Raw genomic sequence first — 58,470 nt, 5'->3', positions numbered from 1 at the left:
GACTGCATCTCTGTTCCTGCCCTGCCACTGGGTTCATCAGTACCATTTGTCTAGATTCCATATATATGCGTTAGCATACAGTATTTGTTTTCCTCTTTCTGATTTACTTCACTCTTTACGACAGATTCTAGGTCCATCCACCTCACTACAAATAGCTCAATTTCATTCCTTTTTATTGCTGAGTAATATTCCATTGTGTATATGTGCTACATCTTCTTTATCCATTCCTCTGTCAATGGACGTTTAGGTTGTTTCCATGTCCTGGCTATTGTAAATAATGCTGCAATGAACATTGTGGTACATGTATCTTTTTGAATTAACGGTTTTTTCTGGGTATATGCCTATAAACAAGACAAAAAGACAACCCTCAGAATGGGAGAAAATATTTGTAAATGAAGCAACTGACAAAGGACTAATCTCCAAAATACACAAGCAGCTCATGCAGCTCAATATCAAAAACACAAACAACCCAATCCAAAAATAGGCGGAAGACCTCAATAGACATTTCTCCAAGGAAGACATACAGATGGCCAACAAACACATGAAAAAATGCTCAACATCACTAATCATTAGAGAAATACAAATCAAAACCACAATGAGGTATCACCTCACCTCAGTCAGAATGGCCATCATCAAAAAATCTAGAAACGATAAACGCTGGAGAGGGTGTGGAGAAAGGCATCCCTCCTGCACTGTTGGTGGGAATGTAAATTGATAACAGCTACTACGGAAAACAGTATGGAGGTTCCTTAAAAAACTAAAAATAGAGCTCCCATATGACCCAGAACGGTTTTTATGATTTTTTTTTTTAAAGAAAAAAGAAATCCAGATTTCATCTTCGGCCTGCTTAGAGCTCGTGGATCCCTTTCACACCACCACTCTGCATCCAGCATTCTCAGCTGACCTTAATTCAAAAGCTAGATTGGCACTCCCATCAATCCCATACCTTGGGAATCTGATTGTGTAGAGGAATAGTAGAAGTTACACATTTCAACCCAGCTACAAGGACTGCTGGGCTGCTCTTAGGGTGCCCTCTGCTGGCCACACATGGAAGCGGAAGTCTTTCCACACTGGTAAAAAAAAAGGGGTTATTTAAGGCCAAGTATTTGCGGTGATTGCAAAAGAAAAACATATAAATAAGACCCCCGTTCCAAGTCATCCTGGTTGTTAAAACAAAAGACTGACCATATTAAGACTTTAGAAAAACACGAAAGCATCTTCCTTTAAGAATTCTAAAAATGAAACTTAAAAACAAATGTTTGGAAGAAAGCAAGTCTTGTTTTTGTTGTTTATTTTTTAATATTTATTTATTTATTTGGTTAAGGCGGGTCTTAGTTGCAGCACACAGGATCTTCATTGCAGCACGCGGGATCTTTAGTTGTGGCATGCAGGCAGCATGTGGACTCTTAGTTGTGGCATGCAGAATCTAGTTCCCTGACTAGGGAATGAACCCAGGCCCCCTGCATTTGGAGCACAGAGTCTTAACCATTGGACCACCAGGCAAGCCCTGTTTTTGTTTGTTTTGTCACTGAAAGAAATAAAGAGTTGATGTTTACATTTTTCAAGTCTTAGCACTTTTGGTCACTGGGTTTCAGAAATGATGTAGATGATGCAAGAAAAGGTGGTTACACAGTTTGGGAGCCCCAAGGTAAAACTCTAGAAGCCTTTTAAAAGTAAACTGAAATGGGGGTGGGGGTTGTAGCAGAGTCAACATGGTGGAGTAGGAGGACGTGGAGTTTGCATCTTTTCACAGGCAGCCTGCCAAGGGAGAACCGACTGGGTACTGGTGGGGGACCTTGGACACCTAAAGGGACAGGAGGTATCCCCATGCAACCAGGTAGGATGTGGGAGGGAAGGAGGGGAGAAGGAAGGGTGGAGGCAGGATGGGACTGGTCCCCCTGAGAGGGGGCTGGGGGAGAAGAGAGGTTCCCACACTCAGAGGGGCCCACTCATGGCAAGGGGATCCCTCTGACAGGTCCTTCTCTGGCTGTGTGGGTCTAGGCAGGCCAAGCACTGCCCCCCTTCCAAGGCCTCCTCCAGCTGCACTGGCCCCTGTGGGCATGCCTGTGAAGGCCTGTGCCCCAGCTGGCCTGCACAGGCACATGTGCTCCAGGCCACCTTCAGGAGAAGACACTGTGGAGGGGAATGTGCACAGAGGGGAGGCTGACAGTGGGTCCAGAGACCTACCTAGAGGTCTTTGAGGGCATACTGGGGTGGTGGGGGCTGGCTATGGTTCACCGTGGGGAAAAGATCACTGACAGCAGAGGAACTAGGGAACTTTTATTGTATTATTTTTAATTATTTTTTATTTTTTCTTGTTTTTTATTCTGATCTTTTAATTTTATTTTTCATTTTATTTATTTATTTATTTATTTTGCTGTTGTGGTTCTCATGCCTTGTTTTTTTTTTTATTTTTATTTTTTCTAATATATTTTTTATTTTTCTAATTTTTAAAAATTCTTTGTTATTGTTCTGCTGCCTTTTTTTTTTTTTCTGCACCATACACCTTCTGAGATTTTGGTTCCCAGGCCAGGGGTCAGGCCTGAGCTCCTGTGGTGGGAGCACCAAGTCCAAGCCACTGGACTAACAGAGAAATTCAGGCCCCACAGAATATTAATCAATGTGAGCTCTCCCAGAGGTCCTCATCTCGGCACCAAGACCCAGCTCTACCCAACTGCCTGCAAATTCCAGCACTGAACACCTCAGGCTAAACAACCAGCAAGACAGGCACAAACCCTACCCATCAAAAAAATGAGATGACAAAAAAATATGTTACAGATGAAGGAGCAAGGTAAAAACCTACAAGACCAAATAAATGAAGAGGAAATAGGCAATCTACCTAAAAAAGAACTCAGAGTAATGATAGTAAAGACGCTCCAAGGTCTCAGAAGTAGAATGGGGGCATGATCGAGATCATACAAGAAATGATCTAGAAGAACTAAAGAACAAACAATCAGTGATGAACAACAATAACTGAAATGAAAAATACACTAGAAGAAATCAATAGCAGAATAATTGAGGTATAAGAATGAATAAGTGAGCTGGAAGATAGAATGGTGGAAATAACTGCCAAGGAGCAGATAAAGAAAAAAGGATGAAAAGAAATGGTAACAGTCTAGTAGACCTCTGGGACAACATTAAATGGACCAACATTCAAATTATAGAGGTCTCAGAGGAAGAAGAGAAAGAGAAGGGTCTGAGAAAGTACTTGAAGAGATTAGAGTTAAAAACTCCCCAAACATGGGAACAGAAATAGCCAACCAAGTACAAGAAGTACAGAGAGTCCCACACAGGATAAACCCAAGAAGAAATATGCCAAGACAGATATTAATCAAACTAAAAAAAATTAAACTCAAAGGAAAAAATATTAAAAGCAGCAAGGGAAAAGAAAAAATAGCATACAAGGGAATCTGCATAAGGTTATCAGCTAATTTTTCAGCAGAAACTCTGCAGGCAAGAAGGGAGTGGCAGGATATATTTAAAGTGTCGAAGGGGAGAAACCTACAACCAAGATTACTCTACCCAGCAAGGATCTCACTCAGATTAGACAGAGAAGTCAAAAGCTTTACAGACAAGCAACAGCTAAGAGAATTCAGCACCACCAAACCAGCTTTACAACAAATGCTAAAGGAACTTCTCTAGGCAGAAACAGAAGAAAAGAAAAAGACTTACAAAAACAAACCCAAAACAATTAAGAAAATGGTAATAGGAACATACATATTGATAATTTCCTTAAATGTGAATGGATTAAATACTTCAACCAAAAGACACAGACTGGCTGAATGGACACAAAAACAAGACTCATATATATGCTGTCTACAAGAGACCCACTTCAGACCTAGGGATACATACAGACTGAAAGTGAGGGAATGGAAAAAGATATTCCATGCTAATGGAAATGAAAAGAAAGCTGGAGTAGCAATACTCATATCTGACAAAATAGACTTTAAAATAAAGACTGTTACAAGAGACAAGGAAGGATACTACATAATGATCAAGGGCTCAATCCAAGAAGAAGATATAACAATTGTAAATATTTATGCACCCAACATAGGAGTATCTCAATACATAAGACAAATGCTAACAGTCATAAAAGGAGAGATTGACAGTAACACAGTAATGTGGGAGAATTTAACACCCGACTTACACCAATGGACAGATCATCCAGACAGAAAATTGATAAGGAAACACAAGCATTAAATGACACAATAGACCAGATAGACTTAATTGATATTTATAGGACATTCAAAAGCAACAGAATATACTTTCTTCTTAAGCTCCCATGGAACATTCTCCAGGATAGATCACATTTTGTGTCACAACTCAAACCTTGTTAAGTTGAAGAAAACTGAAATTGTATCAAGCATTTTTTCCAACTACAATGCTATAAGATTAGAAATCAATTATAGGAACTTCCTAGGTGGCACAGTGGTTAAGAATCCATGTGCCAATGCAGGGAACATGGGATCGATCCCTGCCGCAGGAAGATACCACATGCCATGGAGCAACTAAGCCCATGAGCCACAACTATTAAGCCTGCACTCTAGAACCTGTGAGCCAAAACTATTGAGCCCCTGTGCCACAACTACTGAAGCCCACGCACCTAGAGCCTGTGCACCACAAGAGAAGCCACCACAATGAAGAGTAACCCCTGCTTGCTGCAACCAGAGAAAGCCCGTGTGCAGCAGTGAAGACCAAATGCAGCCAATAAATAAATAAGTAAATAAATAAATTTATTTTTTAAAAAAAGAAATTAATCATGGGGAAAAAAAACTGTAAAAAAAACACAGATACATGGAGGCCAAACAATACACTACTAAATAACCAAGAAATCACTGAAGAAATCAGAGGATATCAAAAAATATCTAGAAACAGGTGACAATGAAAACACAATGACCCAAAACCTATGGGATGTAGCAAAAGCAGTTCTAAGAGGGAAGTTTCTAGCAATAAAATCCTACCTCAAGAAACAAGAAAAATCTCAAATAAACAACCTAACTTTACATCTAAAGAAACTAGAGAAAGAAGACCAAACAAAACCCAAAGTTAGTAGAAGGAAAGAAATCATAAAAACCAGAGCAGAAATAAATGAAATAGAAAGAAAGAAAGCAATAGCAAAAACTGATGAAACTAAAAGCTGGTTCTTTGAGAAGATAAATAAAATTGATAAACCTTTAGCTAGACTCATCAAGAAAAAAAGGGAGAGGATTCAAATCAATAAAATTAGAAATGAAAAAGAAGTTACAGCAGACACCACAGAAATACAAAGGATCATAAGAGACTACTGCAAGCAACTATATGCCAATAAAAAGAAATGGACAAATTCTTAGAAATGTATGACCCTCCAAGACTGAATCTGGAAGAAACAGAAAATATAAACAGACCAATCACAAGTAATGAAATTGAAACTGTGATTAAAAATCTCCCCACAAACAGAAGCCCAGGGCCAGATGGCCGATTACAGGCAAATTCTATCAAACATTTAGAAAAGAGCTAACACCAATCCTTCTCAAACTCTTCCAAAAAATTGCAGAGGAAGGAACACTCCCAAGCTCACTCTATGATGCCACTGTCACTCTGATACCAAAATCAGACAAAGATATCACAAAAAAAGAAAATTATAGACCAATATCACTGGTGAACATAGACACAAAATTCCTCAACAAAATACTACCAAATAGGAATCCAAGAACAAATTAAAAGGATCATACACCATAATCAAGTGGGATTTGCCCCAGGGACGCAAGGATTCTTCGATATATGCAAATCAATGTGATACACCATACCAACAAATTGAAGAGTAAAATTCATATGATCATCTTTATAGATGCAGAAAAAGTTTTTGACAAAATTTAACACCAATTTATGGTAAAAACTCTCCACAAAGTAGGCATAGAGGTAACCTACCTCAACATAATAAAGGCCATATATGACAAACCCACAGCAAACATCATTCTCAGTGGTGAAAAACTAAAAGCATTTCCTCTAAGATCAGGAACAAGACAAGGACGTCCACTCTCACCACTATTATTCAACATAGTTTTGGAAGTCCTAGCCATGGCAATCAGAGAATAAAAATAAATAAAAGGAATCCAAATTGGAAAAGAGGAAGTAAAACTGTCACTGTTCACAGATGACATAATACTATACATAGAAATTTCTAAAGATGCCACCAGAAAACTACTAGAGTTAATCAATAAATTTTACAAAGTTGCAGGATACAAAATTAATGCGCAGAAATCTCTTGCATTCCTATACACTAACAATGAAAGATCAGAAAGAGAAATTAAGGAAACACTCCCATTTACCACTGCAACAGAAAGAATAAAATACCTAGTAATAAACCTACCTAAGAAGGCAAAAGACCTGTACTCAGAAAACTATAAGATACTGATGAAAGAAATCAAAGATGACACAAACACATGAAGAGATATACCATGTTCTTGGATTGGAAGAATCAACACTGTGAAAATGACTATACTACCCAAAGCAATATACAGATTCAGTGCAATCCCCATCAAATCACCAAGGGCATTTTTCACAGAATTAGAACAAAAAAATTGTGCAATTTGTATGGAAACACAAAAGACCCTGAATAGCCAAAACAATCTTGAGAAAGAAAGATGGAGCTGGAAGAATATCAAGCTCCCTGACTTCAGACTATACTACAAAGCTACAGTAATCAAGACTGTATGGTACTGGCACAAAAACAGAAGTATAGATCAATGGAACAGGATAGCACCCAGAGATAAACCCACACACCTATGGTCACCCAATCTGTGACAAAGGAGTTAAGAATATACAATGGAGAAAAGACAGTCTTTTCAATAAGCGGTGCTGGGAAAACTGGACAGCTACATGTAAAGGAATGAAATTAGAACACTCCCTAACACCATACACAAAAATAAACTCAAAATGGATTAAAGACCTAAATGTAAGACTGGATATTATATAAAATTCTTAGAGGAAAATATAGGAAGAACATTCTTTGACATAAAATACAGCAAGATCTTTTTTGACCCACCTCCTAGAGTAATGAGAATAAGAACAAAAATAAACAAATGGGACCTAATTAAACTTAAAAACTTTTGCACAGCAAAGGAAATCATAAACAAGATGAAAAGACAGCCCTCAGAATGGGAGAAAATATTTGCAAATGAAGCAACTGACAGGGGATTAATCTTCAAAATATACAAACAGCTCATGCAGCTCAATACCAAGAAAACAACCCAATCAAAAAATGGGCAGAAGGGCTTCCCTGGTAGCACAATGGTTATGAATCTGCCTGCCAATGCAGGGGACATGGGTTCGATCCCTGGTCTGGGAAGATCCCACATGCCACAAGGCAGCTAAGCTCGTGCACCACAACTACTGAGCCCACACTCCAGAGCCTGCGAGCCACAACTAATGAGACCACGCTCTGCAATTACTTAAGTGTGCATGCCTAGAGTCTGTGCTCTGCAACAAGAGAAGCCACCACGATAAGAAGCCCACGCACCACAACAAAGAGTAGCCCCCACTCTCCACAATTACAGAAAGCCCACATGCAGCAATGAAGACCCAATGCAGCCAATAAATAAAAATAAGTAAATAAATAAATTTATTAAAAAATGGGCAGAAGTCCTAAATAGACATTCTCCAAAGAAGACATACAGATGGCCAAGTGGCACATGAAAAGATGCTCAACATCACTAATTATTAGAGAAATGCAAATCAAAATTTCAATGAGGTATCTCCTCACACCAGTCAGAATGGCCATCATCAAAAAATCTACAAACAATAAATGCTGGAGAGGATGTGGAAAAAAGGGAATCCTCTTGCACTGTTGGTGGGAATGTAGATTGATACAGCCACTACGGAGAACAGCATGGAGGTTCCTTAAAAAGCTAAAAATAGAACCCATATGACCCAGCAATCCCACTACTGGGCATATAACCTGAGAAAACCATAATTCAAAATGGCACATGCACTCCAATGTTCATTGCAGTGCTATTTACAATAGCCAGGACAGGAAAGAAACCTAAATATTCATCAACAGATGAAAGGCTAAAGAAGATATGGTACATATATACAATGGAAAATTACTCAGCCATAAAAAGGAACAAAATTGGGTCACTTGTAGAGCTGTGGATGGACCTAGAGACTGTCATACAGAGTGAAGTAAGTCAGAGAGAGAAAAACAAATATTGTATATTTATGCATATATGTGGAATCTAGAAAAATGGTACAAATGAACCTACTTGCAAAGCAGAAACAGAGACACAGATGTAGAGAACAAACATATAGACACCAAGGGGGGAAAGGAGGAGTGGAATGATTTGGGACTGATATATATACACTACTATGTATAAAATAGATAACTAATGAGAACCTACTGTATAGCACAGTGAACTCTACTCAGTGCTCTCTGGTGATCTAAATGGGAAGTAAATCCAAAAAAGAGGGGATATACATATATATATATGGCTGATTTACTTTGCTGTACAACAGAAACTAACAGAACATTGTAAAGCAACTATACCCCAATAGAAAAAAAAAGTAAATTGAAACAATAAAGAACTCCTACAACTCAATAACAAAAAAACAAACAACCCAATTCACAAATGGGCAAAGGATTTGAACAGGTATTTCTCCAAAGAATACGTACAAATGGCCAACAAGCACAAGAGAAGATGCTCAACATCGGTAATCATCAGTGAAATGCAAATCAAAAGTACAATGAGCTATCACTTCACACCCGTTAACATGCCTACTACTACTACTACCAAAAAAAAAAAAAGGAAATAACAAGTGGTAAGGATGTGGAGAAACTGGAATCCCTGTGCACTGTTGGTAAGAATATAAAATGGCGTGGCTGTGGTCCGTGTGTTACTGAAAATCAATGGGGTTCAGAGAGTTTCCAGTTGAGGAACACATTGATGTGTTTGTTGAGAGGGTGGCACACCTGGAGGAGTCATGGAAGCTCCAAACCATTTCCCACATACGTTGTCCTATGCATTTCTTCCCTTCGGCTGTGCTTGTGTTGTATGCTTTATAATAAAATGGTAATAGAGAGTAAAGCACGTCCCTGAGTTCTGTGAGCCATTCTAGTAAATTATTGAACCCAAAGAAGGGGGTGTGGAGACTCCAGGTTTATGGTCAGTTGGTCAAAAGCACCAGTCACAACCTAGGACTTGGGATTGGCATCTGAAGTAGGTGGCAGTCTTGGGGGACTGAGCCTTTAACCCGTGGGGTCTGCACTAACTCTGGGTAGAGTCAGAATTTAATTGTAGGACCCCTAGTTGGTGTCCAAAGAGTTGGAGAATTGCTTAATGTGAGGGAAAGATCCCACACATTTGGTGTCAGAAGTGTTCTGGGTGTAGAGGAAACAAGTTTCCTCTCACTATCCAAAAGAACTGAAAGCAGGGTCTCAAAGACATATTTGTACACCCATGTTCACAGCAGCATTATACACAAATAGGCAAGAGGTAGAAGCAACCGAAGTGTCCATTGACAGCTGAATGGGTTAAATAAATGTGTTATATCCATATGATGGAATATTATTTAGTCTTAAAAAGGAAAGAAATTCTGACACATGCTACGACATGGATGAAACTCGAGGACATTATCCTAAGTGAAATAAGCCAGCTACTGAAAGATAAACATTGTGCTGATTCTACTTTTATGAGGTATCTAGAGTAGTCAAATTCATAGAGACAGAAAATAGAATGGTGGTTGCCAAGGGGCTGGGGAAAGGGAGGAATGGGGAGTTACTGTTTAATGGGTACAGAGTTTCAGTTTTGCAAGATGAAAAACTTCTGGAGATTGGCTACACAACAGTGTGAATATACTTAACAGTACTGAACTGTACACTTAGAAATGGTTAAGATGGTAAATTTTATGTTATGTGTATTTTACAACTAAATTTTTTTTTTTAATTTTAAAGTAAATTGAAACATGTTGACACAATCATTCCTTCATTTGCTGCCCTGTCCATCGGGCTCAGCTTCTATAAATTTAGAAAGTCAGAGTTGGCAGGGATTTGGAGATATAGTTCCATTTTGAAGATTAAAAAATGGAGGCGACAGTGGCGAGGTGACCTGTGAAGGACTCAGTGGGTTAGCAGTGAAGACAAGAATAGAAAGAAGGGCTCCTGACTCCCAGACTGGGGCCCTACCCTGCACCACAACACCAATGGGATAGTCCATTTCTTGATGGAGATGATGAAAACTCCCATCCAAACTGGGGTTCCTTCTCACACACCATTGGTCTGCGGCTCAGACAAGCCCAGGAAAAAAAATGTACCTTGGTTAAAGTCCATATAATCTGAATTTCAAAGCCCCCTGAACAAACCTGGAAGGAGAATAGGAGAGAAATATGACCTGCTTAAATGTTGACAGGGCACACTGAGTATTGTTTGTTTTTTCCATTGAGTTGTTTTGTAATTTGTCCCAACATGAGCCTTAAAAGGAATACTACCCTTCAAGGCAGACTGAATAAATGACTTACTGTTTTTCTGCCTGTCTACAATAATACCACAGTATGAGGTGTGCATATAAATTATTTTTTATTTTACTTTGATGATTGGGAAAAAATACCAACATATAAGATCAAATCAAAGCTAACAAACGACTTTACTGGCAGTTAAGTGGTTGATTTTATTAAAATAAAGACATATCTCTTTAAACAGAAAAAATGTTCTCACTGGCACTTTGCTTTGGCTGGGACCTTTGAAATTAAGGCCAAGGTGCTGATAAGCACCCTCACAGCATCAACCTTTTACCTCCTCTGAAGCATTCCAGCACTTGGAACAGCACACAGACGTGTGGTCCATGCAAGTGCCTTGGAAACAATCCCTTTCACCAATGGTTTATTTTAAGAAGATTCACTTTCAGCTGGTAAGGCTTTGCCCGGATACATTTCTCAGGGGTGATGATGGCTCCTCGTGCAGCACATGAGGTAGATTCTCTTTGCATTTTGCAGACATTCCTGTTGTGCCTTAACTGGGGGGCGAGTGCCACAGCCAAAACAGCTGGGAATATTCCCCCATCTGCAAGCCAGTCTGCAATTCTGCCCCAGGTTCTAGCCCTTCAAATCTTGAGGGATGTTTTCTTCGTCCACAGGTTGTCTAGGTTTTAACTGGCTGTTTAGAGTTAAAAAGGAATATCTCAAGCCCCCTGCCATACTGAAAGGAGAAAAAAAAAAAGAGTGAAAATAAATCAATTCCATAGGTGGTACAACCAACAGTTACTGACATCTTTATAAATACTGTCAGCTTAGTTTTTTTGATACCTTGGCTGTTTATTTCTTTTTTTAAAATTTTATTGAAGTATAGTTGATTTATAATGCAGTCAGCTTAATTTGAAGGGAATTATTGAGCCCCCTGATTTACTTCCTCAAATTTGTGGATTTATTGATGAGAATTATCCCTCTTATTTACAAATCTTTAGGGGCAGAAAAAGAGCAGATCAAATCGAATACAGAAACTTGGAGAGAAAATAAGCACTTGGTTATTATTTGAAAAAACAATACACTATTACCCTAAAATGGTGTCCCATCTCTGAGACCCCAAAATGCCTTTCAAAAACATCTTAGTCACTCCTCGCAATATCCTCAACACATGGCACTTCGATGGAGCACAGTTTTAGTGAGGCCCACTCACAAAAGGAAGACACAACTTAGGGGCTGTTCTGTGAGAAGCACACATGAATTCAATTCAGATCTCGACCCTTTGAATTTTCAATACACATGTCCCCATGATCCACGTGAGAGAGTACGTCATAAAAATAGATGAACTGAATGATTTAAATAAAATTTATCCTAGAAGTTGTAATGTCAAAAGACCTGCTCTTTCGCTTATAACATATTAATCAGGTTTTAGAAAATCCATATTTTCCTAAAATGAGTTCATTTAAAAATCCCACTTACCAAATATTTAACCCTACAAAGTTCAGTACAGAGAAAATGTAGTCTCCACCTACTAACATTCCAATGTAGGCAATGGATACATTCTGCAGAAAAAGAGAGGATTAGAGATTTTAAAAGTAAAGGATTTAGGGGAAAAATACATATATATATGGTGCAATCTGAAACTAAATATTTTAGTTACTTTTCAAAGAGACTTTCATATAGTAGGGGTTCATGGAATATTGAAAAAGCAGATATAAACCATTGCATATGGCTTTATAAAGAAAATGAAGTAACCTACAGCACCATAATCACAGAAATTGCATTATCCATATCCTCTTCCAGTTAATACACAGGAAAAAGGTGTAAGAGTTGGGCTGTGATCAGCTTTCCAGATTTCATCTCTTTACCATCATTGGGTAGTGAGTTTCAATCATATTAGTCCTAAACTTGAACAGACTAAGACATCTGATAAATTCCAAGCAGTACTTTGTCCAGCGTATTCTCGGAGGCCCTTGGGCAGCCAACAAAGTCTACTGTTGAAGCACTCAACCACGGTAGGAGTTCATGTGAACAGAAACACAAAGCAACCGCTGAACAGAATTTAGAACACCCCACCCCTCTATTCATTAGTGTGTGTGTTCAAAGGCATGTACGCACATGTAGCATACACCCCAGTCCCAGAGTTAATCAGCTTATAATTGAGCATAGGTTGAGATTGAAAACAGTTCTTCACAAGGATTCCCTTTCTAAGCGAGGTTCTCCCAGAAAACCAAAATATAGATCACAAGGTATCTTAGCACAGAAACTTGACATTTTTTTCTGCTATTTTACTTGGTTTTCCCAGACCATCCTTTCCCACCATTCCCAATTTAAAAGTCATAGTTCGCCTCTTCCTTTTAAATTAGCAAGTCTTCCCTCTGTTTTGTGGATTAGGAGCTCAGAAGACGTAAGAAGGGATTACTCAGGCACAGCTGGCGATATCACAAGCCTCCATCCTTACAACACCACGGATAACAACAACAGTAAAATCCAACAGTCAATTCCCCGATTCTGTTGTGCATTTCAAACCCTCAACCACTTACCTTGATGGCGCCAACCACCGCCGTCGTCAGGGCCGAATTGTAATAGCTGCACAAAACTGTGGAGTACATCAACAGAAACCTGCAGCAAGGAAGAAAACACTTGAGTGTGTCTTACTGTGCTGGGTAATAAACAGCTTAAGAAGAGCCAGCAAGTGACCACACAGGTATTTTAAACACACAAAAAAGAAAAACATACCATAAGGATTTTAAAACCTACATCTTAAAACATCTCCTTAATAATTCGACTTTTTACAGGAAAATGGTCCAGTATGTGCATTAGCCAAATTTTCTACCTTAGGTGTCCTTTTCATTTCGTCTGTGCATTTCCCATCAGTGTTTCCACATAAAGGGGGTAAGGACAAGGAGATTTTTTAAATGATCTGAAATCTTTCGTTTAACAGCTATGTTTCAACAGTGGTTTTCAATCCTCTCTGTGCATCAGAATCACCTGGTGCACTTTTAGCACCATGATGCCTGGCAGAGGGTCTCCTTCAACCGGGTTGAGGTGGGGCCCCAGCCATGTGCCATATCAAAGCTCGAGGGATGATTCTAATGTGCAGCCAGTTCTGAGAACCATGGTGTCAGCAGGGAAAACCAGCAGAACGATTGCTCGCTTTGGACAAAGATTTAAATCATGGCTTCCACATGCCAGTACTACTCCTGTACCTTATTACCAAGGTTAACTCAACAGGCATTCAACATTGACCAGTATATTGACACTTGTCAACAAAATGACTAGAGAAATCGTGATCAAGCACCAGACAAGAAAACATATATACACAGGAAAGAACGTAGCATTCAATCAGAGGTAAAGAAATGTGTTCACTTTACTCAAGTAGTAAAGAAAATTAGCTGTAACTTAAGTAGGGTGTAAAATTTCATCTGCTGGAATCAGGTGATTAAATGTTGAAAGAGGTTACAATAAAAACTGGTTGAGAATGAAAGTGGAAAGATACTGAGAGAGTATAAGATGTGTTGGATTTTAAAGCTAAATCCCAGTTAGAAGGCATGAGATCTGGGAATCTTGCTCTAAGAAAGGGCTCAGCCCCTAAGCATTAGGGAGACTCCCCCTGGGGCAATTCAGCACCCAGCCTCAGGTCCAGGACCAAATTTCTGATTTTTAATAACAGAATCTAGATCACAAACACACAACACAGTAAGCGTTCTGGGCCTATGATCATTACCAGGGATGATAGAGAAAAAATATTAGAGATAATGTACATCAAGTTTTATATTAAGTTGAGGAATAAACTCAATTACAAACAAATTCTGCAATCTTCAAAATAATGTATATATTTGTTACTAAGGTAATTACAACAATCTGACAAGTTAGAGAATCCAATATCTTGGGCTTTGTGGTTCATATTTGACATGTGCAATTAATATTAAATTTGCAATTTTCATTTGAAAGGAATGAGAAAATCTAAGTCTGTACCCAATATTCAAATGTTTAAAAGAAGCTGATTTACCACATTGCCAAGTTTGGTTTATTAGATTTCAAAGAGTTGCTAGGCTTGTGAAGCAGCCTGGCCTATAAGCTTCTCTAGGGCCTCATCAGGGCTTGCAATTGCTGGAAAAATCAGGTAAATTACATTTGTGAATCACATTTTAAATGTTTAATTTTTTTTTACTTCACTAAGTTGTAAATGACACTGATTTACAGTACACTGTTTAGGAGATTTCAATCAGTTAAACTTCAGTTAACAAACCATTAATCAAATAATGAAAATAAATATTCTTATATTAATACAAAAATTACTAGCTTTATAAATAGAGCAAGAATATTTATAAATCGGCTTAAGAAAAATCTAAGTTTTTTTATTTTTACAATTTTAATAAATTCAACATTAATTTAGAGCCCCAGGGAACTATAAATAATCTGACTCATCCATAAAATAAAAAGATTAAAAAACTCAACCTGATGTTATTTGGTGCCTGCTCTGCTGGGCCTGGGTAGTAAGAGTATATAACCTACAGCATCTGCCCTAGAGGAGCTAAGGGTGTAATAAAATAACAGAGATCACAACTCCCTGGAGGAGCACAACCCAATTTCCAGGACCTAAAAGAGCTTTCTGCAGACTTCCTAAACCGGAGTGCAGCCTTCAACCCAGGATAATAATGGATGTTCTCCATGTTCTATTTTTGCTTAAAATTTCCCACTCCAGGGTTCCAATCATGCAATGTTTTCTTCATTCCACCTTTTAGTGAAACCACCCTGGCCAATATCCATCTATCATGAGTGTGGGCCACTGGAGCTCTCACCCACCAGCTGGGCTGAGCAAGGGGAGGAGTCCCTGTCTCCAGCCTCCTGGGGGAGTCTGAATTAGCAGCAGTCTTCATACGTGACAGATGGCATCTGATACAGGAACAGCCACTTTCTGCAGACAGAAAGGCTGCACTTGTTAGTATACCACCTGGATGTCCCCAGAGAGGGTAACTATAAAATGACTTGGATTAAAGGAGCGTATTAAAATTTTTTCTAAGAAACAAAATTTATCTCTGTATGTAAATATACACCTATACAGTCCTTTGGCTAAGACTAAGGCTCTGAACTGAAAGACCTTCCATTAACTCAATGTAAAGGAAACCACTTTTAACACCAAAAATGTCAACCTCCACATGACAGTTTTGATTTTAGCATCTGAATTAATAAAATGCAAAGCTATTTAAAAGCACTGCTGAATTCTCAGTAGCTTTCTGTCATTCCGTACTTTTAAAAGCATACTTCTCATCTGTGTTCATTTGAAAAATAATGTCATATATAAGAGACACACATTTATTCAGACAACGGATACCAGCTGGTGTCTTGGCTTATAGGGCCCCAAGGGGTGGAGATGCCCATGTGAAAACCCCTGAACCAGAACCCCTGCTCAAATGTTTCTTCCTGTTTCTGAAAAATAACACAAAAAATAACTGATAACCCAAAGTTGGATGGCACGCTCGTGGCAGTCACAAGCAGAACTCAAATGGCGCTGTTTACAACTTGTTGCTGGTTACCATTCTATGTACAAGCATCCATAGAAATCCAACACAAATGTTCAAGCAATAAAAGACTATTTTTACACTCCTTCCACCAACCACAATGGTACCAAAGCACATTACTCTTATTTCAGCTTTCAAAGAATTTCAAGTAATCTCATCTTGCCCATCTCTGGTAAGAACTCACTGCTACCCAAGACCTCAGTGGTGTGCCAGGGAAGCCAAAGTCATGGGATAAATACGATCCATTTTCCTGGACCATCGATTTTACACTACGATTTGGTTTTTTGGGAAATGATGGGAATATCTACACTCCTGAGTAGATATCAAGCAATCAGCAGAATCCTATTTTGCCTTGGACCCTACATCTTGGCAGTATCAGTGAAAGTTCAAAGAATAGAACATTTTTTATGCTGTGAGTAGGGAAAATTGATACATTTGTGTTTCTATTAAGGAATATATTACTGCTTCAGTGAGATCAAAGAGGCTGCTACTGGGGCAGAAAGAGATTAGGATAATTGCCTCCAGGGCCTAGGGGCTGGTGCCAGCTGCTGGTGTGAATGAACCAGAACCTGTCACTTCTTGGCAAGATTAAAAAGACCAGTAGAGCTAGCTTTTTAAAATCTAGTTTGTCAACTTAAATTTCGGTCTTATTTTACCTTTACCTGCTTTAAATTACCGTGGCTCCCACAATCCAGTTTACCTGCCTGATGCAATTTCACTTCATCATATGCTTTATATACAAATATATATTATATTACAAATAGCATTTCTTAAAGCTGAATCATTCACCATAACTCAAAAGAAAAGTAAAAGTCTACCCTTTCCACCATTCCATTGGCTTCTTAACATACATTTTTAAAGCGTTATAATTTTTAAATCTTCAACTTCTGATAGAGGTTTGGTGGTCAGAAACAGCAAGTTCGAAATGCAAACTTGAAAGCAGTGAAAATAAGAAAGAAGCGGACAGTCCGTTCTCTAGAGTCAAGCGCTGGGACGTGCACACATTAGTCCTGAGGCTCCCTGAGCATGAACCGAAGAGGAGGGACAGCCGGAGCCCAGTTCCAGTTGTTCTGAAAAGCAAGGATGTGCTCAGAAGCTTACAATGGTTTCTATTACTGCAAAGAAGCAAATGACCCGATCGTAGTGTCCTCTGAGTGAGAAATTGTAAGAAAGCAGGATTCTGAAAAGTGCGTCACGCCAAAATTGAAGTTTCCTTCTAGAGCAGTTTCAGAATTAAAACTTGATGGTTGAAGATGAAGTGGACATAATAGAAGAAAAACTGTTGAAGTCATGGGCTATAGGTAGAACCAAATCTGTCTGGGGTGAAAAAGGACAGTCAAACTGTACAGGCTGGGCTCGAGAAATAGAAACATTAACAACAACAACAGCAGTTAACACATTGAACATTTTCTATATGTCTACCCTGTCTAAGTGCTCTTTACTCATTCAGTCCACATAACCTTATAAATCAGCTACATCACCTCACTGTTCCCACTTTGAAGATAAGGAAATTGAGGCTCACAGAGGGTAAATAACTTGTCCAAGGACCCAGAGCTAAAAAGTGGCAAAGCCAGGATTCAAATCCAGGCCATGTGATTCCAGAGTACAGGCATCTGTTAGAATGTTGCCATGATTTTAGTGCCCTCAAAAAAGCCACTTAAAAAACTAAGACCTACCTAGTTTTCATCCTTAAAGTTGTGGAATCTGAAATATTGTTTTCATCATTTACTGATTTATTTTTCATTTCTATCCCTTTGTGACATTTTTACGTGCAAAGTAACTACTGATAAAATAATATTTAAGAACTTCTAGCAAGAGACTATTTGTTTTCTAGGAAGCACATTATAAATTAGGAAAAAAATGTATGGAGTTGTAGACAGATGGGGTCAAGATTCTGACAAAGAAGCCCCAGAAGTGCCAGCTGAGGCACTGCCCAACCCACCGCTCACTGCAGACAGCTGACGTCAAAGGGTTTACTTCTTGATTTCCTTCATAGAATGGCTAAATAGTAAAGTGCAAGTGAAAAAAAAACGAGACAAAACAAAAACATTATCTCATCAAGATTATAATGACATGGGATAAAACTAAAACTTGGCTCTGCTGTTCATAGGTGAACCCTGGCTTAGGCAAGGAAAAGTGCTGATCTGAGTTTGCATGATATGGGTTGGATTTCTTTTTAATTGGAATGGGTGGGGGAGATGATTTCACAAAGGGTAACTCACAAACACAGCTTAGTAGATTTTTTTTCAAAGTTATATGTTCTCAGTCAACAACTGGGAAATCTACAAATATCTTACTACACTTAGGCATCCAACAATGGCTACCTAAGTACTGAGAGCACTTAGTACTCGCCCGCAGCCTAACAACCAATGCCTGCAAAGAACACATTATTTGAGAGACTGTTGGTTTTGAAAGAGGCACAAGAGGTTGCCCCAAATTCTCCCTTTGAAAAAGGGAGAAACTGGGTACAGAGTAATAAGGGAGTAGAGCCAGGCAGAAGTCAGAGCAGCAGACAATAGGTAGAGGATCAGGGTGCTTCAGGGCAGAGGCCATTGCAAAACAGCACTATCTGGAAACTGAGCCCTGGGCCAAACCCCAAGTAAAAAGGGATACTAGTCCACTGAGCCCAGACCCTCAAAAAGGCCTGAGTGGTCCAGGTCAGGGACACACTTTGCTACCAACTAGACTAAAAACAATTTGTCCCTGAAGGAAAGTTTCTCAAATTCCTAATTTCAGTCCACAGGACTGATTAAGATTAAATATGCTCACAAATCACAGGTCACCAAATACACAAGAAAGCAAACCATAATGATACTCACAAACTACATATTTAGATTCTCAAGAATTGCAGATATTGGAATCATCAGGTACAGAATACAGAATAGCTATGTGTGTAATATTTAAAGAAATAAAAGGTACAGTCACAAAGATTACCAACAAAAGAATGTTAAGAATTAACAGATAAGTCTGAAGACAAACTGTGGAACTTTTACAAATAAAATATAAAATTGTTAAAAATCAAAAACTCCAGCGAGGAGGGGCAAGACAGGGGTAAGGGATTAAGAGGTACAAAGTACTATGTATAAAATAAATAAACTAAAAAGATATATAGGTCAACAGGGAATATATCCAATATTTTATAATAATTATAAATGGAATATAACCTTTAAAAACTGTGAATTACTATGTTGTATACCTGAAACTTATACAATATTGTACATCAGCTATACCTCAATAATAGATAAATTTTTTTAAAAAACTCCAAAAAACAAGTTAAACATTAAATCAGACACAGCTAAAGAGAGAATTACTGAACTGGAGGTATACATAAATATTTTTACTGATGTGATTACTGCAACTAAGATCAAGTTTAAGAACTGAAGAGTGTTGATCAAAGAGATCATGAGTTGTCTTAGTTCATGTACACATAATGAAAATTATAGTACTAGTGATTTAAAAAAATAAGGGGGAATTCATCTTTCTTCACAGGAAAAATCTTTTGACAAATAATTCTGAGACAGTCATTTAAAGACCCTTGCTTATGGGATAAAATGCAGGCACTTGTGTATACACTGAGCCCAGCCCAGGAAGGATACTCCAAAGACCTCAAACGGCGGTTGCTTCTGGAGAGGAAAATTGCAGTGCCACAAGGCAGGGAAGAAGGGAAGGTGGCTTATGTTCCCTGTGCATCCTTTTGCAGCTTTTGGATTATTTACTAGTCGTGTATTATCTATTCACGAAAAGGAATTTTCAAGTATGGGGAACACATAAAAAGACACAAGCTGCATGGCCATTCAACAGGAAGATATACCTAAGGAAAATTTTAAGAACAAAAGCCTAAAAGTATTGGGCAATATAATGGCCTGGGCATCTCTCCTCAGAAAACACCCTGAACATAATAGGTATAGCACTAGAGAAAATGGTTATTTCCACATATTTATGTGAGGTGAGAATCTTGGGAAACTTGGGACATTGTAACAAACACAAAAAGTGCATTTGAGTTTGATAGGGCAGCTGATTTTATTTCAAACTAACTTTCAGAAATCAATAGGCAATATCATATTTTGGAGGTCCCATTTAGCATGGGTCCCAATCCACTCCTCTGCTGCAGTGCTACTTTTCAGAAAAAGTTGGAGAAGCACGGACAAAGTGATTTTGACAGAGTAGACAGAATGTATATTTTGATTTGACTTAAGAGATACCATAGACCAAAGCTGCTTCTTATCTGTGGCTTCTTACCCCAAAAAACAGGAAAGAAGAAACTGTATGATAAATAGAACATTCTTCCATTGGTTGAATTCAGTAGCCTATTATCAAAAAGAAAGAAAACTAATGGTTAGATTAATAATATTGGTTTTACCAATTTGTATACTCTAGTACAAATTCCACTTTCACAAACAGAAAATACAGTTTCAAAAATCCTGGGTAATACTAGCTGTGTGACATTGGGCAAGTTACTTTTCCTCCTTGAACGTCAGGCTCATTTCACAAAATGGGGATTATTTTTTAAAAAACTTCCTCAGAAGGTCAAAGTGAGGATTTAATGAAATTGTTTAGAACCTTGCAGAAGGCAAGAACAAAATGATAGCCATTACTGCTGTGGCTATCATTAAATCTTTACTAATTTGTAGTCATAAAATCAGGGTTGTGTTTACTTTTTAATAAATAATCTTAGAATAAAGTTTATCATGAAGTTAATAATGTTGGCAAGACTAAGAAAACTTTAAGTTCATAAACTGTTTTCAAGAATTTGCATAAGAGAAAAACAGAAAGGAATTCCCTGGCAGTCCAGTGGTTAGGACTCCGTGCTTTCACTGCCAGGGCCTAGGTTTAGTCCCTGGTTGGGGAATTAAGGGCAGCATACCCCCCACCAAAAAAAAAAAAAAAAAAAAAGAATGTGCAGATGCTTAGGAAATATCATGAACAAATAAACTATTGTTTGCTGTTTACAAAGCAATCAAGTAATTGGAGTGGAGGAGCTGGTAGACAGAAAAGTTTAAGACTCAGCTTTTGCTCTTAGTCCCTAGGTGAGAAAATAAAATTGACCCTTTTGAAAAGACAGGTAACAATAAAAAGGAATATTTTCTTCATGACTTGTCCCTTGCCTACATCCAAAATTGATTTTTACAATGACTCGACTATATGTAAGTACATGCTGATTAACATGATTAAATACAAGTTCTATTCACTTTCTATTAAGCAATACTTTGTTAGCCAAGTTTTAATGACTTTATAGATTTAAAACTATTTAAATCTTTAAGTTTATAATTCAGATTTTTAAAGCAATTAAAATGGAATTCTCTTCTCTGATTAGTACAACCTCATTACACTTTGCTGTCCCTGTTTCATTAGTAATACTTTGCCCACCTCTTATGGAAAAGATACACATTAAACGTTGATCACTGCCAAATCTGGTTGATGGGTATATGGGATTTGTTATACTATTCTCTTTCCTTCTGAATAGGTTTGAAAGTTTTCATAACAAAACTTTTTTTTAACACTTGTGAAGTAAAATAATATAATGAATATATAAATCTGTCTTACTGGCAAGCCCCAAGATGATCAAAGGGTCAGAAAACATCCAGGACAGTTTATGCCAAGACAGTGAAAGATCAAAAACAAAAAAAACCTATGGAAAGCATTCTCTGTCTGAAAAATTAAATAAAATTGGGAATAAGAGAAAACCATATGCTCCAAACTTCAAACCAAAGGTAGGAAAACACTTATGTACTCAAAGAATTGGGAGTATTTATGAAAACAGTAAATAAAAACTATATATTCTTGATACCACATAAACCATTGAGAGCTATATAGTAATTTTCATAAAAATACTTGGGTTCATTGTCAACCTAAATTTTGATAGATTTTAGTTTTATTTTGTTTCTTTAATAATGATGAGGCTGTGCTGGTGGCATTTTAAACAGTCATGCAGTGTGACATTTATTTGAAAGCACAGAAAATAATTAAAGATGAGTAACAATAAAGCATTTCCTCCTTTAGACTTACCGTCGCTGTGGAAATATGTTGGAATATGACTCTTTTTCATTTTCATTAATGTGTTTTTTTAATCAGAGAAAAAAGTCCTACTATTTATCCCTATTCATCAACTGCAACACACTGAGTATACTTTGAACTTATTGCAGTGATTCAAATAACTGAAGAAAGTTCACCCACTTATTTTCCAGGGACCTAATTTATTAACGAGAGGAGCTGGCATTACTGACTTTGTTAATCACAGATAGAATCAAGGTGCTATTACCAGATCGGCTGACTGTGTAAGTCCAAGGTCCAGGAGTGAAGCCCAGTACAGTGTGAGTCACACATGAGTCTTAACACAACATCTGACCCCGCTCCAGTCAACCAGGAAAAATGACTCATCAAAGTACTCCTTCCATTAACAAGAGAAGTTAACCTTTCACTTGAGTTCATCAATCAACTTTCAATACAATCAAACCAAACTTGGCAAATAAAATGCAACTTTACATTGCAGACTAATGCACCTAATTATATAAGTTCACTACTTTATTCTGTTTGGTTCACAGTCTAAAATGGATTCAGCCGTGGTAAAAAGTGACCAGTTGGAAGAAATTCATGATGATTCAATGAACACAGAGCAGAACAACATTAGTAGTGAAATGTCTTACTATTTTTCTTACATAGTTTTTTAAACTACTGATTACAGTAAGTGTCTTATCTCTTTTGGCATCTCATCATATAACAATTTTATATTAGAGCCAAATTTTTAACTTATGACTTTTACTTTTTGTCATCTTATAGAAGGCCTTCCTCTTATAGTCTCTTACAGGAAAGAAAATATTTTTTCAGATTATAATTTTTCTTATAAATTTTTAAATAAATCTACGTATTTAGCTCTGGTCCATCTGGAATTTCGGTAAATAGTTATCATTGCTGGGGCTCTAAGGTAACTATAGGAACCTCTATTTGAAATCTTAAGAGATTAATCAAATGGAAGAGGCCAGACAGAGTAAATACTGAGATATTCCAGCATCGAAAGCCAGAATAGGAGCATATCCTCCTAAAACACCAGGATAGAATAAGTTAAAGTAAATGTTAGGCCTCTTATACTTTCTATAAGTGGTAGGTTATGGTTTTTCATATGTGACGGAAAGAAACAAACACTTTTCATATATTGATACAAGTTTAAAAATTGAGATTACAGCAGAGGGTGTGTTTCCAGAGCCAGAGAGCCTCCTGGATCTATCACCTAACTGTCCTTGGAAAGTTATTTAAACACTGTGCCCTAGATTCCTTGTCTATAAAATGGGGATAATAATTGTACCTTCTCCTCAGGCTACTGTGGGAATGCAATGAGACAGTTCATGTACAATGCTTCAAACAATGTCTGATAGAATAATTCCTCAATAATCATTAGCTATTTTTATTATTACATGAGAAAGTATAATAATTCTGCATGATAATCATTACAAGCAAGTGACAACTTCTGAAAGCACCATGCTATAAGTTTGTAAGTCAATGATTTGAATGTGGAAATACACATTCCTACTGAAATGCTATTATAAATTATTAACGTAATACATCTAGTCTATTTTTTTTTTTTTTTTTTGGTGGGATCTTCCTGGGGCAGGGATCGAACCCGTGTCCCCTGCATTGGCAGGCGGATTCTTAACCACTGTGCCACCAGGGAAGCCCCACATCTAGTCTATTTTTTTTTTTTTTTTTTTTTTTTGGGCACACGGGCTTAGTTGCTCCGCGGCATGTGGGATCTTCCTGGAGCTGGGATCGAACCCATGACCTCTGCATTGGCAGGCGGATTCTTAACCACTGCGCCACCTAGGAAGCCCCATCTAGTCTATTTTTAAAAGGTAAAATTCATCTTCTGGTCACTACATTTATAACATTGTTCCTATAGGGAAATGTGCTTTTAGTTTCAATCAGGTTTTCCAAGAGTTCCTAGAAATGTTTAGATTTCTATTTCTAGAAATAAATATATATCTGAAAAGCTATAAAACACCAGAATCTCAGAACAGATAAACTCCAGAGACTCAAAAGAAAAACTCACTTTTATGATAATGAAAAGAGACAAGCTGATATGACTACTTCATTGAGGGCTCATAATTTCACCTTGTTTATGTAATGCTGCTGACACTAAATTGGTTTAATTGACAGTAGCTGAAAAATAAATACTGTTTGTAGATATTCTGCCCTGTTCATTATTACTAGAGACATGCAGGTGCTTGCTTTAACTTTCAATATTCTGAATTCACAGTGGGGCCCAGGTTCACACACTGAGACCCATTTATCAAAACTGGTGTTTCTTGGTAGTTTTCAATATAAACACATGGAAATGGATGTTTACCCCTGGGGGCAACACTGCTAAGCCAGTCCACTCCTCCCTTGTTCTGAGAAAGGAATTGTACAAGGGAGAAAGTAGAGTTCTGAGAAAGAAGAACAAGCCCTGACATTCACCCCAGGAATCCCCAGGAGTCCACAGCCTTCGAAAGTCGTTCAGACCCCTAAAAGGCAACAAATGGGACTGACACTCAACCAGCGTGCACCACACAACCACGCTGGCTGGTAAATACAGAAATACTGTCATGCGGTGGGTCAATGTTTGCTGCCGGGGGGTGGGGGGTGAGGAGCTGGGAACTGCAGCCCCGGCACAGCAACAACAGGGTTAATGAGGGTTAATACCTGGGGTGGGGGGTGGCGTCTGTGGGAGAAGCCAGAGGCCACACTGGACCAGGATTTTGCCCAGCACACCTCATTTCTTAAACTTAAAGTGGTGTGTCTGGCAACTTTCAGAGCCAGCACACTTCAAGGTGGCCACTGTAGATGTTATGGAATGCACATTCACCCTTTCTACAAGATACCCACCCCCCAGCTGGGCCTCCCATCCTTCTACTAATTTACCATTTTATTTGTCTCTGACAGGTGTACAGCAGATATGGTGAACAGGGCAAATACCAAAAGAACAAGACCTTCTCAAAATTCAAATGCAGATCCTGGAATATTTAGAGGCAAATGCCATAATGTGTGGGATTTACTTTAAAATATTCCACGGAGGGGAAAAGTGAGAGCAGATGAGGATAGATGGAATAAGAATGGTGAAATGCCAAAAAGTGTTGAGGCTGTGTGATGTACATGAAAGTTCATTAAATTATTCTCTCTACTTTGTGTGCATGTTTCCAAATGTCCATAATAAAGGTAAAAAATAAGTAAATCCATTTTTTAAACGATCAAAATCCTCTTCAAAGTTAATTAGCTTTCCCAGGGTCCCCACAACAGCAAAGAGGAAAGTGAGACTCAAACTCAGATTTTTGTTGTTGTTATTTTGCAAAAAGCTTCAAGACCAGAGGGGTTTTTTTTTTGTTTTTTTTGTTTGTTTTTTTGACTACTTCCTGCTACTTCCCACAGGTTTAAAAATAAATGCCAAAGATGGAAAATGATGTTGATGGCAGAAATTAATAAGCCTCTACAATCTTCAGCCTGAACTCACTCCTGATGGTATAATCCACAATGAAGGAATAGACTTATTTAGACTTGTTAAGGACATTACATTGTGAGAGAGATCAAAGCTAGTTTATTGATATACTGAGGTTAGGCTATGTGGCGTGAATAATGTGAGAAAGTACAGAAATAAATGGAGTGATAGTGTGAAGTATATAAGAATTGTCTTGACAAAAACTAAGTTACCTTGAGTCACTAATGGAAAGCAGGTGCCTAAAATTACATTAAAATATGTATGGATTAAAAAAAATGAAAAAGAAAATCAAAGCTTTACTTTACTATTTCTGAAAAATTCTCATTTTATAGTTTTGCTGTGGTTGTTTGATTTTATACCTAAAATATAATTACACTCCCCCCCGAAATAAATAAATAAATAAATGCCAAAGAAAGGAAAGTGCCAAAGGTATTATTGGGGATACCAAACATCTTGCTTTCAGAAATCCTAGTTACTTTTATACACTTTCTATTTCAGTAAGTCACACAGGTTAAATATTAAAGTTTTAAAGACTGCTAAGTAAAAATGAATGACTGTCATCAGCTCACCTGTCGAAGGTCTCCAGTAGAGACACTAATGATAAGAGTTGGGATAATCATGAAGCAGGCATTGTAGAAAAGCACTCCATATTTCCCTAACTCCTGCAAAAACCAAGAAAACTCCACTCAGTTTCACAAATATGAAGCATCAGGTTTCCTGGAGCCATTTACTTTATTTTATTTTCCTCTGGAGCTATTTAAACAACCATGTACTTACGCACAGTTAGAATAAGCATTCTGAACAGCTCTGTTTTGGAATACGTTCAGCAAATTTCTGACATAAAACGCTTCAAGTATACTATGATTTCCAAAAAAAAAATTTTGTTTTACCCCAAAAATGACAGATAAAATGGCTGGAGATGGAGGGACTCTGAGGTTCCACCCATCTCTAACATTCTAATTGTTTTTTTTTTACGCATGCTATTCAAAATGGGAAATCTGGAACAAAGTAAATAGCATTAAAAATGTTAATATAAACAGAACTCCTTAAAAAACATCTGCTCTTTCCATTAAGGAACAGCAGGGTTAAAACACCAGGTATTTTGTTTTCCAATCTTGCATAAATTTAATTTTCGTTAAAAAGATTACATCCACCACTTTCCATACAGGATAACATACTGTGATTCTCAAAGGCAACAAACCCAGTTTTGTAAAATTGCCACCATTAAAAAACAAATGGTAGTGCAGAAAAATACAGTGCAGATAAAAAAACAGCTCATGGAATAAGCCTGTCCATCAGAGTGAACACCCTCACTCCACACAAAGAACTTGGAACAAAGAAACATATGCCTGGCCCATCCTCCAGACCTTCCTGCACAGCTGGGGTGGGGGTGAGGGCTGGGAGTTCCGACCCGGGGGCAGCCACATGGAAGTAAAGCTCATCTGCCCACTAGCCCCTCATGACAGGACCTTGTAAATTATTCATTCCAATCATCTCATTCCACAGATGAGGAAACTCAGGTTTGGAGAAGTGCAGTTTCCAGGTCACAATAACCAGTCAGCAGCAAAACTTGCATCTGTAACCCACATCTCCAGATTCTCAAATTAAAGCTGCTTTCAGAATACTGCTGATTTCACCTTGGTCGTGGATGATGATGGTAAAAAACTTTTCCTAATTTTAATTTGCCTTTCAAAATAACCCCCTTTCTATATAGTATTTTGACTTTGCATCTAAAATAGTGCGCATTTTTCTCTTCCTACCTAATTTTCAACCCAAAACTTTGCAAGACAAGGAATAACTGGAACCTATACAGACAAGATAATAAAAAGAAATCAGTAATCTGTAGATCATAACATAAATTAAATTACATGCCAGCTTTACAAGTTCATTTTTTCATGCAATTTCAGGGGCCAGATGACAAAGCCTAAAAGCCAAAGGAGTGAAGATCTGGTACCTTTGGGTCCATTTTCTGTTTGGTATAAACGCCATTCGCCGCTGTGAAGATGTCATTCAGGAATACAAAAATATAGCCTTCCAAGTTAAAAGCAAGGTCAGAACTGGGAGGGAGAACACAAAGGAGTATGATCATTCAGAAACTCACAACTTGGCCTCAGAGACTGTTTTATCTTTCCCTAATCAAATCCATTTGTGATGCCAGTATACCTTTTCTCTGGCATATTTCCTCCCTGTGTGGTGATGAATGGTTAATTCTTCTGCCCTGCCCCCAGACAAAAACAAAACCAGGCCATCAGGAGGCTTCAACTTAATCACAACGGCTTAAAACCAGAGGGACATTAACCATCTTCCTTTGACTGCTTTTGCTTCTTTTGCTAACTGATAAATCGGCATGAGCCCTGCTTTTCTAAGGGGAGTGATTTGTTCAACCCACCTGTGGCTTTTCTTATTGTACTAAACAGGGCCATCCCCAGAGTACAGCCCTCTGAGGACAGCTGAGCAGTGACAGGGCAAAGGGGTCGAATGAGGAACTGACACCTCCATCTGGTCCCCAAACAGTCACTTTATCCACCAGCAACCCCACTATCCTGTCCATCAAAAAGGCAAGGCGGGGATCCATTCTTTCTCTGCAACTCCTCTAAGGCCCCTTTCTTCCCATTCTTTGAGGCATCTTCTCTTCAATTTCCATTTTATATAAATAACACCAGTATAAACATATTGGGCCGGGGGGGGGGGGGGAGAATACAGCAAAGGCAGGAGAGAGTGAACAATAGCTAAGCCCAGATGTGATTCATCCACCTGCACTTGACCTTACAAAAAGTATCATGCCCATGTCATAATTCGTAAGTATATATTGTCAAGGAGGTTTCCTCTACCCTCTTTGGGTCAGTGTCTAGAGGCGTGGGAACTTAACTGACAATAGACAGTAATGGGAAAAAAATACAAATTGTATTAAATATTTTACATGCACAGGAGTTCACAGAAAAGAAATGAAACAAAGAAGTGGTTAGACTCCGGGGCTTAGACACCATGTTCACAAAAAAGAGGGTTTGGGCCCCAAGGAACAAACAAATTGTGGGAAAGGGTCTAGGAAATATATAGGGGAAACTAATGGAAGATAAGGGTTATTTTAATAAGGTTTGTTTATGCAGACTCATCTTGATGCTGACACTCTATCTCTGGTGATAAGAATTGCTTTCCTATTCCCAGTACAGGATCAAAGGACACCTTCACGAAGGGAAATTTATGGTCTACTTTTAGGCAGAAAGGGGGAGGGCGGCTAACTCTCCCCACATCTGTGGATTCTCAATTGCCTTCAACTCAAAATAATGTTTACGCCAAAGTGGCATATTTTGGAGTGGCATATCCTCATTCCCTGCAGTATCAAAATAAGATTATTTCCAACCCAAAAGAAGGAAATACGCAAAAATTGCCTCAAAATCTGAATGCAAATCTTGCCTACCCACATTCAGCTCAGTGTTAAGAAGGGTCTGCCATTCCCTAAGGTGGCAAAGAGCCGAATAAGCAAAAAAGCAAGGATTCCAGAGGAATGGAAAGGAAGTGTCTCTCAGTTCCTCAGAGAGCCGAAGGGGGATTCCTGGAGTTTTCAGGTCTCCTGCTTGAGGGGGCTGCGGATTCCCAAGATCATTTGTTCAGGCCAGTAGTGAAAGCACAGAAGTTTGAGGAGAATTTACATGTATTATAAATGGGAGCAGATTCATGGTTAACCCTTGTGATTGTCATTTAGGGCTGTCCACAGGCATTCCATTTCAACTTTTGCTAGCCATGTGACGTGCGCTGACAAATACAATGTAAGAAGTAAGACATGTCACTTCTGGGGAAAAGCTTGGAGAGCCAGCGTACGATTCCCCACCTGCCTTCTTCCCTTCTGGATAAGCAAGGAAACCCCCTTAGAGGCAGAAATGGCATCATCCTGGGTCCCTGAGTAGCTACAATGAGCAGAGCACTCCCACAGCATTAACTGATGTTAGTATGCATGGGGTGTGAGCAGAATATATTTGGAATATTAAACAACAAAGATGTGGGGGCTGTTTGTTATAGCAGCCTAAACTGGCTCATCTGTCACTTGCATTTGATGAGTTAATCTGAGTGAGAACAGAGAAGGGTGGGGTTACAGCTGGCCTGCAGCTAAGAACTGTACTTATTACCCACAGGGATGTTATCCATTCTGTGGGTGCTGAGGAAGGGGAAAGCCTAGAATTACTATTCCAAGCTGGCTCTTGGATAAAAGTTAGATGTTTTGGGAAATACTATTTACCCTTTCAGCTCATTAGAGTATCACATACATTAAATTTGAGCTGAATTCCTATAACTGCTTCTGGAAATGTGCTCTCATACACACAGTATCTGAAGGGCCATTCCTCACCAAAGACTTACATCCTTATAAACCAATTTTTGTAAAATTGGCTTCAACTTTGTAAAATTAGAGCTTCAACTGGCTCTAAGTCAGTGGTTTTCAAATTGAGCTCCAAGAAACCTAGAAGAGAGAGGATGCCCAGGGGAGACTTCAAAGCCCTGTGGGAGGAAGGCACTTTAAACAGAGTACCTCCCTTTTTTAGCTACTTTTACGCATATGATTTTGTTTGAACAAAAGTCTTCATGACCAAAACAGGCTCTAAATGTGACTGCTTAATGTCTGTATCAGCACCATACCAGGCATGAAACACAGCACTGAAACCAAACAGGCCAGCTTTCAAGGGGGCTGAGCTCAGCCACAGCTAGAACTAGAGAAGAGGAAGTTACAAATAAAAATGCAAATATAAACCCTGGTCTAGGCAAGGGATTAAACACATTTACAACAATAACAAACATCATTATTGCTAATATCTGTCACCTTCCGGCATGCTATGTTTTTAATCAATTTCTCTTGCTTATTATCTGTTTCCACCAACTAGAATGGAAGCTCCATGAAGGCAAGGATTGTTCTTGGTCTTGTTAACTGCTGGATTTCTCAGCACATGGAATGATGTCTGGCATACAGGAAATGCTTCAACATGTTCTTGTTGAACTTGGCCACGAACTAGTGTAAATCCTGGTTTATTATTATCTCATTTAATTCTCACGGTGACCCTATTAGGTGGATGCTATTCTGATCTGTACTTCACAGTCGAAATAACTGGGGCACAGGGAGGTTAAGCAACTTGGCCTTGGTTATATAACTAGCAAGTGAGGAGCCTCGAATAAGGTTCCAGACATCCTGGCTCTATAGCCCACACCCTTATTTAATTTGCAATAAATGATCCAGAATGAAACTAGTTTAATTGAAATTCCTCCAACCTCTTTTTTCTTCCCTTCATTCACGTAGGTTTTTCTCTTCTATTACAGTTGTCCCTCTGTATCCACGGGGGATTGGTTCCAGGACCCCACACCCCCTCCACCCTCCAAATCTGTGGATGCTCAAGTCCCTTATATAAAATGATGTGCAGTGTCTGCATATAACCTACATACATCTTCCCATATACTTTAAATCATCTCTCGATTACTTATAATACCTAATACAATGTAAATGCTATGTAAATAGTTGCACAGCAAATCCAAGTTTTGCTTTTGGGAATCTTCCGAAACTTTAAAAAAATATTTTCGATCCACAGTTGGTTGGATCCACAGATGCAGCAGTCTCGGATACAGAGGGCCAATTGTATCATTTATACCTTATAAATGAGGAAACTGAGGCACAGAGATGCTAAGAAATAGCTGACAGAGAGCAGCTAATTTTCGAACCCAACGAAGGTAACTGTACACATGCTTTAACCACTATGCTCTAAAAGGAGTCTGAGTGCCTGCTTTCAGATTCAAACTTGGAGTCCTTATTCTTGGTCAGGTATATTAATAAATAAGATAGTAGTCATGCACTTGTATTGGCTCAAGTCCCAAACATACAAGTACATTTAATGAGAGTATTCCACCCTTGGAAATATTGACTGCTAAGGCATCACAGGATGATAAAGCAAGTCAGCATACGAGGGCTTTACAAATCTGTTATTCTTCTTAGTCAAATGCCTAAGAACATTTCAAAATTCTTTGTAAAATCTTTATATTGAAGACAAACATTCAGTAATAAAAGTATACAGTTCACTTCTTTTTTATGAAGAAAAACTGTATTAATATCTTGTAATGCTCTCTCTATAAATTTCTCAGAAATGTTCAGGCCAACTTGGAACCCAGTTTGACTTTCACAGGAACACATGGGGATTCCACTAACATCAACAGATTTGTCTCTTGGCTGCTCAATTCAACTGCAACCAGATGGAAATAGGTCATGGCCAGGCCTATTGTCAAAGACACAAAGGAGTTATTGAGCAGAAATGGTCCAAAGTCTTACCCAGCTGCTATTAAAGCACCAAGAATGATGGCAAAGACACTGACAATGATGTTCAAGGAATACTGTTTCCTGTAATAAATAAATAGTGGATGGATAGATAGGTAGGTAGGTAGATGGACAGACAGACAGACAGACAGATAGATAGATAAGGAAAGGAGGAGGAAAGGAAAAAAATATATAGATTATATTTTTTAAATAAACTGAAAATAGACATTGTTAACAGTTTTATAGCTAAAATCTCATGGACAATACTTTATGTAAAAAGAGCACTAAAAGAACCTTAAATGGATTAGTAAATCAGACCAAATTTACTTTATTTCTTAAATAGTTGTCAATCTAATTACAAATAATTTCTCTGTTCTCACTAGAAAGACGCTGGGACAAAATGCAGAAGAGCTCCTGCTGGTAGGTCTAGTTGGTATGTACTTTTATCAAGCATCCAAAGATTAAGATAAAATTCAATAGTAAACTTATAAACATTGGTCCAGCATCCAAATTTCATTGTTAAATAATCTCCACAGCAAAATTAAGAATCTCCTGTTTAGATGTATGCCTGAGTATTTTTATGAGAAATTTTCAAACCAACGTTATAAAATTTAATTTATTCTGATGTTACATCATAATTACTGCATCAGAATGAACTTCCCTGATTTTCTGCACTCCTATTCTATACTATATATGAGGACATCTTTTCCTCTGCATTCCAAAATCAGTGTATATTCCATCTGACTCAGGAAACAGGTTTACATCTGTTTGGGTTTTTGTTTTTGTTTTATAATTTGCTACCACAGATACATATTATTTGTCTAATGTAAAATTATAATTTTTTTTAAAAACCACTCATTACATTCTTAGGGAATCATGGAAATAGGAGACTGCTTTTAAGTGAATAAACTATTTGCCCTTAAGTTGTTACCAGCACTTCAAATCAACTATTTGAAAAAAATGACTAGATGTTGAGAGTATGCTAGGTAAAAATAATGTGGGGCCATGGGGAGAGGACACCAGAGGAATAGAGGAAAACAAAAATCACCCGAGTATGATGGTTTCCAGGAGTAAAGTAAGTGGAATGGTAAATTTCCTGAGCACGGTGAACATCGGCAAGCTGTCAGGAAAAGATTCAAGTATAATAACATCAGACACCAAGTATTTTTTTAACGTTTTACATTTTTAATTAAGCCCATTAATTTTCCAAATTAAATATAAGGAATTAACCTTAATTATCACATATGCTAACAAGTCATATTAAATAATAAAAAGAAATGGAGATTTAATAACTTCATGCCACTTTTACTTATTAGCAATTCAAAACATCACACTATCCAACTACTACAAAGATTGTGCTGAAACTATAAAGATTGTGCTAAAAGATTATATGCAACGTGAACCAATACACCCTTTGACAAATCAATTTGGAACTATGTATGGACAGTCATTAAATATTCCTAACCTCGGATCTAATTACTTCTTGCTGGGAATCTTACCCTAAGATAATAACTCAAAGGAAAGAAAAAAATCATGTTTGTTGCAGTAGTGATTTTGGGAAAAACATCAGAAACAACCTGAATATCAGACAAGGCAATGATGAGAAAAACTATGATAAATCCACTTGAGGGAAAATTATACATTAATTCTATAATATAAAATTTTACCACTCTTGGAAAATGAATATTAAATAAATCAAGGAGGTGACAAAACTATGTAGAGTCTACAACTGTAGAAAGATACATTCTGTATATGGAAAAAGATTGAAAGTCAATATTTAAAATAGTATGTTATAATGTTCATTGCAGCACTATTTACAATAGCCAGGACATGGAAGCAATCTAAATGCCCATCAACGAATGAATGGATAAAGAAGATGTGGCATATATATACAATGGAATATTACTCAGCTATAAAAAGGAATGAGATGGAGCTCTATGTAATGAGGTGGATAGACCTTGGGTCTGTCATACAGAGTGAAGTAAGCCAGAAAGGGAAAAACAAATATTGTATGCTAACTCATATATACGGAACCTAAAAAAAAAAAAAAAAAAAAAAAAAAGGTACTGATGAACTCAGTGACAAGACAAGAATATGGAGGATACGGGGTTGGAGGGGTGGGGGGCGAAGGGGAAGCTGGGACGAAGTGATAGAGTAGCATAGACATATATACACTATCAACTGTAAAATAGATAGCCAGTGGGACGTTGCTGTATAACAAAGGGAGATCAACTCGATGATGGGTGATGCCTCAGAGGGCCAGGATGGGGAGGGTGGTGGTAAGTCACGGGAGGGAAGGGATATGGGAATATGTGTATAAATACAGCTGATTAATTGGTGTACCTCATAAGCTGGTACAAGAGTGTGAAGCAATTATATTCCAGTAAAGAGCTTAAAAAAAATGCTTTGAGCAACCAGCATGTATCAAGAATGGTGCAGAACGTTAGGGATATATTCTATTTGGGAGTAAAGAGAAAGATAGGACCTTTGTGACTTTGTCCTTCCTAGAATCGTGTCTGACCAATAATCATAGCAATGGCAATGATAACAACAATGACCTTATTATAATAAAGAACATTAACTTACCAAAAAAAAAATAAATCAAATAAAAATAAAATAGTATGTTAGAGGATAAAATTATGGGTAATTTCTCCCCAAAACTTTATGTAATGAGGCCACATTCACTGCCTTTTAAAAATTCTTATGAACCTTTCACCCACTCTCAAAACCCAGGGATTCCAGGACACAGCTCAATGCACAGCCACAGACTGCCAGGGCTGGAAAAACCCACCTCCGTCTGCTTCCAATGTGACTCTGAGAAGATGGTGACCTAAGAAAGGAAAGTCAGAACCACAGAGGAGGGGAGGCAGCTCCTCCTGATCAGACCTGAGGAGGGGTTTCACACTATAAACAGAGAGTAGTGCAAAAAGAATTTTCAGGACCTTCATATACACACTTATGGATGTCTTATGAGACTGGTTTGAACTGCCTTTTTCAAAGCAAGACAAAAAAAGTCTTATTATTTTCAATTAAATTCAAAAAGCATTTTTCGATGATGTCCTTTAAAAGCAGATAAGGGGAATTCCCTGGTAGTCCAGTGGTTAGGACTCTGTGCTCTCAGTACTGAAGGCCCAGGTTCAATCCCTGATCAGGGAAACTAAGATCCCATAAGCCACGCAGTGCAGCCAAAAGGAAAAAAAAAATTAAAACAATAAAAGCAGATAAGGATACTTAATGGTGAAAAGCTGAATGTTCTTCCCCTAAAACCAGGAATAAGACCAGGATGTTCGCTCTCACTGCTACATTTATTTCATATTGTACTTGAGGTTCTAGATGGGGCAATTAGGCCAAAAAAAAAAAAAAAAAAAAGCACATAGTTTGGAAAAAAGGAAAAGAAATAAAGTTGTTTCTATTTTCGGAAAATATATATATAGAAAATCCTAACAAATCCACCAAAAATTATTAGAACAAATGAAGTAAGTGTGCAGGAAACAAAATGAATACAGAAAAATCAATTGTACTTGTTTACACTAGCAATGCTCAGTCCAAAAAGGAAACTAAAAATTCCATTTATAAAAGCAACAAAAAGAACAAAATTCTTAGGAATAACTTAACAAAAGGAGTGTAAGATTGTAATACACTACAAACTACAAAATATTGTTAAAAGATGAAAGAAGATTAAATGGAAAGACACTCCACGTTATGGGTCAAAGGCTTAATGTTGTTAAAATGGAAATACTTCCCAAATAAATCTATAGATTCAACACAATCCCTATCAAAATTTCAGCTGCCTTTTTTCCCCCAGAAAATGACAAACTAATTCTATAATCAATGTGGAAATGCAAGAAATCCAGAAAGTCAAAACAATCTTGGAAAAAAAGAACAAATTTGGTGAATCCAATTTCAAAACTTACTACAAAGCTACGATTATCAGTATTATCTAGTACTAGTTTAAGGATAAACATTTAATCAAAGCAATAAGAGTGAGAATCAAGAAATAAATCTTTAATTATGGCCAATTAATTTTCAACAAGGGTGCCAAGACAATACAACGGGGAAAGAACAGTCTTTTCAATAAATAATGCTAAAACAACTCAACACTCACAAAAGAATGATTTTGGACCCCTACCTCACACTATATACAAAAAATTATCTCAAAATATATCAAAGACCTAAGTGTAGGGGCTAAAACTATAAAACTCTTAGATGAAAGAATAGGATTATATCTTCATGACCCTGGGTCAGGCAAAGTTTTCTTACACACAATACCAAAAGCACACGTAACAATAACAAAAAATAGACATATCAGACTTCACCAAAATCTCTAACTTTTATAAACAGATAAACAACATGTGATAGATACATACAATAGAATATTATACACCCTTATTAAGGAATGAAATTCTGATACATGCTACAACATAGATGAAACTTAAAAACATTATGCTAACCGAAATAAACTGTACATAAAAGGGCAAATATTATATGATTCCATTTGCATGAAATATCTAGAATAGACAAAGTCACAGAGATGGTAAGTAAAATGAGTTTACCAGAGCTGGGGCTATGGGGGGATAGGGCATTTTTGTTTTATGGGTACAGAATTTCTGTGTGAGATGATGAAAATTTTCTGGAAATAGATAGTGGTGATGGTTGCTCAAGACTGTGAATATACTTAATACCACTAAACTTTCCACTTAAAAATGGTTAAAACGGTGAGTTTATGTTAGGTATATTTTAGCTTAATTATTAACTAAATTTTTAAAAACTTAAAACTTTTGTGCCTCAAAATATACAATGAAGAGAGTAAAATGACAATCCACAGAATTAGAGAAAATTTTGCAATCATATATATATATATATATATATATATATATATAATAAGCGACCTGTATCTAGAATATGTAAAGACTTAAAACTCAATAATAAAAAGATAAATAACCCTATTAAAAAACAGGCAAAGGACTTGAATAGATATTCCTCCAAAGAAGCTATATAAATGGCCAATAAGCACATGAAAAGATGGTCAATATCATTATTCATCAGGGAAATGCAAATCAAAACCACAGTGAGATACCACTTCACAACCACTACAATAGCTATAATCAAAAAGATAGACAATAACAAATTTGGCAAGAATGCAGAGAAATTGTAACCCTCATACATTGCTGGTGGAAAAGTAAAATGGAGCAGCCACGTTGGAAAATAGCTTGGCAATTCCTCACAATGTTAAACACAGAATGGCCATATGACCCAGCAAGCCTACTCCTAGGTATAGACCCAATCAATAGCAATTCTGTTCTTCCACTTCATCAGGTCAAAAACCATGAAGTCATCTTGGTCTTTCTTTTTCTCATATCCTACATGTTATTCATCAGGATACTGTGTTAGCCCTTCCTTCCAAATATATCAAACACCCACACTATGGCCTCAACCTCACACTAAAAATAACCAGGGGATCCTTGGAGAAATGGCAGGAAAAGTCCAAGATAAACCTGGGACATCATGTGCCAGGAAACAAGGAAGTAATCAAAGACTACTGGGATCCTAGAACATAGGAGCCAACTCGGAAGAGGCTCCCACTGACCTGAGATGATACAATTTGAGCATCCAAGGAAATGTTTATACAGTGAATTAAAACACTAAGTAAATGACACAAATAGATCAATGGAACAGAACAGAGAGCCCAGAAATAAACCCACACAAATATAGTCAACTGATCTTTGACAAAGGAGCAAACACAATTCCATGGAGAAAGACTAGCCTTTTCAACAAATGGTACTCAAAACAACTGGACATCTACATGTAAAAAAACAAAACTGAATCTAGACACAGGCCTTATACCTTTCACAAAAATTAACTTCAAAATGGATCATACACCTAAATGTAAAATATAAACTTCTGGAAGATAATGTAGAAGAAAATCTAGATGACCTCGGGTTTGGCAATGAGTTTTTAGATACAACACCAAAAGCACAATCCATGAAAGAAAAAAATGATAGTGGAACTTCATTAGAATTTAAACTTCTGCTCTGAAAGACAGTGTTAAGAGAATGAAAAGACAAGCCATAGACTGAGAGAAAATATTTGCAAAATGCATATCTCAAAAGGGACTTCTTTCAAATAAGTGAAAATTCATGAGTTGATGGTAAAAAACAGAACAAACAAAAAAATAGCAACTCACTCAAAGGTAACAGGATACTAATTTATTACTCTAAACATTTGTAAATAAAGTTTTTATCCTGCCTTTCCTGTATGAAATGGTGAATGAATTTATTGAAGAAGTTTAGACAATAAACTCAGAAGGGGTGATACAGTTAGAAAATCATCGTTTTTCAATTTGTAATGAAATAATGGATCTAGACAGTGATCATCAATGGATGCTAAAACCATTAGGTGAAAAATTGATGGGGAACATTCTAATGAAAGGACCATACTGATCCCTTGAAATCATTAAAATTGGAATTGATCAATTAAATATCACTAAAAGTGGGATAAAACATTATGTGCCCCATGAGGTGACACACTAGAAAGAACACAACATCACCAATAAACTGAGCTTGCCTGAAAAATTGAATCTGAATCTGATCAAGCCTCTAGAACCAACTACTAGTTTATGGAAAATAGGGGAGACAGAGAAAAGTACTACATGACACCACGTATAAGCAAGTTTCCTTCCTTCCTCCTCAGTCTCACTTGCTGAAAGCCCCCATGGCACCCAAGAAGCCTGCATCTTACCTCTTCTGCTATGCATGTAGAGAAGTGTTGAAGAGCACTTGTAGTCAAGATGTTTCTAAGATCACTAAAAAAAGTCCTCATCTTCAAGGCAGAAACACCCAGTGCAGCTGTGCAGCTATGAGGGTAACTGAAAGGCACCCCCACACTGCAGGTGGGCTCAGAGACAGGCCAAGAGGATATGTGGCAACACAGCAATAGCACCTACCACAGGAAGCTTTAATACAAAATCTGAGATAATTAAGGAAAATTGATTGTCTTAATCCCAGAAGGAGACAACAAAACAACTAAAATGTGTAACTAAAAACAGTATTGCACATTCTGTTTTTCACAACAACCACGATCTGTCCTTTCTAAACAAGAGTGAAAGGCAACATACCTAATTCCACATTTCTCAGTTATATATGTACTTTCTCCTTCTGGTCTACCTCCTACCTGCCTCTTTTCTACTCTCCCTATACAAACAGGTTTTCTTCCATTTCTGTCACCCTTTGCACACATTTGATTTTCTCATTATTCATATCTTTTTCATAAGGTTTGTGACCCTAATATGTGTTCATTAGGCTACATATTTCACACCACGTTTTCCAATTTATAGGATGGCTTGATCTTTGTAGACAACCATTTTCATTTTTACAGTGACTTTTAACACAGTAGTCAAAAGACTGTAAAATAAACGCGAATGCAAATTTCAGAAGTATAATATCACATACGTGAAAATAATCATTTATTTTTCCTTGTACCAAGCCTGACCTACACCAAATCTGACAGAATATTCCTGCTTTTATAAAACTGTGATGAAACCAAAAGTTACACAGAACCATATTCACATAAATGATTCTTCCTGAATAAATCATACCTTCTCTATCTCGTTTCTACAGATCTCACATTCTACGTTCAGACTTGTACATAAGGAAAAATATATCAGCTTTTTAACATTTCTGAAGCATTATCAAATTAACTTCAAAACTCTACCTTATTTTCTTAAATTATGAAATATTATTGTCTTCTATACATAGCCCAAGCAATATCTTGAAAAATCAAAGTTGGTCTTTGTGACTCTAAAAGCAAATTAGTGAAGAACCTCTGATCAACCATTAACCTACACTCTACCTTAATTTACTTGTGCTCGATAATCCACTTATGTGGTTTCCAACGTAGAGGAGAGGCAGAGGAAACAGCTTCAATAAAAAAAGAAAGAATATTTGGTTAGGACTCCAATAACACTTTCTTTCATATATAAAAATGGCGACATTCCCTCCCCATCAGTAAGCAAATCATTCTGAGTTCCTTTCCTTGCAATGACTGAATGTTCCAGAACCTAGAACACATCATGAGTTTCTCTATGTGATCAAAAAATAGTTAGGTAGGCAGTGATATCCATAACTGTGGTGGTGGGGAAGCTGGGTAGAAATGGAAATCTTGACCTTGTGCACATTAGTAGACTATTTCCCGAAAAGAAACCTCTGAACAAGCACCTCTCTTGGGTGGAGACCCCTAGCCAGGTTGGTGAGTTGAAGATGGGTGTTTATAGCTTATAAACTATATAAATATAGTTTATGAATGAGGTTCAGAAGGCCATTTAAAAAGTGTGCAAACTTATGTTATCTATGCATATATGCACTTTTCTGGACAAAGGCAAATGTTTATATCTCACTGATGTGTCACACAGTTGTTGACACTTTCAAAAAATTGTATATACTGGCCACATTACGTTGGAGTTAATTTGTTTTAAAGACCTAGAATAATTAAACATCTATCAAGGTCAAACAATTGTCGACTTAAAAAAATTGCACAATGTGAGAGTTGTGAGTTATTTGGGGCAAAATGAGGATTGCAAGCCCAGGAGACAGCATCCCAGGTAGCTCTGAGAAACTGTTCCAAACAGGCAGGGGAGACGATTAGTATATATGTACTCTTGGTAAAGGAGGAGTACATGCAATCAAATACATTTTTGTAGGGGGCTTCATCTAGGCACAAGGAGCAGATGTCACCATGTAGGGATTTAGTGCTTTTCTAGATATGAGGAGATGCAAGGGTTGTGCTCATAAAAATCAGCTCCTGAAAACATCTAACTATCTGAAGACCTGTTCCGCCCATTTTCCAAAGCACAGAGTGCCTGGTTCCTGGTCTCCACCCTGAATTCCCTCCAGGGGATGTGGAAGGTCAGCAGCTGCAGCAGCACATGAGATTTAATCCTTGTAGCAGAGGTAGATGACAAGTGCCCATGGCAACTGCCAATTTATACTTGACACAATGTAGCCTATATTTGAATTAGGTTTACCAAACTCTGAGCTCCTGAATTATTTTCTGATTGTTAAGAGAAATATTATTTAGAACATACGGAAGAAAGAGACAAAATGTAACACCTAGTCTTCCATAAATGACAAAAAAAAAAATCCCTTCGTAAGGTCATATGATAACTTTTAAGAAATTTTTAACTAATATAATACTCCATAGCTATCAAGATGAGTCCAACATTTATTTTTCTACTAAAAAGACATTAAGCATGTAACTCAGATAAGATATCCTTTGAAAGATTTTTAAATACTATGTGTCATCTACAAAAAAGATATAGAATTTTTCTTTTTAGGAAATTTGCTCAAGAAACCTAAGCAAGATAATAGATCCAGGACCCTCCCTTTTATTCATCAACATTGTGAATGAAAAATATTTGGACCTGCAACATCAGCAAAATAGGATTTTGCAGCCATCAAGCCACTACAGCCCCCTGACAGTGAGCTCTGAGTGAACTCAGGCTGGAGACAAATGGGCTGCCCACTGCCAAGCCCTGTCACCGCAGCCACCCCCATGGTGAACCCTGAGGGGACTCAGGATGGGACAGAACAAGATACTAGCCCTAGATAGCTGAGGTGCATATCAAAGGAATGATTTCAATGAGCCCAGATGCTTGTGTCTTCCCATACATAGAAAAGCACTAAATTCATTAACTTGAGACACTATCTGATTTTCTTTAATTAACAGTAATCTTTTGAAGTTTCAGCTGCCTCGTCTTTGCTGCAAAAACTCCTATATATGCTGGCTCCTCCCTTACCTCTTTGGAACAGTCTCTCAGAGCTATCTGAGCTGAGAGACTGCCTCTCCTCTTGGGCTTACGTCCTCATTTTGTACACATAATAAAACATAATTCTCAACATTTACCTTGTGCATTTTTTTTTCAGTCAACAACGTTTTGGTTAACAGTGTACAACTGACTCAATAATCACACAGCTGGTAATATTACAACTTTAGAGGTTTTTAGGTATTGAAGAGAATCAGTTGCCCCTATTTCCATATATAATTCAAAATAAAGACAGTACTGACTTCTAGTTTCTGGTAACCATGGGCTAAATTATTTGTGCTAATTCTCCTGCTGAAAACAATTAAAAATGCTAGATAAAATAATTTAAAACCTTCATAAAGGCATGAAAGGACTGGGAAGAGAGTGAGGAATTCCTAGGTCAAAAATAAAGGAAGAACAGAAACCCAGAGAAACAATGTAAGCCAGAGAACAGCAGAACTGCATCTTTGAAGTTCTGCCAAAGTAGAGTTCTACCCCCAACAAGAATATCTTTCAAAAACAAAGGAAAAAATTTGTTTTCCTTTTTCAAACAAAAACCAAGAGAATTTAAGCAGACCATCAGTAAATTCTGACGGTACTTCAGTCAGGATGAAAATGAAAAGTATGAGATCCACAAAGGAAAGAAAAACAAGGAAGCAGTAAATATGTGGGTAAATATAAATGAACATTGTTTCTCGGTTTTTTTGTTTAAGGAAATTATAATGTATTATGAGATTTAGACTGTTAAAGTACTTAGTGGCAAGAGGATATAAGTTGGGTAGAGAGGTAATTGGAGTGAAAGTCCTTGCACTGTTGCGAGGGAGAATACATTAATGAATCAACTATATAGTTTGATCAATTAGGTATGCCTGTTTTGAATTCCAGGGGACCACTAAAAGACCTGAAGCAGAAAAGTTCCACGTTGTACAATTAAACACTTTAATTCACCAGGAAGATTTAACTAATTTAAAATTTTAGGCACCTATGGGAACTCCCTGGCAGTCCAGTGGTTAGGGGTCTGCACTTTCACTGCAGGGGGCACGGGTTCGATCCCTGGTCAGGGAACTAAGATCCCGCTTGTCGCACGGTGTGACCAAATAAAACATAACTCTCAACGTTTAGGTTATGAATCATTTTTTAATTGACATACTTCTAACTTTCCAGATAATCTGGGGGGTTTTTGGCCATGTCGCGTGGCATGCAGGATCTTAGTTCCCTGACCAGGGATCAAGCCCGTGCGCCCCGCAATGGAAGCAGGGAGTCCTAACCCCTGGACCGCCAGGGAATTCCCCTGTTTTTAAAAGATACATGCAATAGCAAAAAAGAAAAAAAAAAAAAAAAAAGATGTACTTCAGAATAAGTCAAACAAACAACAAAAAATGTTAGAACTCTATAGAGAAAATTATAAAACTTTACTGAGGGCAATTAAAGAAGGGATATGTATACCACGTACATGGATTGTAAGATTCAGTACTTTAAAGACGTCAATTCATTCCAAACTGCTTTAGAGCTTCAATGCAATCCCAATCAAAATCCCAAAAGGTTATTTCTTCCTGAAACTTGACAACCTGCTTCTAATATTCATATAAAAATGCGAAGAGCCAAGAACTTAAGAGGAAAGACTTGCTCTACAAGATAGCAAGACTTTGTATAAAGTAATAGTAATGACGACTGTGAGGTATTGGTGCAGAAACACAAACAGACAAATGGAAAAGCATGGAGAGCTCAGAAACAAATGTGAACAATAGTACCGTGATATAAGTGGCACAATATTAAGGATAAACTTTTCAGTTGAGTCTGTGACAAATGAGTACCTAGTTGGAAAAAATAAATGAAATTGGACCATTACCTCACACCAGCCACAAAAATCAACTCTAAGTATATTAAAAACCTACTTCTAAAAAACAATATGTCTTTTATATAGAAAAATATCTTTATAACTTCAGACCAGGGAAGAATTTCCTAAATAAGAAAACTAGTGATTAATTATTAAGGAAAAGAGTGACAAAATTTAACTATTTTAAAATTGTTTCCTTTTCATGATAAGGAATACATGATAAAGAAATACAAGATAAATACATAATAAAGAAAATAAAAGGATATACAACAGAGGGAAAATATATTTGTAATGCTGAATATAACTAACAAGAGGACTATCTTTACAATATTTTTTAAAATTTGTACACAAATCAGTAAGAAAAAGACATCAACCCAACAGAAAAATGGGCAGAAGTCTTGAACAGTACTTCACAAAAGAGGATATCCAAATGGGCGCTAAAAAATGAAAAGGCACTCAACCTCATTAATAACCAGGGAAATGCAAATAAAACCCAAGAAGGTGTCATCACACACCCACCAGATCAGCACAATTTAAAATGACGATCATACCAAGGACTGGCAAGAACGAGGAGCAACAGGAATTTTCACGCACTTTTGTCAGGAGTGTGAACTGGCACAACCACTTGGGGGAAGAGTTTGCCGTTATCTACTCAGGTTCACAATATGCTCACCCTAGAAGTCAGCAGTTTCATTTCTTGATAAACTTCCCAAAGAAACATATGCATATGTGCTGTTTTAGACTGAATTGTGTCTGCACAAAATTCACGTTTTGAAGCCCTAGCCCCGAGGTGACTACATGTGGAGATAGGGACTTTAAGGAGGTAATTAAGGTTAAAAGCGGTAATAAGTGTGGGTCCTAATCCAATATAATCCTATGTCCTTATAATAAGAAGAAGAGGGATTTCCCTGGTGGCGCAGTGGTTAAGAATCCGCCTGCCAATGCAGGGGACATGGGTTCAATCCCTGCTCCGGGAAGATCCCACATACTGTGGAGCAACTAAGCCTGTGTGCCACAGCAACTGAGCCTGCACTCTAGAGCCTGTGAGCCACAACAATTGAGCCCATGTGCCACAACTACTGAAGCCCAGGCATGGGCAACCCATGCTCTGCAACAAGAGAAGACACCACAATGAGAAGCCTGCGCACTGCAACAAAGAATAGCCCACACTCACTGCAACTAGAGAAAGCCTACGCACAGCAATGAAGACCCAACACAGCCAATAAATTAATTATTTAATTTATTTATTTATTTATTTAAAAAAAAATAAGAAGAAGAGGAAGAGACACCAGGAGTGCATAGGCAGAGTAAAGGCCATGTGAAGTCTCAGTGAGAAGGCTGCTGTCTATATGCCAAAGAGAAAACTCTCATCAGAAACCAACCCTGTTGACACCTTGATCTTGGACTTCCTGCCTCCATAAGTGTGAGAAAATAAATTTCTGTTAAGCCACTTAGTCTGCGGTATTTTGTTATGGGAGCCTTAGCTGACTAATACATGTGCACCAAGATCCAACTATCAGTATGTTCAAAACAGTACTTTTATTTTTCTAGCACCCAAATTAGAAACTAGAAAAGTATAACATCAAACAGACTCACACATATACACGTTATCTCAAGGGGCTCAAGGAATGATGACAGGGGAAAAAGGAACAGTGTCCCCAAAACTGACCAGAGTGACCAAATTACCATAAACAGTAAAACAGATATATAAATTGATATATTTATACAATAAATATAAAAGAATACAGCTACACACAAGGTGGATGAATCTTACCAACATAATATTAAGTGAAAGAAGCAAGATACAAAAGAATATATAGAGTTTAATTTCCTTTATATAACATCCAAAAATAGGCAAAACTAAACTACATAATTCAAGGATACATACAAATTCAGAAAACTTACAAAGAAAGCAAGAAAACTATTACTACAAAAGTCAGAAGAGTGGGTAAGAAGGATTTTGTGATCCCATCTCATAACCTAGGTAATAATTACAAGGGTAATCATTCAACTACACATTCATGTATGATACCTTTTTTCTTATGTCTAGATCATATTTCATAATTGTTCAAAGTATTTAAAAATTACATCATAAACTAAGCATAAGCAAGCTCCAAAATATTCTGATTTTTCTTATGATGACTGGGTTAATACCTTTCCTATACTTCAATATTTTGTTTTTCTCTTTTTGTGGATGTCCCCAATTATTGATGCTGTGAGCACGGGCTTAGTCAACCTGATGAATAATCCAGAGCTAGATGCCAGCATTTTTCCAGGTCTTAGAGACATGGCAGTGAACAAACCATATGCGGTCCTCACTCTCAAGGAACTGCAGTCCAATGTAACCTCCCTAAATCCAAAAATGTCACCATGATCCCTTTAATACCACCTGTCGTATGGGATTGCTCTAGGAATTAAATATCCGGCCTCATGCATGACACCCAGCAACTGTTCAATAAAAGTTAGTTCCATTCCACATTCCCAGGAAGGAATGGAACGTCTCATATTTCTAGTTCCACCATGGGAAAAAAACTATGTCTACTAAATTGTATCTATTCTTCATTCTACTCACAGCTTTTGTCAATCCAAGCTAAAACTAAAAATTTAAAACAGGGATCAACAAACTGGGAAGGCCCAAGAGATAAATCTAACCCACCTTTTTTTATGCAAATAAAGTTTTATTAGAACACAACTACACCGATTTATTTACATATGTATCATCTACAGCTGCTTTCATGGTACAGAGCTGAATAGTTGCAACAGAGATGGTCTGGCCCACAAAGCCTAAGTATTTACTACCTGGTCCTTTATCAAATAAGCTTGCCAATTCCTGTTAGAAAGTTTTGCCATTTCAGAAGATACAGTATTTATTTCATATCCATTGATAAGCACACACTTTTACTATTATTATGTTACATTAGTGGACCACTGAATGACCTGAAATCTTTATTAAGAAGTTTCTACCCAGTGCCAGCAGGAAGCACAGTGTGAACAGAAATGGATCTGTACTCTAAAATCAATTTGTAATTCTATACTATTTTCACATCTTCCATCATATCTATATGTACTTTTCATCACATACCTTTATAGGAATTTTCTTGTCAAAATCAGGGAAGTGAATTATTTTATTTAGCTTGGACACATATAGTATCATTATGGTAACTGCCATCTAAAGAAAAGGGGAGAGAAAAACTTCAGCAAAATATCTGGAAAAACTATTTGAGGTGCAAACATCATAAGAAGAAAAGAGATTCACCAAAAAATATATATATATCTGAAAAATCCATTTTCTAGGTGCCCCCAAAATTATTATTCCTTGAAATATTAAAATTGTTTTTCTTGCCACTGTACAGATTGCATCAGAACTACAGGCGAAAAGTATAACATCAAATAGACTCACACATACACACGTTACCTCAAGGGGCTCAAGGAATGACCACAGAGGGAGAAAGGAACAGTGTCCCCAAAACTGACCCCAGAGTGACCACAGTCGGTGAGGCTGCTTGTTGATCCTGGACAATACTTTCCATGTACTGAGCATATGGTCACATTCGCCCAGAAAGTAAGTGTGGGGATGAAAGGAGGGGAGAAGGGAGGCAAACCACACATAAACATATTCTGTAAAGTATAATATTTCTATAACACAGAAGACAAACTAAGAGAAAAACAAATGTTAAAAGGGGTTTATTTTTCTCTCCAACCTAGCCAGTGCTACAAAAATATCTTGTTCAAATGCTATTAGTCTGGATTATACCAGGTATATCAGAAATACTCCAGATTATTATTATGAAATAAAAAGTTTTAACATCATCTTTCTATACAAATTTCAGAACTTACTTTTTTCCACATTAGGATGTAAAAATTTAAGGATTCCAACATGATTATCATCCTAAACCTTGAGCCTGAATGTACAAACTTAATACTTATGATAGATTTATATAACTCAAGACCACCCTGAATTATAACTGTAGTTTGTATTTATGACTTACTTTATAATTCCTAGAGAAATATACCAACACTTATTTAAAATACTCTGCAATTCAGACTTTTTAAATTTGGTCTGCTGGCTTCTTGCCCCACAAACTGCAAATCAGAAAGGTTTTTACCTTAATTGAGTACAAGCCAGTGAATTTATTTGCTTTGGGCATTACAAAGGGCATGTTACCACATATTATTGACCTTTTAAAGTACTTTTTTTTTTTAACATATTTTCACACTGAACCATAAAGATATATATTTTTTGACCCTAAGGAAAGATATTGTTTCCTCGTTATTTTTTTCTCCCAAAAATGATGTGCAAAGAATACCTTATTAGCAAAACATTTAACTAGAATAATGTTTAACCATATGATTCCAGATTCACAATTTAAAATTTAGTTAGCAGATACAATTTTTATAATTTTAAGTTTTTTTCTTTATACACTAAAGGAAAACGAAAACAAAAAATCTTTGGTGCTTGTTACCACTTGCTTACTAGAAATCACCAACATATGACCAAAAAGGTAAACAAGCCACAAATTAATATTAATGGAAAATTTCAGAAACAGCCAAATGGGATGTTTGAAAGTTTATCCAAGTTTATCCTTACACTTGAGAACAAACATCACAAACTTCAGGAAGGAAACTGCAAACGTTTTTTTGGCCCATAGCGAGTTTTATGAAAATATGAATCTGTTGCCACCATTTATAAATTGGGAGTTTTGGTATAAAAATTAGATTTCCCTGATTCCTAGTGGGCCTCACCTCATCTCCCTAACCTTTTTCTTCTCAGGCACAGTGGCTTAAACCGTGCACACTCATCGGTTACCCAGCAGACCTTAGAGGCTTTCAGTATGCTTCCCCCTTGCTTTAGAGTAATTAAATTCTATTAAGGAAGTTAAAATTAGTCATTTTTTCTACAAATACAACTGTTCCTAAATTGTTAAATGAAATAAAATGTGTGTCAATACTTCTTGTTGTTGCACCAAAAGTACCGTGGTCCTCTGCCAGCTAAACAAATTCGTAAACCACAGTCTTAAACAAAAGCACTTAAAATTTTCCTCATCAACTAAGAGGTGAATTTATTTATTTTTTCACTTACCTGTCCAATTCCAAGAACAATCGGTGATGGGAAACTACAAAGAATATAGAATAACAAATAATTTTAGCAACAAATTAAAAAATGTGAAGACAATATACAACACATAATGACAGGAATTATTAAAAAGTCAGACTTTTTTTTCAGTCTTAGTGAAAACATCAGAATTGTTCACTTCTCATTTGTTCATTTCTTTTCCATTTTTAAAACTGATCATTGCTAAATCTGGCAAACTTCTATTGCCCCTGGAGGCAGACTGTCATATTAACAAACACCACAATTGTATATGTAGAAAGCCAAAGTAATCTGGAGAGAAATTACTAGAATTAATAAATAACTTCAGCAAGGTTACTGGATACAAGATGAACATACGAAAAAAATCATTTCTATGTCTATATATCATAAAGACACAAAGACCATAAAAATTTTAAAGATATTCATTTATAATAGCACCCATAAAACATCAAATAACACTGACGGGGTATTTTATGGTAAGAAGGACTCATTTTTACTTTTTTAGGCACGAAATTATGTTGGGGTGGTATTTTCTTTTAAACAAAAAAGTCCTTATCTTTTAGAAATTCATATTGAAATGCATATGACAATATATTTTCAATTTGCTTCAAAATAATCTCAGGGGAAATGCTGGGATTGAGAGGAGTGATATAAATGAAACAAGATTTTGAAACGGGACGGCTACATGGGGATTCATCACCCCTGTGGTCCCCAACCTGGCTGGCACCAGGGACTGGTTTCCTGGAAGAGAGGTTTTCCAGGGACACAGGAGGGGGTGTTATGGTTCAGGCGGTAACGTGGGCATGGGCGCAGCTGGGGAAGCGTCACTCATTAACCTGCTGCTCACCTCCTGCTGCACAGCCCAACTCCTAACAGGCCCGGGGGGCTGGGGACCCCTGCATTATACTGTTTTCCTTTCTGCAAAATAACATACTCAGGTACAAATCTAATAAAAAATTTCCAAGAAATTCCTCTATATAGAAAACTATAAATCAATATTTTAAAAATTAAAGAAGCCCTGAGTAAAGTTCATGGGTTAGTTATTGTAGTTCATGTATCAATATTGTCGTTAATCATCATCTACAAACTGATCTCTAAAATCAAATCTCTGTAAAAACAGAAGCAGGTATTTTGTAGAAACTGACAAACTGATCCTAAAACTGAACAGAAAGGCAAAAAGCAAACATGATCCAATATCATCCTGGAGAAAAACAAAGTTGGAGGAATGACTCGACAGGATGCCAGGATTCTCTCTCTCTCTCTCTCTCACTCTCTCTTTTATAGGGATCCCAGTTCCCCGACCAGGGATTGAACCCATGCCCCGTAGTGGAAGCATGGAGCCCTAACCACTGGACTGCCAGGGAATTCCCTGGGATTCATTTTAAAGTTACAATAAATGAGAGTGTGGTATTTGCACAATGATAGTCTAACAGGACAATGCAAGAGAACAGAGATGGGGACAGATACACACCTATATGGAGACCTGATTCATAACAAAGATGACCATGCAGAGCAGTAGGGGAAAGATGGTCTTTTAACAAATGGCACTAGGTAACTGGATACAGAATCTTAACCCCTACCCCATACAGTACTTAACAAGGCAGCACATCACTTCACTGGGCTTACTCATTGTCCATCCCTTCACTGGCTCCCGGTCATTCTCTCAGGTCACAAAAAGGGGGAATATATCCCAAAAAACCACCACCACCACCAACCACAACAACACCTCAGCCCTCAATCTGTATGTGAGAGGGAAACATATCTATTTCAGATAGGGTTAAAAAAGAATAAAGAACCAACCCACCTTATCAGAGAAAATCAAGTGACTGTCTGGACAGCACCACCAAAAGAATAAATTGAACTCTAGTGTATGCCAGAAGTGCCACCCAGACACCCCCTTCTGGACTGATGCACTCATTCCGCAGTTGCCCAAGAGCATCCTCAGCTAAAGAAAGCTGCCTTGCCAATAGCACCCCCACTCTCTGAGAGTAGCCTGTGTTCCAAGTCTGTGTGTCTATACAGGGGTATAAAGGCCAGGGCCCCTCACCCCAATGCAAGACGACTCTGTAGAGCCCTTCCAGCTCCAAGGCCCTGAGATCAGGCTTTGCTGCGATGAAGTACAGCCCAGCTTCTCCCTCTACCAGCTTCTCACTGTCCCTTACTCCCCAAGAGGAGTGGGTCCCAAGAGATTTGCCCAGTATACTTCCCCTGCATCTGAGAGTCTCCTTGCATGGGAATACAACCTGCAACATCAAGCAAAATAATAAGACCACAACATAAACAAACAGTAAAACAACAACGAAAGGCTTAAAGAAAGAAGACAGAGCTCAGCTAGAAGAGAATATAACACATGGAGAGAAGGCACCCTTTATAAGTGCTTCCAGCTACAGAACACCTTAATAAAAAGATATCAATAAAACACAAGCTCAAAATGGAGATAACAAAGCAATCAAGTGAGATGAAAAAGGAACCTACAGATCTAAGGAAACCAACTGAGGAGCAAAACAACATAACTGCCACATGAATCACTTAGAAATAACAAGAAACTAAATGGCCACTGCTGAAAACTGAATTACCAAGATGAGGTAATCACAGTGAATGAGCAGGAAAAAGACAAGCTCTCAGAAACAGATATAGAAGATAGATACCACCAGAGAGGGCTAATTGCTGTGCTGTGTTCTCTCAATAAAGAGAGAAAATGATTCAAAGATAAAAGGCAAATTTGTTTCCTTGACATGAGGAAAATAAGTAAACTCTCTAGATCTAAAAGCACACTTGTTGCAGAAAAAGCTGTTAAGAATATTCAACATGATTAATACAGCAGCCATGAACTCTCCATAAAACTACTACCATACAACAGAATCCACCAATTAGGAGTCAAATCAAAATAATGAACTCTGGAATGGAGACACTGTGATAAAAGGGTGCTGACTACTGTATCCATTTAATAGAGAACAGATTCAAACAACTGTGGGGTTATAATTACACAACAGGATGCTACACTATAAAAGAAGAGATGGAGGGGAGGGAAGATGGGAAGACGTATACAAGTGTCATCATTCATAGCAGAGAAGCCATACGTACCGTACTATCAAAAATTGAAGAAATATAGATTTGAGTCAACAATTCTTTTTGTTGAACTCTAATTTCTCTTTTCTCCATTCAATTCAGTTAAAACTACATTTCATACATACATGCAATTTGCACTCCTCACCTTAAGTAAGCCTTCAAATACAGCCAGCATGACTAATGGTGGCACAACCCCTCAAATGATGCAAGTTGAAGTTTACAGGGTCAACTATAGTCTTGCCAAAAAAATGTTTAATCTGAATGTAATCAAGCCTTTAGATCTAACTTTCAGTTAAAAAAAAGCAGAATAAGTTAAGTGAGACCTCAAAAAATAAATCAGACAATTCATAATATGGGACACTTTACAACACACCTGGCCCAGGCTTTTCTTTTTTTTTTTTTCTTCAATTTTTTTTATTTATTTATTTATTATTTTTTGGGGGGGTACACCAAGTTCAATCATCTGTTTTTATACACATATCCCCATATTCCCTCCCTCCCTCAACCCCCCCCCCTCGAGTCCCCCCCACCCTCCTCGTCCCAGTCCTCTAAGGCATCTTCCATCCTTGAGTTGGACTCCCTTTGTTATACAACAACTTCCCACTGGCTATCTATTTAACAGTTGGTAGTATATATATGTCTGTGCTACTCTCTCGCTTCGTCTCAGCTTCCCCTTCACCCCCCGCCTCCCCCCCAAACCTCGAGTTCTCCAGTCCATTCTCTGCATCTGCGTCCTTGTTGGCCCAGGCTTTTCAAAGTCAATATTAGGCGGAAGAGATGGAATGGGGGACTTTTCTGGATTAAAATAAACTAAAAAGACATGACTGTATGCATTGCATGCAGCTTGACTGGATCTTTTTTTTTTTAAGCTCTTTATTGGAGTATGATTGCTTGACACTGTTGTGCCAGTTTCTGCTGTACAACAAAGTGAATCAGCTGTATTTATATATATATCCCCATATCCCCTCCCTCCCACAGCTCCTTCCCACCCTCCCTATCCCACCCCTCTAAGTCATCACAAAAGCTTGATTGTATCTTGATTCAAATGTTTAAAACAACCATAAAAACATTTTGGGGACAATTGGGATGATTATAGATTTGTTATTATATTATTTTAGGAAATTATTAAGTCTGTTATGAGCAAAACTGATACTATGTAGGAGAATATGCATATTTCAGAAGAGGTATGTTGCAATATACCAGAGTGTAGAGTCATGCTGTATGTAGCTCATAGTCAATGGTTCAGAAGAAATGCAAATATAGCAAAATTTAATAATTGAACCTCAGTGGTATGTGTATGGGTGTTCATTGTACTTTGTTTTCCACTCTTCTGTGTGCTTGCAACTTTTCACAATAAAAAGTGGTGGAGGGACTTAAGTGATCCTCAAAAAATCAAATAATTAAATGAAAGCCAAAGGAGTAAATAAGTAGTATCTATAATATATACTTTATATAAAAAGGAATTCAATCTGTGAATCTTTCTCCAATCCATTCATCTATCAAAAAGGTTGTCTGAAGTTATTGCCTAATGTCAATTACAGTAATTTTTAAAAATTTACCCTGATATTTTTCTTTTGCTTGAATTCTTTACAGTGATCACACAGAACGACTTTTCTTTAAAAATTATTTCACAATATTGATTCTAGGTAGTGGGACTATAGATAATTATTACTGTCTTCTGTGTACATTTCTGTATTTAAATAACCCCCAATTTTTTCACTGAATTATTTTAGGAGTGATTGCAAGGAAGTGAAGGCAGTATGTGCACACAACACTTTGAAGAGTCTGACTCTGAAAGGAATAGAGAGATGAGCACCCATGTGGATCTAGGGAGGGCTATTTTTGCTTGAGAAACCGAAACATGTTTTAAACTCATAGACAGAGGTTGCTGACGCAGAATAGAGGAGGATAATGAAAGGAGGGGACGTCCAGAAGTAGGGAGCTGGACCTTCCAGAGGAACAAAATGCTCCCTCCATCTTAGCAGGAAGGGGACCTCATCTGACGGTTTCTATTTCCTCCATGAAGTATCAGAGGATGGGGCTGTGGGAGGTTTCTGGGTAAAAGAGAAAGATGGAAGGAGTCATTTCTGAGACATGGAAAGCAAGCCCGCAGCAGAAACTAGCAGGTGGTAGTAGAGCCGGTTAAAGTTTGCGATCATCAATTTAAAGTCAACGCAACCAGCCCGGAAGTCGTTTTTCTCCCAGGACAGTCAAAGCTGCTCAGTGCTGAAGGAAGGACTCAGAGCGTAGGCTGTGCGGGACAAGGCGGGAGCTGGAAAGGAGTCGTGTGGCTTCCAGCGCGGGCACTCCCCTCTGGACCAGGAGGGAAGGGATGCCTGGAGGGCAGATGTGGCAGAAATGAGCTGGGTTGCAGCGCAGAGCATGGACATCCTGCACGGGGGCCGGAGTGGCTGGCAGAGTCACGCTGACCGCACAGCCCTGGGAGTGACCACGGAATGTGACACAACACAGGCTGTGATGCTTTCAGCGCATGTATCCTGAAGTCCTAAAGGCTTGCGCGAGTCTGGGTGGAAAAGAAGACCAGGATTCCACTAAATGAGCCTCAGAAGCTCAGAAGCCATTGCAGAGAGGGCAGAAAGAGTGCTAAGTCTGGACTCTTCACAAAGCAGGGGCAGTGGAGAGCTACAAGGACTCAACCCCATCTCCTGGCCACACCGCGTCTCCTGGCCACACCAGGATCCAGCTCCTCCCCAGGGGCTGAATGGAGCATCCTCTTCAGGAGAGAGCTGGTTTTCATCACAGTAAGAGAAAATTAGGAGTTGTTTTTGTTCTTTAATACAGACTTCCAGTTCCCACCACTGGAGACTCTGATTCAATAGCTTTAAAAAAACAAACAAACAAGAAAGCAAAAACAAAAAAACAACTCTCCACGTGATTCACATTACCAAGCAAGTTTGGAAACCACTGTGTTAAATGATCCCAAAGCCCTGAATTGCATAGACACACAGCAAATACTAAGCAAACACTTGTTGAACTGAATACAACTAAGCTTATATTTTTTAAGTATCATTAGTAAATTCTCAAATGTCATAGAGAATAGTACTAAAATAGCAACAAAAAAACAACTCCAGACTGCCTGCACAACCCTCATGAATGTGATTCTGAAGAACCACTAGTGTCACCAAGTGACCTCAGACTCTTGCTTCTCCCTCTCACCCCAACAGGGTCTGACAGTCCAAGTCCTTCAAAGGCTCTTTCTGCCCAACCAGGTAAATTTAGCATCTCAACAACCTAAAACTAACAAATAACTACGACCAACCCATCAGTCTTGTACCCCAACCAGACACAATCCACTCAAACTGGAAGAGAAAAAAACATCCCCTGAATTACATTCCCATAATCCTGCAAATTAGGTTAACTATAAAAAGGTCCTTCCTTCTATCCTACAGCACAACATTCTATCCTAAAATAGCTAATGCTTGGATCATATTTCTATGGTTCATTGTTATAACCAAATCACCCTAACCCTCTTCCCCTCAAAAAAATGCTCCTTAAGCATTTTGAGATGAGAGAATAAACAATGTTTTTTGAACAGGGCCCTCCAACTATATATTACATTCCGGAAATGTGAAACATTTACATACAAGGGGCTTTGCCTTGCTGAGACAAAAACTCAGTTTCCTCCTTCAATCATGGAACTCAAAATTTTAAAGATGGAGAGACTAGAGCATGAGATGTCTCATATAAATTCTTTCTGGTTGGATACTGTCCTTCCTCTTCCAAGCATTTGACCAGTGTTTACTGGTCCCTGCTTCCAACAAGAAGAAACATGTTTGTGGAGGCACTGACTGTTGTGGTCAGTGAGCACACTGCTCAGGCAAGAGCAGAAAGTAGAGGCTTATCTTCAAACTCCAACTGACATACTGTCAATCACTCCCCAAAAGCCCATTAATAGCATTCTCTTGTTTTTTATGGTAGGTGTTTAAGATTTCTTTTTCTTTCATTTGCTTGCACTGGATACTTAATGATCCAGTTTACATATGCATTCTCTAATTTCTTTGAGGCAGGGTTTGTGTTTCCCTTGGACACCAGCAAGCATGCTGCAACACACTAACAGACCTTGTAAAGAATATCATAGCCCTAGGGACACCAGAAAATATCCCAAATCCATCCCTTCCCTCCATAACCACTACTACCCTCCACTCCAGTCCAAGCCACCACTTAAAATTATCTAGAGTATTGCAATCAATTCCTAGCTCCTCTCCTTGCTTCCAATACCATCAGTTCTCCACCCAACCAAGAGCCAAAGAAATCTTGTTAATCATACAAATGTCATGTCACTACCCATGCTAAAACTGTCCAGGGACTTCGTATTGCATTTAGACTAAGATGAAAACTATTTATCATGGTCTCCCCGGTCCCCCAATATCTGCTCTCAACATAGCAGCTAGAGTGAGTTAGACTATGTTACTCCTTTGGTTGACACCTTCCAGAAGCTCCCTCAGAGCTTCCACAGTGGCCACAGAGGCCCTACACAACCTAGAAATCCATTACCCTGGGACCCCATCTAGTACCATTCCCATCTAAACTCCTTACTCTTCCATGCTGGAATGTTCTTCCCCCATCTCCCTCACCTGACTCATGTCTTGGCTCAAATGTCACCTTAATGAGGCTTTGCTGATCACACTGAGACTGAAAACTCTTCCCCATGCCCACAGTCTATTAACTCCCTTTCCTTATTTTTCACTTCTGACTGCACAGGTGCATTCGACTTAATATAAATTCTACCAGTTTATTTATTGATCCACTAGAAAGCTCTGGAAAATGGATGTATGCTCCAGGAAAATGGATGTATGCCCCATGACATTTGGAATTTTGATCTGCTTTGTTCACTTCTGTATCCCAAATGCCTAGAACAGTGCCTGGCATATAATAGGGGCTTAATAAATATCATTGAATGAATGAAGGCCTTTCCTGCCTACCTCCACATTGTCTCTCCTACCTTCTGCCACTTGCTCATTCAGTTCTAGCCAGAATGACCTTCTCTCTGTTCCTCCGGCAGGCCAAGTTCATGCCCATTTCAGCACATTTTCTTCTGTGTGGAATGCTCTAGCACCAACCACTCCACCCCAGGCACTCTCCTAGCATACCTGAAATCACCTTGCTTACTCATGAGCCCACTTGTTTATTTTCTGTCTCTACTGCTGATATGGAATCTCCACAGCAGGAGCTTTGTGTTTTTCACAGCTGCCTCCCTGGTGCCAGTGATGGGCTTGGCACATAGTAGGTACCTGGTAAATATCTGTTAGTGGTGGAAGCAGCCAAGCTCAGGTAGGTCTCAGCTTTTGCAAGTATAAAATAAAAAGTCTGAAGATACTCTTGAGGTCTCTTTGGGCTCTTTATAAAATTCTGATTTTACATTCTTGCATCACAGTGTAGTTTACAAGGAGCCCTCACTTCTGACAGCTCGTGCAGAGCTCTGGGAGGTAATTTACAGAGTTGTAATTATCCAGCTTTTGCATCTGAAAAAACTGCCGACTCTGAGACTGGCGCAAGAGACACAGCTATTAAATGGTGGAGATGGGCCTAAATTCACAGCGCGTTCAATGCCTATACAACGAAAGCGGAATTAAACAGGATTTTCTAGTCTTTACAAATAGGTTCAAGGAATCACAAATTTACAGGTTTACTGCACACTCATCCAGAAAAGTATAGAATATGAATTTTCCCATGAACATGCTGGTAATTTGAGAATGAATGATTAAACAATGCAAATAAACTTATCCACTCAGGACTCTTCTGATGGTTGAACACCTAGATTTGTATGAAGAGTAGTTCACATGTGAAGAACACATTTAGATCACTTGTTTCAGCTCTCGTGCTTGTGAGAGCACCGGGAGGGAGCCCTACAAGCGCTGCTGCGCGGAATGTCCTGCAGCAGTAAGTGGCGGTGAGGTGTGCCCGCGCTTAGAACGACTTTGCTAGGCTGTCGTTTGGTTTTCAGCACCCTGCGAAGGTCCCGACCCTGCGAAAACGTGGTTCCTGTGCCGGGCACACAGCCGCCCACGCTGGCACGGGAGTCAGCGGTGCCACTCCCGCCTCGCTCTTCCCGCCCGCCCGTTGACCCCGGCGCGGCCAAAGTGCACCGAGGGCAGGGGCAGCCCCGCCGCTCTCCCCCGCCGGGGGACCTCCAGGGTCCGGCCGGCTCCCGCCGGGCAGCGCGGCGCCGGAGCGGGAAGGTCCCGGGGCAGGTCGCCGCGGAGCAGCCGGGCGCCCCTGCGGACCCCGCCCGGACCTCTGGCGCCCGCCTCACCGGTAGGTGGTCAGCAGCGCCTTGTTGACCAGCACGAGGAGGAAGGAGCAGGTCCCGTAGAAGAGTGCCGACAGTAGCCTGGCCAGCCGGGAGGGCAGCCGCGCGGAGGCGGGGTCCGCACCCGCGCCCTCGGCCTGGCCGCCGGCCGTCATGTCCCGCGGCCGCCCGTCTCGGCCGCCCTGGACCCGCGCCGCCCCAGTTCCGTCCCCGCCCCCGGCGGGCGCGGAGGGCGCGGCCGAAACAGGAAGGGCCGCGGCGGGAACCCCACGCGGCCGAGCGCCCCAAAGCCGCCGGCGCGGGGGAAGCGTGTTCCGCTGGAGGTCGTCCTCTAAAGCACCACCCTCTGCCTCAGTCTAAAAGGAGAACAGAAACGGGTTTGGGAGAGTTTAAAAACCCTACCTTCCTCCAAACGGCTGCCTTGCGGAGAAACGTTAAGACAGGGTTTGTTTTGCTTTTTTTTTTTCCCTCAGTATTTTTAACGTATAACTTACATACAGTGAAATGCAGATTTTACGAGTCCACAGCCGATGTCTTGACAAATGCATAGACCATGTAACCACCCAAATCAAAACACAGAACTTTTCCATCACCCCCAGAAGTGTCCTTTGTGTCCCACCGAAGTCGATCCCCGTATTTCATTCCCGCATTTCACTCCGTAGGTTAGATTTGCCTTTTCAGAAAATTCATATAATTGAGCACGTAC

At 38.4% G+C, this 58,470-nt stretch overlaps 1 protein-coding gene across 3 annotated transcripts; it reads right to left on the bottom strand.

Moving 5' to 3' along the window:
- Window positions 1–10,534: 10,534 nt before the first annotated feature.
- SLC35D2 (solute carrier family 35 member D2) lies at window positions 10,535–57,963 on the bottom strand. Of its 3 annotated transcripts, XM_057724817.1 has the most exons (12): window positions 57,768–57,963; window positions 48,413–48,446; window positions 46,415–46,501; window positions 39,548–39,615; window positions 32,748–32,819; window positions 31,715–31,783; window positions 27,371–27,473; window positions 25,986–26,078; window positions 20,193–20,260; window positions 12,972–13,050; window positions 11,908–11,990; window positions 10,535–11,164 (listed from the first exon to the last, which is right to left on the bottom strand). In XM_057724817.1, the coding sequence occupies exons 1-12, from the start codon at window positions 57,917–57,919 to the stop codon at window positions 11,062–11,064; spliced, it is 1,011 nt and encodes a 336-aa protein (XP_057580800.1). In that variant the 5' UTR covers window positions 57,920–57,963; the 3' UTR covers window positions 10,535–11,061. The 3 variants fall into 3 exon arrangements, with proteins under 3 accessions (XP_057580800.1, XP_057580801.1, XP_057580802.1); XM_057724818.1 differs by lacking the exon at window positions 31,715–31,783; XM_057724819.1 differs by lacking the exons at window positions 31,715–31,783; window positions 32,748–32,819.
- Between the last annotated feature and the right edge of the window lie 507 nt (window positions 57,964–58,470).

This window comes from Hippopotamus amphibius, chromosome 2, assembly GCF_030028045.1.
Source record: "Hippopotamus amphibius kiboko isolate mHipAmp2 chromosome 2, mHipAmp2.hap2, whole genome shotgun sequence".
Classification (NCBI taxonomy): domain Eukaryota; kingdom Metazoa; phylum Chordata; class Mammalia; order Artiodactyla; family Hippopotamidae; genus Hippopotamus; species Hippopotamus amphibius.
This window is presented reverse-complemented; position numbering and strand designations above follow the sequence as displayed.

Coding starts and splice junctions, on each gene's coding strand:
- SLC35D2 (XM_057724817.1), bottom strand. CDS start 57,919: ATGACGGCCGGCGGCCAGGCCGAGGGCGCGGGTGCGGACCCCGCCTCC. Junction 39,616..46,414: donor ACAAGAAAATTCCTATAAAG/GTATGTGATGAA, acceptor TTTTTATTGAAG/CTGTTTCCTCTGCCTCTCCT. Junction 20,261..25,985: donor CTACTGGAGACCTTCGACAG/GTGAGCTGATGA, acceptor TTTTGATAATAG/GCTACTGAATTCAACCAATG.